Source organism: Salvelinus fontinalis, chromosome 28, assembly GCF_029448725.1.
Source record: "Salvelinus fontinalis isolate EN_2023a chromosome 28, ASM2944872v1, whole genome shotgun sequence".
Classification (NCBI taxonomy): Eukaryota; Metazoa; Chordata; class Actinopteri; order Salmoniformes; family Salmonidae; genus Salvelinus; species Salvelinus fontinalis.
Window position 1 is genome coordinate 44,530,651 of NC_074692.1, and position 72,089 is coordinate 44,602,739.

Genomic DNA, 72,089 nt, shown 5'->3' on the forward strand with positions numbered 1-72,089 from the left:
ATCATATAAGCTTGTTTTACTCCAATATTTGTAAATGACGAGAAAAAAAAAACGCTGTAGAAAATGAAAACATTGTTAAAACTATATGTTGACGTCGTGGTGGACAGTTCTTCCATCCATAGTCTCGTCTAATGATTTGACCTCCCTCTTTCCTGTAATTTTCCATATCTTTGGTTATGTTACTCTGGCCTTTGCTTTCACTGGCTTCTCTTCAGTTGCCAGTTTTGGCACATTCATACCATCAACATAGCAACCTGCGTCCCACAGCTGGTTTGCCTCTGAAGCTAAGCAGGGTTGGTCCTAGTTGGTCCCTGGATGGGAGACCAGATGTAGCCGCTGAAAAAAATAAACATGTGAAGAAAAGAAAAAAGTGGGAGAAAAAACATGAAAAATGTACATGTAAAAACCATGTGTTTGACTCCACACTGCCCTTTCCCACCTGGACAAAAGGAACACTTATGTGAGAATGCTGTTCATTGACTACAGCTCAGCGTTCAACACCATAGTACCCTCAAAGCTCATCACTAAGCTAAGGATCTTGGGACTAAACACCTCCCTCTGCAACTGGATCCTGGACTTCCTGACGGGCTGCCCCCAGGTGGTGAGGGTAGGTAGCAACACATCTGCCACGCTGATCCTCAACACTGGAGCTCCCCAGGGGTGCGTGCTCAGTCCCCTCCTCTACTCCCTGTTCACCCACGACTGCATGGCCAGGCACGACTCCAACACCATCATTAAGTTTGCAGACGACACAACAGTGGTAGACCTGATCACCGACAACGACGAGACAGCCTATAGGGAGGAGGTCAGAGAGCTGGCCGTGTGGTGCCAGAATAACAACCTATCCCTCAACGTAACCAAGACTAAGGAGATGATTGTGGACTACAGGAAATGGAGGACCAAGCACGCCCCCATTTTCATTGACGGGGCTGTAGTGGGGCAGGTTGAGAGCTTCAAGTTCCTTGGTGTCCACATCAACAACAAACTAGAATGGTCCAAACACACCAAGACAGTCGTGAAAGCCTATTCCCCTTAGGAAACTAAAAAGATTTGGCATGCGTCCTGAGATCCTCAAAAGGTTCTACAGCTGCAACATCGAGAGCATCCTGACTGGTTGCATCACTGCCTGGTACGGCAATTGCTCTGCCTCTGACCGCAAGGCACTACAGAGGGTAGTGCGTACGGCCCAGTACATCACTGGGGTTAAGCTACCTGCCATCCAGGACCTCTACACCAGGCGGTGTCAGTGGAAGGCCCTACAAATTGTCAAAGACCCCAGCCACCCCAGTCATAGACTGCTCTCTCTATTACCGCATGGCAAGCGGTACCAGAGTGCCAAGTCTAGGACAAAAAAGGCTTCTCAACAGTTTTTACCCCCAAGCCATAAGACTCCTGAACAGGTAATCAAATGGCAATCCGGACTATTTGCAATGTGTGCCCCCCCCAACCCCTATTTTTATGCTGATCTCTCTCTCTCTCTCTCTCTCTCTCTCTCTCTCTCTCTCTCTCTCTCTCTCTCTCTCTCTCTCTCTCTCTCTCTCTCTCTCTCTCTCTCTCTCTCTCTCTCTCTCTCTCTCTCACACACACTTCACACAGTAACTCTGCCCATGTGCATGCCCACCCACACCCACTCCCTGCAAACATCAGACCACCCCACTCCGTGCTGTGTGTCAGGGGTCTCCAGTGACAAAGGTTGTGTGGGGGTGTGAACATGGCCTTTTGGTGGTTTAGGGTTTCATCCACTACGTGGGGGAGGGGGGAGATTAAGTTTTCCTCTCTGGGGAGAGGGTGAAAGGGACGGGGGAGGGGGAGAGGGGGGAGAGGTTAGTGAACTCTGTAGAATGAGCACAGAAGCTTCTGCTACTGAAGTTCTCACATTCCAGCTGACGCGTCGCCGTAGTTACCATACTGCTACTGTGTCAATAATCAAATCAAATCAAATGACATGTGACATAAATAAATAAAATAAGTAAGTAGATACTAACATGGCTATATACAGGGAGTACCAGCTAATAACATGGCTTTATACGGGGAGAAATACACAGTGAATAACAAATAACAATGACGAGTCAAAATAACAACATGGCTATATACAGGAAGTAGATAATAAAATGACTATCTACAGGAAGTAGATAGCAACATGGCCATATACAGTAAGTAAATAATAGCATGACTATATACAGGGAGTACCAGCTAATTTGTTTTTTTATTTTCTTATTTCACCTTTATTTAACCAAATAAGCTAGTTGAGAACAAGTTCTCATTTACAACTGCAACCTGGTCAAGATAAAGCAAAGCAGTGCGACACAAACAACAACACTGAGTTACACATGGAATAAACAAACGTACAGTCAATAACGCAATAGAAAAAAAATAAAGTCTATATACAGTGTGTGCAAATGGTGTGAGGAGGTAGGGCAATAAATAGGCCATAGGAGCGAAGTAATTACAATTTAGCAAATTAACACTGGAGTGATAGATGAGCAGATGATGATGTGCAAGCAGAAATACTGGTGTGCAAAAGAGCAGAAAGGTAAATAAAAACAATAATAACATGGCTTTATACAGAAATTAGATAATAACATGGTTATATACAGGGAGTACCAGGTAATAACATGGTTATATACAGGGAGTACCAGGTAATAACATGGTTATATACAGGGAGTACCAGGTAATAACATGGTTATATACAGGGAGTACCAGGTAATAACATAGTTATATACAGGGAGTACCAGGTAATAACATGGTTATATACAGGGAGTACCAGGTAATAACATGGCTATATACAGGGAGTACCAGGTAATAACATGGCTATATACAGGGAGTACCAGGTAATAACATGGCTTTATACAGGGAGTACCAGGTAATAACATGGCTATATACAAGGGTACCAGGTAATAACATGGCTATATACAGGGAGTACCAGGTAATAACATGGCTATATACAGGGAGTACCAGGTAATAACATGGCTACATACAGGGAGTACCAGTCCTCAGTTGATGTGCAGGGGTACTTGAGGTAATTGAGTTAGCTGTGTACATATAGGTAGGGGTAAAGTGACTAGGCAACAGCATTGATAATACACTGACATGTAGCAGCAGCATACGTGGAGCGGTAGCCTAGGTGGAGCAGTAGCATAGGTGGAGCAGTAGCAGCAGCATAGGTGGAGCAGCAGCATAGGTGGAGCAGTAGCATAGGTGGAGCAGTAGCAGCAGCATAGGTGGAGCAGTAGCATAGGTGGAGCAGTAGCATAGGTGGAGCAGTAGCAGCAGCATAGGTGGAGCAGCAGCATAGGTGGAGCAGCAGCATAGGTGGAGCAGTAGCATAGGTGGAGCAGTAGCATAGGTGGAGCAGTAGCAGCAGCATAGGTGGAACAGTAGCATAGGTGGAGCAGTAGCAGCAGCATAGGTGGAGCAGTAGCAGCAGCATAGGTGGAGCAGTAGCAGCAGCATAGGTGGAGCAGTAGCATAGGTGGAGCAGTAGCAGCAGCATAGGTGGAGCAGTAGCATAGGTGGAGCAGTAGCAGCAGCATAGGTGGAGCAGTAGCAGCAGCATAGGTGGAGCAGTAGCATAGGTGGAGCAGTAGCAGCAGCATAGGTGGAGCAGTAGCATAGATTGAGAGTGTGTGGCGTCAGTATGCATGTGGGGACGACGTCGTCGATGCATTTATTAATGAAGCCTGTGACTGGTGTGCTAAACTCCTCCATGTTATCAGATGAATCCCGGAACATATTCCAGTGTGTGCTAGAGAAACAGTCCTGTAGCTTAGCATCCGCGTCATCGGACCACTTCCGTATCGAGCGAGAAACCGGTACTTCCTTGCTTTAGTTTGTAAGCAGGAATTAGGAGGGTAGAGTTATGGTCTGATTTGCAAAATGAAGGGGGAGGGAGGGTCTTGTACGTGTTTCTGTGTGTGGAATTTATGTGATCTAGAGTCTAGTCTCACAGGGATAGACTGCAGTGTAATCTATCATCTGGAATTAAGATGATCTAGAGTTGTGTCACCTCTAGTTGCACAGGTGCCATGCTGTTTTTTTCAAGGTGTAAATAGAATGTGTCAATCTACATTTTCATAATCTATGTATGACATGGATAGGCTACAGTGTAATGCCATGTTGATGGCTTCATGTTAAAGAAAGTAGAATTTGGAAAAATAGATTGTTTTTGCTCCACCCATTCCATTTTTTTGCACCAACAGGTGAATACTGTGTTGCTATGGAAACCGTCCGTCACACCGTATTCAGCGGCGGCGTTTCCATGGATACACCATTGGGTGAGGTTGTTGTGTGGTTGATAACCTCACTGGTCTGCAACCACCCCACCGGTCGGAATACTGGACATCTTTCCCGATCCTGTTCCCGTTCCACGTAACCTCTCCAAGAGTGAACTGGAAGATTTACTGCCATTCAGTTTCACTAATGACGACAGAATCTTCTCTGGCCACAGTTTAAAATGAAACCCTTGGCACTGACAGCTCTCTATCTTTACCTCTGTGAAGACCAACCATGATTCCCAAATGGCACCATAGTCCCTATATAGTCCACTACATTTGACCAAGGCTCATAGTAGTGTAGTATGTAGACAATAGGGTTCCATTTGGATCTCAATAGGGTTCCATGTGGAACTCAAAAGGGTTCCATTTGGAACTCAATAGGATTCCATTTGGATCTCAATAGGGTTCCATTTGGAACTCAATAGGGTTCAATGTGGATCTCAATAGGTTTCCATTTGGAACTCAATAGGGTTCCATGTGGATCTCAATAGGGTTCCATTTGGAACTCAATAGGGTTCCATGTGGAACTCAATAGGGTTCCATTTGGAACTCAATAGGGTTCCATGTGGAACTCAATAGGGTTCCATTTGGAACACAGAGCAACAGAGAGTCAGGGTGCAGTTTGAACCTGATACAGTTTGGAATGAGGCCCTGTAATTGCTTTACCGTTTCCATGTCTCAGGTTGGTTCTGCAGTTTGCTGTGATCCGCTGTGGTGTGTGTGTGTGTGTGTGTGTGCGTGCGTGCGTGCGTGCGTTCGCGCAGTGGTGGAAAAAGTACCCAAATGTCATACTTGAGTAAAAGTTAAGATACCTTAATAGAAAATGACTCACGTGAAAGTCACCTAGTAAAATACTACTTGAGTAAAAGTCTAAAAGTATTTGGTTTTAAATATACTTAAGTATCAAAAGAAAAAGTATAAATAATTTCAAGTTCCTTATATTAAGCAAACCAGACGGTACGATTTCATTTATTATTTATTTCGTTTGACATAGCCTTGTTTTCCATTGGGACTAAGGTTAGGGTTAAAGTTTGATATAGCCTTGTTTTCCATTGGGACTAAGGTTAGGGTTAAAGTTTGACATGGTCATGTCCTGTGGGACTAGTGAAGTTCAGGAATGACTTCTGTAGTATATATAGTATTGGCAGGAATGATTCCTGTAGTATATATAGTATTGGCAAGAATGATTCCTGTAGTATATATAGTATTGGCAGGAATGATTCCTGTAGTATATATAGTATTGGCAGGAATGATTCCTGTAGTATATATAGTATTGGCAGGAATGATTCCTGTGTGATATATAGTATTGGCAGGAATGATTCCTGTGTGATATATAGTATAGGCAGGAATGACTTCTGTAGTATATATAGTATTGGCAGGAATGATTCCTGTAGTATATATAGTATTGGCAGGAATGATTCCTGTAGTATATATAGTATTGACAGGAATGATTCCTGTAGTACATATAGTATTGGCAGGAATGATTCCTGTAGTATATATAATATTGTCAGGAATGATTCTTGTGTGATATATAGTATAGGCAGGAATGATTCCTGTGTGATATATAGTATAGGCAGGAATGACTTCTGTAGTATATATAGTATTGGCAGGAATGATTCCTGTAGTATATATAGTATTGGCAGGAATGATTCCTGTAGTATATATAGTATTGACAGGAATGATTCCTGTAGTACATATAGTATTGGCAGGAATGATTCCTGTAGTATATATAATATTGTCAGGAATGATTCTTGTGTGATATATAGTATAGGCAGGAATGATTCCTGTGTGATATATAGTATTGGCAGGAATGATTCCTGTAGTATATATAGTATTGACAGGAATGATTCCTGTAGTATATATAGTATAGGCAGGAATGATTCCTGTGTGATATATAGTATTGGGAGGAATGATTCCTGTAGTATATATAGTATTGTCATGAATGATTCCTGTAGTATACTGTATATAGTATTGGCAGGAATGATTCCTGTGGGATACAATGCATTCGGAAAGTATTCAGACCCCTTCACTTTTTCCACAATTGGTTCATTTCAGCCTTATTGGGCCTCCCAAGTGGCGCGGTGGTCTAAGGCACTGCATCGCAGTGATTCCTTGTGGGATATATACAGTAATATTGGCAGGTATGATTCCTTGTGGGATATATACAGTAGAATTGTTAGGAATGATTCCTGTAGGATATTTACAGTAGTATGGGCAGGAGTGATTCCTCAGCCTGTCTCTATCATTCAGAGCCAAGGGAACCCACACCCTTTGCGTCATTGCAGTGATTGAGTCATCAGTATAACTTGAGTTGGGGTGTGTGTGTGGGCGTGTGTGTGTGTGTGTGTGTGTGTGTGAGTGTGTGTGTGTGTGTGTGTGTGTGTGTGTGTGTGTGTGTGAGTGTGAGTGTGAGTGTGAGTGTGAGTGTGTGTGGGCGTGTGCGTGTGCGTGTGCGTGTGCGTGTGTGTGTGTGTGCGTGTGCGTGTGTGTGTGAAAGCTGAGACAAAGGAACAGTGTGTCTCGAGGTTGGCCTTGGACTAGTTCTTCTGAACTCTTTTCAACTGTGTTCCTCTGTTATCTAGCTGTCAGAGCCTGTCATCTAGGACTACTGCCACTGGTGTACTGTCTTCATCTGATCACTCTGTTATCACAGAGAATTTTCCTGCACTGCAGGAAATGCAAACTTGTAGTGTATTCAAGGTTTAAAAATGCTTCTAAAGTTTGTAATTTCCACACTAAAATTTCAGGCGATAAATGGTATCAACCCCTACATACATTTCCATTAATTGTAATCCACATAATAATTCAAATTTCCGGTTGCTGCAGGATTATTTTCCTGCTGTGAGAAACTGGTCAAATTATGAAAGTACATCTGTATATACACAGTGCTGTTCACACAGCGCAATAGACAGACTGTTTTCTTCAAACATCTCTTGAAACATGTGTCAGCACAACGAAAGAAACTGTAAAGTAATGTTGATGTCAGCACAACGAAAGAAACTGTAAAGTAAAGCTGATGTCAGCACAATGAATGAAACTGTAAAGTAAAGTTGATGTCAGCACAACAAAAGAAACTGTAAAGTAATGTTGATGTCAGCACAACGAAAGAAACTGTAAAGTAAAGTTGATGTCAGCACAACGAAATAAACTGTTAAGTAAAGTTGATGTCAACACAACGAATGAAACTGTAAAGTAAAGTTGATGTCAGCACAACGAAATAAACTGTAAAGTAAAACTGATGTCAGCACAACGAAAGAAACTGTAAAGTAATGTTGATGTCAGCACAACGAAAGAAACTGTAAAGTAAAGTTGATGTCAACACAACGAATGAAACTGTAAAGTAAAGTTAATGTCAGCACAACGAAAGAAACTGTAAAGTAAAGTTGATGTCAGCACAATGAAAGAAACTGTAAAGTAAAGTTGATGTCAGCACAACGAAAGAAACTGTAAAGTAAAACTGATGTCAACACAACGAAAGAAACTGTAAAGTAAAGTTGATGTCAGCACAATGAAAGAAACTGTAAAGTAAAGTTGATGTCAGCACAATGAAAGAAACTGTAAAGTAATGTTGATGTCAGCCCATCTTTTTGTTTCTTCTTCCTTAGGGAAGAAAAATGACTTTATAAATGAAAATAATGAAACATGATCAATTTAATAACATGAGCCCTTTTGCCTGTCATAATATTGAGAAAAGAGAACATACAGAAGTGACTACACGGACCATCCTTTCTAACCTCATGCTGAGAGAGTTAACACAACGAGTCCTATCGTAACGTCCGGCACGTTTTGGAATTCTAACCTCCTTTATTAAACAGACTGCTGGGTTGTATCATTGGATTCGTCTATTTCTTCTGCATCCGTAGATACCAACCAGGAGTCTGTGTGATTAACCGTGGGCTAGGCTACACTAGCTACATAAGATTCGTTAGAAGGTAAGGGTATAATAAACTCACATAGTTGCTGTCACGAACTCCACATAATTGTCACTGACAAGTTGAATGTTAATTCCCCAGTGAGCAAACTATTTATGTACTTACCAGTATTCATATAAATTAATTTTTATCAGGTTTTTGCTTTGGCTGAGCTTTTTTAAAATTGACATTTGTCAATTAAACTCCTGGATGACACTGTTTTATGTCAAATAGTCGTGTGTATAGGTGGCAGGGAAGTCAGGCACAGGAGAATCAAACTTAATGAAATGGAGTTGTTTAATAACAATAAACGAAACATAACTCCAAAACTAAATATAACAATAAAACAAAGTGGGTACGAGGACCCGTCGAGCAGCAATACAAACAACACAAAGCTGAATAATAAACAATCTCTGACAAAGACATGAGGGGAAATAGAGGGTTAAATACACAACAGGTAATGAATGGGATTGAAACCAGGTGTGTAGGAAGACAAGACAAAACCAATGGAAAATGGATCAATGATGGCTAGAAGACCGATGACGTTGACCGCCGAGCACCGCCCGAACAAGGAGAGGCCTCGACATCGGCAGAAGTCGTGACACCCTGGTTGTGCTGAAAAGAAAAATGGTAAAACAGTTACTTAATTGTGAGACTAAATATAAAGGCTGGACGTGCAGATTAATGAAAGTCAGATTAATGAAAGTCAGATCAATGAAAGTCAGATTAATGAAAGTCAGATTAATGAAAATCAGATTAATAAAAATCAGATGAATGAAAATCAGATTAATGAAAGTCAGATTAATGAAAGTCAGATTAATGAAAGTCAGATAAATGAAAAGCCTATTTTTTTGCTCAGGTCTCAAGACTGATATGGTTAAAGACAAAGAAAGTTTGTCATCTTGAAAGCGAGGTCACGCCAGGAAGATTAAAAGAACGGACAATGATAGTCTGTTTCTATAACGTGTGACTGTGTGGAAATAAGATTTCAAACTTCTGAGAAACGTTTGTGTGACGTATGTGTATCAAATCAAATTAAAATCTAATGTTATTGGTCACATACACATGGTTAGTAGATGTTAATGCAAGTGTAGCAAAATGCTTGTCAGTGTATATGGAGCTACGATTCCAAACCTCTAGGAGACGTTGTGTCATAGCAGAGAGCAGTCTCATCCAGAACCAACCTGTATGCATATGTTTTCCCTCACCGCGGCTGGGATGTGTAACGGTCTAACTTACAGAAGATCTTAGTAATCTCTTCCCAGGAGCCTTAATGACCACAGAAAAAAAGTGTAGCAACACGTGTGTATTGCATGATTCTGAGAAATATTCACAGAGTCACTGTGTTGAAAATGTTCTTATCAATGGGCAAGTTTGTTCGTTTTTGTGATGTTTTTGTATCCTGTTTTTATGGATCTCTGCCTAGTTTAGACTAGCTGAAACCTGGATCTCTGCCTAGTTTAGACTAGCTGAAACCTGAACACAGACGGAGGCCTACTGCTTTTAGACTACTGTTGGTAGTAGGAGGTAGTTACATTCTGTAATGTTTAGGGAGGTAGTTACATTCTGTAATGTTTAGGGAGGTAGTTACATTCTGTAACGTTTAGGGAGGTAGTTGGTAGTAGGAGGTAGTTACATTCTGTAATGTTTAGGGAGGTAGTTGGTAGTAGGAGGTAGTTACATTCTGTAACGTTTAGGGAGGTAGTTACATTTAGGGAGGTAGTTGTTAGTAGGAGGTAGTTACATTCTGTAACGTTTAGGGAGGTAGTTACATTTAGGGAGGTAGTTGTTAGTAGGAGGTAGTTACATTCTGTAACGTTTAGGGAGGTAGTTGGTAGTAGGAGGTAGTTACATTCTGTAACGTTTAGGGAGGTAGTTACATTTAGGGAGGTAGTTACGTTTAGGGAGGTAGTTACATTTAGGGAGGTAGTTACATTTAGGGAGGTAGTTACATTCTGTAACGTTTAGGGAGGTAGTTGGTAGTAGGAGGTAGTTACATTCTGTAACGTTTAGGGAGGTAGTTACATTCTGTAATGTTTAGGGAGGTAGTTACATTCTGTAATGTTTAGGGAGGTAGTTACATTCTGTAATGTTTAGGGAGGTAGTTGGTAGTAGGAGGTAGTTACATTCTGTAATGTTTAGGGAGGTAGTTACATTCTGTAATGTTTAGGGAGGTAGTTACATTCTGTAATGTTTAGGGAGGTAGTTGGTAGTAGGAGGTAGTTACATTCTGTAATGTTTAGGGAGGTAGTTACATTCTGTAATGTTTAGGGAGGTAGTTGGTAGTAGGAGGTAGTTACATTTAGGGAGGTAGTTATTAGTAGGAGGTAGTTACATTCTGTAATGTTTAGGGAGGTAGTTGGTAGTAGGAGGTAGTTACATTTAGGGAGGTAGTTGTTAGTAGGAGGTAGTTACATTTAGGGAGGTAGTTATTAGTAGGAGGTAGTTACGTTTAGGGAGGTAGTTGGTAGTAGGAGGTAGTTACATTCTGTAACGTTTAGGGAGGTAGTTGGTAGTAGGAGGTAGTTACATTCTGTAACGTTTAGGGAGGTAGTTGTTAGTAGGAGGTAGTTACATTTAGGGAGGTAGTTGTTAGTAGGAGGTAGTTACATTTAGTGAGGTAGTTACATTCTGTAATGTTTAGGGAGGTAGTTACATTCTGTAATGTTTAGGGAGGTAGTTACATTCTGTAACGTTTAGGGAGGTAGTTATTAGTAGGAGGTAGTTACATTCTGTAATGTTTAGGGAGGTAGTTGGTAGTAGGAGGTAGTTACATTCTGTAATGTTTAGGGAGGTAGTTACATTCTGTAATGTTTAGGGAGGTAGTTACATTCTGTAATGTTTAGGGAGGTAGTTGGTAGTAGGAGGTAGTTACATTCTGTAATGTTTAGGGAGGTAGTTACATTCTGTAATGTTTAGGGAGGTAGTTGGTAGTAGGAGGTAGTTACATTCTGTAATGTTTAGGGAGGTAGTTGGTAGTAGGAGGTAGTTACATTCTGTAACGTTTAGGGAGGTAGTTGGTAGTAGGAGGTAGTTACATTCTGTAATGTTTAGGGAGGTAGTTGGTAGTAGGAGGTAGTTACATTCTGTAATGTTTAGGGAGATAGTTGTTAGTAGGAGGTAGTTACATTCTGTAACGTTTAGGGAGGTAGTTGTTAGTAGGAGGTAGTTACATTCTGTAATGTTTAGGGAGGTAGTTGGTAGTAGGAGGTAGTTACATTCTGTAACGTTTAGGGGGGTAGTTACATTCTGTAATGTTTAGGGAGGTAGTTACATTCTGTAACGTTTAGGGAGGTAGTTACATTCTGTAACGTTTAGGGAGGTAGTTGGTAGTAGGAGGTAGTTACATTCTGTAACGTTTAGGGAGGTAATTGTTAGTAGGAGGTAGTTACATTCTGTAACGTTTAGGGAGGTAGTTGGTAGTAGGAGGTAGTTACATTCTGTAATGTTTAGGGAGGTAGTTGGTAGTAGGAGGTAGTTACATTCTGTAACGTTTAGGGAGGTAGTTACATTCTGTAACGTTTAGGGAGGTAGTTACATTCTGTAACGTTTAGGGAGGTAGTTACATTCTGTAATGTTTAGGGAGGTAGTTGTTAGTAGGAGGTAGTTACATTCTGTAACGTTTAGGGAGGTAGTTGGTAGTAGGAGGTAGTTACATTCTGTAATGTTTAGGGAGATAGTTGTTAGTAGGAGGTAGTTACATTCTGTAACGTTTAGGGAGGTAGTTGTTAGTAGGAGGTAGTTACATTCTGTAACGTTTAGGGAGGTAGTTGTTAGTAGGAGGTAGTTACATTCTGTAACGTTTAGGGAGGTAGTTACATTCTGTAATGTTTAGGGAGGTAGTTGGTAGTAGGAGGTAGTTACATTCTGTAACGTTTAGGGAGGTAGTTACATTCTGTAATGTTTAGGGAGGTAGTTGTTAGTAGGAGGTAGTTACATTCTGTAATGTTTAGGGAGGTAGTTACATTCTGTAATGTTTAGGGAGGTAGTTACATTCTGTAATGTTTAGGGAGGTAGTTACATTCTGTAATGTTTAGGGAGGTAGTTACATTCTGTAATGTTTAGGGAGGTAGTTACATTCTGTAATGTTTAGGGAGGTAGTTACATTCTGTAATGTTTAGGGAGGTAGTTACATTCTGTAACGTTTAGGGAGGTAGTTACATTCTGTAATGTTTAGGGAGGTAGTTGGTAGTAGGAGGTAGTTACATTCTGTAATGTTTAGGGAGGTAGTTACATTCTGTAACGTTTAGGGAGGTAGTTACATTCTGTAACGTTTAGGGAGGTAGTTGGTAGTAGGAGGTAGTTACATTCTGTAATGTTTAGGGAGGTAGTTGGTAGTAGGAGGTAGTTACATTCTCCAGAAGCTGAGGGAGATTCTTGCCTCCTGAAGAGTGCGTTGGCTGGAGAGAGGAGTGACGTACCCAAAGTGGACCTGGACTCTCTCCTTAAGGGCCCTGAAGAGCTGAGACTAAATAAAGACAACTCTGTTACTGTGACAGACACTCCTAAACACTCTGAACTACATATACACATACACGTCAACAAGGCACCTAGTTTACGTTTCCTGTAAGTTATCATACCACTTTTTCAAAAGAGCTTGCACAGTAGCATCACCCATCTCCAAAAGGCCTCTTTTAAAATCCCCCAGCCCGACCCACAGAGAATGGCTGCTCTGTTTTCCAAAACATCAATCAGAAGGCCCCTGAAACCCGGTTCACGCTCTTGCCGCCACCTCCATCTCTGCTGCTTTCAGCCTTCTGGTACGTGACATCGCCCTGCCGTTCTGGATTCCCGGATACCTAAAAGTGAACGCTGTGGTAGCTGCCTGTTTCCATGGCCCCTGTAACTACTGTAACTGCGGCTGAGATGGTTGCTGTGCAGCGCTGTGGCAGAGGCAAGGAGGGAAAAACACACACATGCAGACACACGCGCACGTTGCACACACGTCGGACGCACACACACAATCACGCACACACATGGGAACACAGACAGACACACACAGACAGACAGGCAGACAAACACACACAGACAGACAGGCAGACAAACAGACAGACATGCAGACCAACACACACGCTCAACCCCCTCACGCTCAACCCCCTCACGCTCAACCCCCTCACGCTCAACCCCCTCACGCTCAACCCCCACACGCTCAACCCCCTCACGCTCAACCCCCTCACGCTCAACCCCCTCACGCTCACCCCCTTCACGCTCAACCCCCTCACGCTCAAAACCCTCACGCTCAACCCCCTCACGCTCCACCCCCTCACGCTCAACCCCCTCACGCTCAATCCCCTCACGCTCAACCCCCTCACGCTCAAAACCCTCACGCTCAACCCCCTCACGCTCAACCCCCTCACGCTCAACCCCCTCACGCTCAATCCCCTCACGCTCAATCCCCTCACGCTCAACCCCCTCACGCTCAACCCCCTCACGCTAACAGAAATGTATTTATATGAAACTAAACATACAGATGTAAATACATGTACACGTCATATCCGGACACATCAAAAGCAACTTACTGGAAAGCATGCCCACACACACACACACACACACACACACGCTAGCGCACACACACACGCTCGCGCACACACACACGCTCGCGCACACACACACACACACAAAGTCTTTGATATGCTAATGTTGGAGGAACTAAACGGTTGGATCCCGGTCATCAGTATTGACAGAACAATTACCAGGATTTGTGTGCAACACCGTGCTCTATTGTCCCCTGGCCATCGTTTTTCACAACAACCTGTACTAGGTTTTTTTTTTTTAATACTTTGTGTTGCCTGTAACTATAAGTCTCCAAAAAAAAAAAAACTCCTCCACAAATTTTATCAATTGAATTATCTTAGAATCTTAGTCAGAAGTACGGTGATTGAAAATGTAATTATTTCTTACCATGGACTTCATGAGGAGAAGCATTCAGTTCCATTTGAACCTTTATTTAACTAGGACAGTCAGTTAAGAACAAATTCTTATTTTACAGCCTACAGCCTAGTGGGGAACAGTGGGTTAACTGCCTTGTTCAGTGGGCAGAACGATAGATTTTCACCTTGTCAGCTCAGGGATTCGATCTAGCAACCTTTCGGTTACTGACCCAAAGCTCTAACCACTAGGCTTACCTGCCGCCCTGTTTGTACTGCTGATATCTAACACAGCCATGTTGGTGATGATGATTGTGATGATGGTGGTGGTAATGATGATGATGTTGATGGTTGGAAAAATCGAGCAATCATAAGTCATGAAATGGTGGTCAATCATCCTGGAAATGTCCTGCACATTTGTACAGTTAACGGGACAATGACATACACGGTCTAAAATCCCACGCTATAGGCAAGGTGCACTTTGACTGTAACTGTGGTCACGTGTTGTCTATCGTTCCATCCAGGATGTGACTGTTTTGTATTTGATGGTTATACACTGACCTCTTCAGAGCAGTAAGTACAGTTAGAGCTTATCTATATACAGATGTTGTTCTTCAGGACAATAGTTAGAGAGTACTGCTTGGTTTTCGTATTGATTAAGGATCCCCATTAGCCGCTGCAAAAGCATCAGCTACTCTTCCTGGAGTCCACAGGAAACATGACATCATACATAGTACAGAACATTATTAGTCAAGGACTGAAATAAATCAGTTTAAAACGTCACACATAGCTTACATATCTGTACATACACACAATATCTAGGTCTCATACATAGTACAATGCAAATTACAATACAAGATATATAAAATGGCTGTGTCTCTTCACTGTAACGACCCCACATTTCCCCATCACAAGCACTTTTCAGAACTAAAGTACGGCTAGGTACCATCAAGTACCAGGGAAACCCGTTAAACTTTCGTTCTCCACGTCAGTTAATAAAAATGGTTGACACTGGCCACGCTCCAGCTTGGTGCTCCGACCGCGAAGAGGAGAAAACCCTGACGGGTGCACTCGCTCCAGCCGAGGACTCCGAGAAGCGTTTACACGGCGGCTTCTGAGAAAACCACCTGGGACTTCCCACATCGCAACAGATGTGCGAGCAAACCCAACCTTGCTCACAGTTAGGGACGGAACAGTGCCGTGAGGAGCCAACAATAGCCCCAGGTTCAACATCTGTTAGCAGAATGTCTCCTTTCCACTTACACAGAGTTCATATAAGGCTTTTGGCTTCACTAGGAGATATAAGGAATAAGTGAAGTCACAGTGATTTCATAGACATGTTAGTGAATATGGTTATATATGGGAATATTAATATATATGAATATATTAACCTTGAGGTTAATCTAAGCTGCTATAGTAGCTTTGGATCCTTGGCATTGACAATGTGACAGCTTCCTGTGACAGCTTCCTGTAACTGTAGGTGGCAAGAATCAGACTCCTCCTGGATACTGTCCTAACTTTACTCTCACAGTTCAGTTTTTTAAAGCATTTGCACCCGAGCAACGTTTGTATCGGTTTTTCCTCTTTATTCAGCATCTATCATTTAACATGATAAAATCCCTTGCCATGGGTTCTAGCTCTTGTCCTGATCTAGTCCTTGAAGATTTGACTCACTGCGATTTCGACATGTGCTCCATCCATTCTGTCCCAGATTGGCAGCACTCTGTTTTTTCCTGTCCTTACAGTAGTTTACAGACCCAGGGACCTGCCAGCTCTGCGGCAATTCCTTGACAGAAGTCTAACTCCCTCTGCTGGACACTTTCAGCACACGCAGATAGTGACAAGACATCGTGGTATTCCAGATGAGAGAGTCTACTGTCAGCCTACCTGTGTGGGTGGATCCTTTTTCAATGAGTTGACATGCGTAACAATAAGGAAATCAAAGGTGAAAGTAAAGTTTCACATCTGCCATTTCAGCGCACAAAAGGGACATCGGATTCAATACATAACTTTGATTAAGTACATTAAAACTAGATTTATCCTGCGTTAACCTAAATTCAGAGGTAAGTTAAATGAGCGGAGGAAACAGTGCGTTCACTCTAGGACTATAACGTTATATTTATATGGATTTCCTCTGAATAGGTGCCGTTGCATCGTGTTTGCGTGTGAGACATCGAATTCTGCGCCTCTAGTTGTGTTCAAGTTCGGAAAAAAAACATCACAGTAAGTCGTGGCTTACTTAAATAAATCAATGATTTCTTAGGGTGAGAGGGGGGTGGGGGAATTTCCGAGGTACCAGAACACGAAGTGAGTTCTGGTAATAGAGGAGTGACCTGGGGAGTATTGAGGTCTCTGAACGCATGAAAAAGAAAAAAAAACTTTTATAATAAACATTGCATGCATATCATCGCATTGCGTAGTGGCATAGAGCAGTAGAGGAGAGACACTGAAGATGCATATAAGGGGAACATTTATAGTAGCCTAGGATCTGGGGAAAATCTGGCCTTTTATAAACACATTTCATGCAATTCTACATCATTTTTACATGACTGGAGACTATGGCAGAATCTTGTTTAATACCGCACAAGTGATCGAAATGGCAGGCTACTTTGACACTGACAAAACTGAGAATCTGACATCAATAAAAACGACCTGTCTTGAATCCATTAATATCCTAGGCCTAGGTGTGTGGAGACACATATTGTAGGCTACAATATGAGGAGGACATTATAGTCCTGAACATGTTTTCTGGTCAAACCCCAGCTCAAATTTGATTCTGCCAACGAGTAGGTTAGATGTATGTTGTTGCATAAATAAGAGCTTTTTTTTCACAGATCCTGTTTTGCATATGTAACAGTTTAACTTTAGTCCGTCCCCTCGCCCCGACCCGAGCGCGAACCAGGGACCTTCTGCACACATCAACAACAGTCACCCACGAAGCATCGTTACCCATCGCTCCACAAAAGCCACTACTTCAAGGTCTCAGAGCTAATGACGTTACCGTTTGAAAGGCTATTAGCGCGCACCACCGCTAACTAGCTAGCCATTTCACATCCGTTACACATACTACAGTGTCCTGCCAGACACTCAGCTGTCATTCGGAAAATAGTAGCCTGGACACAAACAATAATAATAACGGTACCTTATGTACAAGCACAACATACTTTTACAAATCAGATGCTATTGTGGATTATGTGATGACTAGCTACAGATAGATGTCATAATTTGACCAGCTTCTCACAACAGGAAAATAATCCCGCAGCAACAGGAAATGTGAATTATGTAATTCATGTAGGAGTTGATTTTTTCCCCGTTAGGATAAATCAAGTCTGACATTTTTAAAGTGGAAATTACAAACTTTAGAAGCCTTTTTAAAACTTGAAGACACTTCATTTTGCATTTGTTGCTGCCCAGGAAATGTATCTTCGACAACAGAGTGATCAAATTAACATAGTACACCTGTATCTTGTATCCTCTCTCTAGAATAGATAGACTAGACTAAAATGTCTAGACCACAAAGACTACGCTGAGCGTCCCGTATCACAGCCCTCAATCATGAGTTCCTCACAGGAAACAGAGGAAGATGAGGGTGGTGAAGAAAGCAGGTAAGCCCCTACATGCTTTTTCAATTGTAATTTTATCAGCATACCCGTTGTACATTAAGGCAAACTGAATTAATGATGGCTTACTGGCATGTCACAGCTTCATTCATATCTAGTAATATTTTAACAGGAATATTAAATAAAACATGAATGTACGTTTAACATAATGAAAAATACATCTTATGTTTCACAGTTGCAGTAAATAGTAATATTGCAATAATAAGTAATTAACAGTTTATAAACTAGACCTATATACGGTACCAGTCAAAAGTTTCACAACACCTATTCATTCAAGGTTTTTTCTTTATTTTTTACTATTTTCTACATTGTAGAATAATAGTGAAGACATCAACACTATGTAAATAACCCATATAGAATCATGTAGTAACCAAAACAGTGTTAAACAAATCAAAATATGTTTTATTATATTATTTTATCATGTATATTTTAAAAATATGCTGCACCAGATGACCTGGCTTCCACAATCACCTGACCTCAACCCATTTGAGATGGTTTGGGATGAGTTGGACTGCAGAGTGAAGGAAAAGCTGCTCAGCATATGTGGGAACTCCTTCAAGGCTGTTGGAAAAGCATTTCAGGTGAAGCTGGTTGAGAGAATGCCAAGCTGTGCAAAGCTGTCATCAAGGCAAAGGGTGGCTACTTTGAAGAATCTCAAATATAAAATATATTTTGATTTGTTTAACAATTTTTTGGTTGCTACATGATTCCATATGTGTTATTTCATAGTTTTGATTTCTTCACTGTTATTCCACAATGTAGAAAATAGTAAAAAATAAAGAAAAACCCTTGAATGAGTAGGTGTGTCCAAACTTTTGACCTGTACTGTACATTATAAACCTTTCAGAAATTATTGTAGGTAAACCTTAAAGGGAAACTTCACCTAAAAACTATATTTTTCTATTTGTTTCATTAGTCCATTGTTGATATACACCCAAAATGTTTTGCACGTCAGCAAAGATATATAACTTTCAAGATGGTGTAGCAGACAGACATTTGTTTTGTCTTGTCCTGTCCCGTGTATATATCGTTTTCTTCGTATATATTTAATATATTTTTCATATTTTTTAATCTCAATTTCCATCTACGGACTGAACATACTCTCCTGCAACACGCCTAACTCAATGTGGTACGGATCTGCTATTTTTTATACTTTAGAACCGGAACAGCTAGCCAGCTTAATAGCTAGTAGTCAGTTAGCCACTGCTAGCGGTCATCACCGTTAACTCAGACATCAGCCAGCCTCAGCCCGGCCAATTCCTGCCAGTCTGCACAGCGCGATATCAACCCAGAGCATATCGGATTGCTCTTTCTCTACCACATCTCCGGATTCCTACCGCAAGCTCTGAACCTTTACACCGGATCATCGCAGCTAGCTAGCTGCTATGCGAGTGGCTACTCCTGGCTAACGTCTCTGTCCCGAAGCAAGCACCAGTTAGCCTGGAGCTAGCCTCGAGCTAGGCCCATCTCCCGGCTATCCGAAGAGATCCATCAGACAATTCCTGGTCTTCGATACCTCTTTTGGCAATTGGCCTGGGCCCTTTTCTGCCGACACAGAGCCACGCCGATCCATCACGACTGGTCTGCCGACGTAACCGTCCGAGGGTGTTTCAACAGGCTGTTCTGCTGCAACGTCCCCCGCAGGCCTATCTGCTAGCCTGCTAGCCCCGGCCCGCTAGCTGTCTGATTCGCCGTGTCTCCAGCTTGCCTAGCTACTCACTGGACCCTATGATCACTAGGCTACACATGCCTCTCCCTAATGCCAATATGCCTTGTCTATTGCTGTTTTGGTGAGTGATTATTGTCTTATTTCACTGTAGAGCCTCCAGCCCTGCTCAATATGCCTTAGCTAGCCCTTTTGTTCCACCCCCCAAACATGCGGTGACCTCACCTAGCTTAAATGGTGCCTCTAGAGACACAACCTCTCTCATCGTCACTCAATGCCTAGGTTTACCGACACTGTACTCACATCCTACCATACCCTTCTCTGTACACTATGCCTTGAATCTATTATTCCGCTCCCAGAAACCTGCTCCTTTTACTCTTTGTTCTGAACGCACTAGACAACCAATTCTTATAGCCTTCAGCCATACTCTTATCCTACTCCTCCTCTGTTCCTCTGGTGATGTAGAGGTTAACCCAGGCCCTGCAGTCCCCAGCATCACTCCCATTCCCCAAGCACTCTCATTTGTTGACTTCTGTAACCGTAAAAGCCTTGGTTTTATGTATGTTAGCATTAGAAGCCTCCCCCCTAAATTTGTTTTATTCACAGCTTTAGCACACTCCGCCAACCCGGATGTCCTAGCCGTGTCTGAATCCTGGCTCAGGAAGACCACCAAAAATCCTGAAATTTCCATCCCTAACTATAACATTTTCCGACAAGATAGAACTGCCAAGGGGGCGGAGTTGCAATCTACTGCAGAGATAGCCTGCAGAGTTCTGTCATACTATCCAGGTCTGTGCCCAAACAATTTGAACTTCTACTTTTAAAATCCACCTTTCCAGAAACAAGTCTCTCATCGTTGCCGCTTGTTATAGACCCCCGTCAGCCCCCAGTTGTGCCCTGGACACCATATGTGAATTGATTGCCCCCCATCTATCTTCAGAGTTTGTACTGTTAGGTGACCTAAACTGGGACATGCTCAACACCCCAGGTGTCCTACAATCTAAGCTAGATGCCCTCAATCTCACACAAATTATCAAGGAACCTACCAGGTACAACCCTAAATTCGTAAGGTCGCAGTTGTAAATGAGAACTTGTTCTCAACTGGCCTACCCGGTTAAATAAAGGTGAAATAAAATAAAATAAAAATACAGAAATACAACCAGTATGATGCGTTTTGCATCAGGATTATACCGGCTGTATTTCTATATTTTGAAAGTTATATATCTTAACTTGATTGCTGATATGCAAAACATTTTGGGACTATATCAACAATGGACTAATGAAACAAACATCGAAAGATAGTTTTCCAGTCTCACTTTTCCTTTAATGTGAGTGTTACCCAAACTACACATTATTGACTGTACCTGAGAAACATGAGGTTTCTTCTTCACTTCTTTATATTTACAATGACTGTGTTCACCAGATTCATGTTTTCATTGATGCAATTTATATTACAGTCCCCAGTCTGTGCAGTCAGCAGCATCTCCAGCACCCAGCTATCTGTCCATGAAGAGTGACCAGTCAATGGGTCCGCCCATTAATTTCAGAGATGGAGTTTTGGATGGAGCGTTTAGGTGAGTTTAACATTTTGCACAAGGAAGTGGCAATAGAAAGGTCTGGATACTGTTTAGTTTCAACTGAAAATGCAAAACAGGAAGATTTGTTCAATAGAATATTACTTTACCTCTCAATACAAAGGCTGTTAGGAGGAGCATCATTTGCTATGTTTCACAGTTGCAGTCAATAATAATATTGTTTACATAACTGTCTGGCCACTCTACTATAAATGTCTGATTGGTGGAGTGCTGCAGAGATGGTTGTCCTACCGGAAGGTTCTCCCATCTCCACATAGGAACTCTGGAGCTCTGTCAGAGTGACCGTCGGGTTCTTGATCACCTCCCCGACCAAGGCCCTTCTCCCCCGATTGCTCAATTTGGCCAGATGGCCAGCTCTAGGAAGAGTCTTGGTGGTTCCAAACTTTTTCCATTTAAGAATGATGGAGGCCACTGTGTTCTTGGGGACCTTCAATGCTGCAGAAATGTTTTGGTAACCTTCCCTAGATCTGTGCCTCGACACATTCCTGTCTCGGAGCTCTACGGACAATTCCTTCAACCTCATGGGTTGGTTTTTGCTCTGACATGCACTGTCAACTGAGGGACCTTATATAGACAGGTGTGTGCCTTTCCAAATCATGTCCAATCAATTGAATTTACCACAGGTGGACTCCAATCAAGTTCTAGAAACATCAAGGATGATCATTGGAAACAGGATGTACCTGAGCTCAATTTCGAGTCTCATAGCAAAGGGTCTGAATACTTATGTAAATGTGATATTTCAGTTTTTATTTTTAATATATTTGCAAAAATTTCTATAAACCTGTTTTCGCTTTGTCATTATGGGATTTTTTTTACGTGACAAAATGTGGAAAAAGGGAAGTGGTCTGAATACTTTCCGAATGCACTGTATGTCGGCTCAATCAGAAATTACTTTTAAAAGACGCATTGTCGACAAACCCAGGTCAAATTGAGTCCTAAGCCTAGTTACATTCTAAACCTTTTATAAATAATTGTAGGTGAACTTTAATGTGAAAGTTACCCACATTAGATAGTATTGACTTTACCTGAGAAACATGACGTTTCTTCTTCACTTCTTTATATTTACAATGACTGTGTTCACCAGATTCATGTTTTCATTGATGCAATTTATATTACAGCCCCCAGTCTGAACAGTCAGCAGCATCTCCAGCACGCAGCTATCTGTCCATGAAGAGTGACCATTCAATGGGTCGGCCCATTAATTTCAGAGATGGAGTTTTGGATGGAGCGTTTAGGTGAGTTTAACATTTTGCACAAGGAAGTGGTAATAGAAGATGTGAATACAGTTTAGTTCAAAGTGATTTCATGACCGAGAATTATAAGGTCATATCTACAAAAAGATGACTCTGAAATAAATTGGCTTTAAAGTTCCAACCCCTCATTGGTTTGAATAGTGTGAGCACCACATTAGGTAGAGAACATTGTACAGAACAAAGCTATATCAACTAAATTTGGACAAAAATGCAGATAGAACCTTATCATTTAAAGCTCTCGATTTGTTGAAGAACTGTTGCTTGTTTCCTGTCCATACAAAGGCTGCTAGGAGTAGCATCGCCTGCTTCCTCAGAACTCACAGTGAAAATGGATCGTCCAATCACATTCCAAGAGGCTTTGCCCCATCTTTTTTTGATTTTGCATTCATGTTATATGACTGTAGTGTAAATTCACCACACAACAGGAATCTGATTTCAAAAAGTTCTGCTTTACTTGGCCATGATACATTTGTTTTAATTATGATGGCAAGCCATTAGGAAACAGCAGGACATATAGAACAGTGTATATATATTTCACCTACAGTAGATAACAAGTCCCTATTTCCTCTTTTCGAATACAAGGGCTAAGCAGAGGAAAATATCTGCCTCCACCTCACACCTCTCTGTGAAGAGTGAGAGTATAACGGATCACCCATGTACCTTCAGTGGAAGGCCATATCACTGGTAAGTCCTCAACATTGGCAGGCTGTGTCTATGGTTGAATATCAAACTGAACTCTTGGCCCCTCAGCCCTTTATCGAGTGGCCACTTGCTCATATGTTTGATAGTGATCACTCGAGTCTGCAAGTGTTTTTGCCAAAATTATCATTGAGAAGATGCGCACACTACCAATATTCAACTACCAATATCCCAACTACCAATATTCAAAAATTCAAAATGTATTTGTGAGCATTCTCTCAGGACCTGTCTTGTAGCATGACTCACTATTAGGGATGTGCCGTCATGGCCATACTCATATACGCAATCGTATCCGTAAATTGACAGTTGATAGTCGGATCGCGTCGGATCGCATCGGATGATACTCGTGATCGGAAAAACAAAAGTGTTTTAATATGCCTAAATAGATTTAGGCAAAATACCTCCCTGCACGTTCTCACTGCGAAACTGCCCCAATCGTCATGCAAAGGATGATTCGGGCACAGTGGGAGTGAAAAAAAATAGAGAAATTGGATCCCTGCCTTTTGGCTGATCCATATGTAGTCTCAGGCTGGGTAGAAAAGAAGTTGAGTACTGTTAAATTGGTGAAGGTAGCTTGAAGTGGACTTCGTGTCACGTGCCTAGGGACAAGATCTGTGACTTGCTAGGAAACCTCTTACTCATATATCAAGGTACCCTTTAAGACATAAAGCTAGGCCTCCGGGTAGCGTAGTGGTCTAAGGCTGTGCCACCAGAGATTCTGGGTTCGAGCCCAGGCTCTGCCGCAGCCGGCCGTGACCGGGAGGCCCATGGGGCGACGCACAATTGGCTCAGCGTCGTCCGGGTTAGAGAGGGTTTGGCTGGCAGGGATATCCTTGTCTCATCGCGCACTAGCGACTCCTGTGGCGGGTCGGGCGCAGTGCACGCTGACCAGGTTGCCAGGTGTACGGTGTTTCTTCCGACACATTGGTGCGGCTGGCTTCCGGGTTGGATGTGCATTGTGTCAAGAAGCAGGTTGGGTCGTGTTTCGGAGGACGCATGGCTCTCGACCTTCGCCTCTCCCGAGTCCGTACGGGAGTTGCAGCGATGAGACAAGACTGTAACGACCAATTGGATACCACGACATTGGGGAGAAGGAAAAAAAGACAAAGTTAAGGGGTATTCAGGTACTTTTCCCAGTCTTGAATGTTGCTGCACAAAGTTTTAAAGTTGAGGAAGTACGTGTTATATATGCTATTGCTACCAGCTAACATAATCTCTCCCCTTTGTGCAGTGCACTGACAGCCAGTCTGCTGGCAGAGGACCACTTCAGATGCTCAGTGTGCACAGATGTTCTCAACGAGCCAGTCTCCTTCCCCTGTGGACACAGTTTCTGCAGGCAGTGCATTGAGACCTATTGGAACAATCCAGCGAAGAAAAAAGTATACGAGTGTCCCGGGTGCCATCGGAGATACTTAACATGTCCCGTTCTCTTCACAAATTTAACCTTGGATAAGGTGATCCGGAAACTCCAGCAGACAGGATTCAAGGTCCCTGCACTTCCCCCTCACCGCTACGCTGGACCCGGAGATGTGGCCTGTGATCTCTGCACTGAGAAACAGCTCAAAGCTGTGAAGTTCTGTCTGACCTGCGCTGCCTCTTACTGTGAGAGCCACATTAGGCAGCACTACACCGTAGCGGCACTGCAGAGACACACACTGATGGAGGTGACTGGAAACCTGGATCAGAAACTCTGCAACGAAGAACGACAGACTGCATTAAGGCTGGAAGCTAAATTGGAACAGATGAATACAGAGTTTGCTGAGGAAAAAACACAAAAAAACAAACTGACGCAGGTACAGTATTTTATCAACACTTTACGTTTTTCTGTATTAACAAGAGGAAACTAATAACTAATAGTATTTCCTCTCTGTACTAGGCTGGATTAACTAGATAATCAGTATCCCTTCTTATACAGTACAGTAGTGATTATGATTTGATTTGTTCCCCAGAATGTAAAGAATCGATTCACTGAGTTAACCTGTTATGCAAAGAGGTCATCCAAAGGTAAGATACATTTCAAATCAAACTTTTATTGGTCACATGCGCCGAATACAACAGGTGTAGACTTTACATTGAAATGCTTACTTACAAGCCCCTAACTAACAATGCAGTTTAAAAAATACGAATAAGAATAAGAAATAAAAGGAACAAGTAATTAAAGAGCAGCAGTAAAATAACAATAGCGAGACTATATACAGGGAGGTACCGGTACAGAGTCGATGTGTGGGGGCACCAGTTAGTCGAGGTAATTGTGGTAATATGTACATGTAGGTAGAGTTATTAAAGTGACTATGCATAGATCATAACAGAGAGTAGCAACCATGTAAAAGCGGGGGGGGGGGGGGGAAATGCAAATAGTCTGGGTAGCCATTTGACTAAATGTTCAGGAGTCTTATGGCTTGGGGGTAGAAGCTGTTTAGAAGCTTCTTGGACCTAGACTTGGCGCTCTGGTACCGCTTGCTGTGCGGTAGCAGAGAGAACAGTCTATGACTAGGGTGACTGGAGTCATTCAATTTGTAGGGCTTTCCTCTGACACCGCCTGGTATAGAGGTCTTGGATGGCAGGAAGCCTGGCCCCAGTGATGTACTAGGCCGTACGCACTGCCCTCTGTAGTGCTTTGCGGTCGTACCAGGTGGTGATGCAACCAGTCAGGATGCTCTCGATGGTGCAGCTGTAGAACATTTTGAGGATCTGAGGACCCATGCCAAATCTTTTTAGTTTCCTAAGGGGGAATAGGTTTTGTCGTGCCCTCTTCACGACTGTCTTGGTGTGCTTGGACCATGTTAGTTTGTTGGTGATGTGGACACCAAGGAACTTGAAGCTCTCAACCTGCTCCACTACAGCCCCGTCGATGAGAATGGGGGCGTGCTCGGTCCTCCTTTTCCTGTAGTCCACAGTTCTGCTGTTGAATGATAGTACAGTGATTTGTATTTTCTGCAATAGCACTATAGTGTTGTGTGTGTTTCTCTCTCATGTGATTCTCAGATTGGGCAACCGACTGTTTTGTGCTGGCTGCCCTTGGTCGTCCCCTAGACCTTGGGATGATGTATGACTGCTGCAATGATTGTCTTTGCTCAGGTACAGTTATTGTGTTTTTGAGTGCATATATCTGAAATAATATGTTTAGTAATAAAGAAAAGGTTGGCAAGCCTTTACAGACATCTGGATTTGCTGATTTTCTCTGTGACTTTTCTCTGGCCTTGATTTAATTGTTGGGTTGTGGGGTTTTATTTTGAAGAGAAGGGAAATAAATTGAATTATTTAAGAACATTGACCCAGATAATAAAGAAATCTGAAATTCTGTCAATTCTACTGTGAAATTAACATCCTTTTATCTCCTAAGATGTCGGTCTATGGGATGAGAGCACAATAGCCGACATGCGTCAGTCTCTGCCTCGGCCTCACACACAGGTGACGTGTATTGAGGGAGACTCCCTACAGGACAGATTCAGGGCTCTGGATGTTTCCACTCCTCTAAGGGCCAGTGTCTTGTCTGGGCTGGTGGAGGTCGGTGGTGCTGCTGGATACCTGAACCATCCTGCCCAGTCCAAAAACAAGGACCGGGTCACTCTACAGTACAGAACCACTACCAGGCTGGACATGCTCAGTCACAGGGTATTTGAAGAAACCGTCAAAAGGGATTCAAAGGCAACACACGTGGTGATGGCTGTTCTCTATGGAGCTCAAGCATTCTTTATCTTTGATGACACGTGTGTCAGTGGAGAGAAAAGGGCTGGTGGAGGAGAAGCCGATATGCACAGTGTTATCAAGAAGATGGCAACCTCCTTCAGTGCAGATCATATGTTATCCAGCTTGAGTGACAATGAGAAAATAAACAGTTTGTTGTATCAGTGTACACTCCACAGTGATGTAGACCATATCAATGGCTCCATGACTTATGGCCAAGCGGTACAAGCTCTTGAATCTCTCCCGAAGCACCTTGGACAACAGGGAGAGAAAGCAGTGCCTCTGTACGCCTGGCTCTATCCTCTGAAGAATCTGGACACATCAGTTCAGATCACTCAAGGCTTTCTCTCCGAGGCCGAGGACGTGGTGGAGCATCTGAGGCAGGTCACCATGAGATGCCAGGACATGATGACATTATTACACATCAACGATGATGTGATAAAATGGTTCCCCAGTGTGAAGGAAAAACTTGCAGAATTTTCTGAGCTGCTGCAGAAGTACCAGTCCGAGTTTAAGAGAGGGCTGGCTATGTCAGTAAAGACCGTGAGAGAGAATGAAGAGATGGATGGAAAGAGGCTGAGAGACATTCTCCAGAACCATGACCAATCACCATTCTGTTCTCAGCACACACATCAGTGGCTTAACAACAAAGAGGAGGAGATAAAGGCTCTGCTTATCTGCAAAGCAAAAAACATCCCCATTGTAAAAGAGGTCCAGGAGAAAGCAAAAACCATCCCCATTGTAAAGGAGGTCCAGGAGAAAGCAATGACCATCGACATGTGGGAGGAGGTCTATAAAGAATTAAGAAACATCGCCAGAGGGAAGAAGGTCCAGAAAAAAGCAAAACACATCCACACAGGGAAGGAGGTCCAGAACAAAGCAAGAAACATCCACACAGGGAAGGAGGTGCCGACACAAAACAGGACGCTGTGCTTCACGCTCACCTCACTGGTGGGTGAAGATCCATACCTTTCCACCATGAAGCAATATATACATTCTGCACTAGAGACCACCACAAACCAATCAGGGATCACTGGACAGCAGCAGACACAGCATGCCTTCAAGCCTCCAGATTTAACAGAAAAAATACAGTCTGACCTCCACTTGTTCACCACATCCAATGAAGACAGAAGAGATGGAGAGAAATTCAATTTTATTGTTGCAGCTATACCAGATGTCACCTTTCCTGGATCCCGCATTGGTCTGTATCAAAATGGTCGTCTTATCGGCCGTAATTTCAAGCTTGGATCAAAGCCAAATCCAGCCGAAGTAACAGAGATTAAACAGAACAGCTTCACTCTCAAATTTCCTCAGTCAAAGGTCACGAGCCCTGTGAAGTACAGAATAGAGTATACCGCACAAAGTGATGTTCAATGGACTGTTAGATATTTACCATCTGATCCTGGATCTGTGGGACTGGGTCCTGACCACTGTAACACTTGTAAGTTGCCTGGTTTGAAACCTGACACTAAATACCAGGTTAGATACAGTGCTGTGGACAGCTCTAGTATGAGTGACTTCAGCATGGTCACCATGGTAAAGACAAACCCGAGGTCCACACCTGGACAACCCCGTGTGAAACTGGTGGACGGAGAAAATGTCAGAGTCACATGGCGGATAGCGGAAGAGGAAGATGGCGGTCCCGTGCTACGTTATGCCGTGGAGTTCAGAGAGGCGGGGCTTGAAGGCTGGTCCAGTGTGTCAACAACAGGGCCTGAACGTACATGCATTATATCTCAGACCTCCGGTACTTGCTACCGAGTCAGAGTCTCTGCAGTCTATGGAGAGGGGGACACAAGTAAACCCAGCACAGAAACAGACGTCCCTGTAAATGGTGAGTAATCACTGTGGATTTTATAAGTGAATATTTGTCATTAATTCATAAGACGTGACTATTCTCGAAAATGCATGACTATAATTAGTAGCATTAACCATCTGGCAAACATTCTCCATGCATCATATTGAAGCGATTTAAGTCCATACAATATTGATTTCTCTTTTTTCAGTCTGGTCCATAGACCTCTCACAAAGGAAAGCCTCCTTCCTCCGAGATGTTCTGAAAGTCCAACCGGAGAAGAAACCAGTAGAGCTGAAGGGCTGGTCAGATGACGAGAGTGAAGTGAGGAGTTTCCTTCAGTGTCTGCCCTACATCTCACAGCTGAGGTGAGTGTTTTTTCTCCTGCAGCTAGAAGAACATCATTGTTTTGCGAGTGAGCGACTCTTCCTTTTGTGTTCCTGAATATAAAATCTCCCTCTAAGAGCTAGTCATTGGCTTAACCATTTCTGACTCAGAATTACTCACATACGACGTTCATTTGAGAAGCTCTGGGAAGTTATTTTTTGACACACAAAAAGGGGTGTAATGGGTTTGCACTCAAAAAAAGACGTTGCATAAAACTTTTATTATTATGTGTTGATTATTTTGTGTTTTAAATACGTTTTCAATGCTTCAGGGATAGCGTACACAGACGTTTTGGCTTTATACAGCCTTCTTCAGGGTGTAGGTACAATTTGTATTTTAATTTAAAACAGCATTTGTGAAGATTAGCAGATACACAGCAGGTGATTCTAATCAGGGTTGTCACTCATCTGCCAATCAGGGATGTGGCTTTTCCGATCTACCTGTGTACAAATTAGTTACAAAGAAATACAGAATTATAGGGTATGGGAACAGGCACGAAGGCCAATTCACAAATCAACCGTCCCAGGTGTCCGCTCACCTAAATACATCACATCAATTCATGAGATAGCCCACCACAAAGAACATCAGGCAAATCCATTCAGAAATATGTGTGGACAACTCATAAACGATATGAAAAATCTGATATGCACAGTGTTCTTGTATAACAGTCTAAATGTGGCTTATAGGAAGGAGGTGAAATCGAATTCTTTATTTAAACCGTGTGGAGATACAGAATTCCATTTATATCCACATGGCTTCGGAGTAATTTATGGTCGTAATCATAAATCCACTATTGGAAGTCAAGATAACACCTCACCAAATTGCGAGACACTTTATAGAACAAAATAATTGTATTCGTGAATTGCTTCGCGTTGGGATCGAAAAAAGGTTAATCCAGGAGGTGACCGTGTGAGAATGTTGTTCATTGACTACAGCTCAGCGTTCAACACATCGCTAAGGACCCTGGGACTAAACACCTCCCTCTGCAGCTGGATCCTGGACGGGCTTCCCATTCTCATCGACGGGGCCGTAGTGGAGCGGGTCGAGAGTTTCAAGTTCCTTGGTGTCCACATCACCAACAAACTATGCTGGTCCAAGCACACTAAGACAGTTGTGAAAAGGGCACGACAAAACCTATTCCCCCTCGGGAGACTGAAAAGATTTGGCATGGGTCCCCAGATCCTCAAAAAGTTCTACAGCTGCACCATCAAGAGCATCCTGACCGGTTGCAACACCGCCTGGTATGGCAACTGCTCGGCATCCGACCATAAGCCACTACAGAGGGTAATGCATACGGCCCAGTACATCACTGGTGCCAAGCTTCCTACCATTCAGGACCTACCTACATGTACAAATTACCTGGACTAACCTGTACCCCTGCACATTGACTCTGTACCGGTACCCTCTGTATATAGCCTCCACATTGACTCTATACCGGTATTCCCTGTATATAGCCTCCACATTGACTCTGTACCGGTACCCCCTGTAAATAGCCTCCACATTGACTCTGTACCAGTACCCCCTGTATATAGCCTCCACATTGACTCTGTACCGGTATCCCCTGTATATAGCCTCCACATTGACTCTGTACCGGTATCCCCTGTATATAACCTCCACATTGACTCTGTACCGGTACCCCCTGTATATAGCCTCCACATTGACTCTATACCGGTACCCCCTGTATATAGGCTCCACATTGACACTGTACCGGTACCCCCTGTATATAGCCTCCACATTGACTCTATACCGGTACCCCCTGTATATAGGCTCCACATTGACACTGTACCGGTACCCCCTGTATATAGCCTCCACATTGACTCTGTACCGGTATCCCCTGTATATAGCCTCCACATTGACACTGTACCGGTACCCCCTGTATATAGCCTCCACATTGACTCTGTACCGGTACCCCCTGTATATAGCCTCCACATTGACTCTGTACCGGTACCCCCTGTATATAGCCTCCACATTGACTCTGTACCGGTACCCCCTGTATATAGCCTCCACATTGACTTTGTACCGGTATCCCCTGTATATAGCCTCCACATTGACACTGTACCGGTACCCCCTGTATATAGCCTCCACATTGACTCTGTCCCGGTACCCCCTGTATATAGCCTCCACATTGACTCTGTCCCGGTACCCCCTATATATAGCCTCCACATTGACTCTGTACCGGTACCCCCTGTATATAGCCTCCACATTGACTCTGTCCCGGTACCCCCTGTATATAGCCTCCACATTGACTCTGTACCGGTACCCCCTGTATATAGCCTCCACATTGACTCTGTCCCGGTACCCCCTGTATATAGCCTCGTTATTGATACTTATTGTGTTACTTTTTTATTTATTTACTTAAGTTTATTTTAGTAAATATTTTCTTATCTCTATTTTCTTAAAACTGCATTGTTGGTTAAGGGCTTGTAAGTAAGCATTTCACGGTGAGGTTTACACCTGTTGTATTCAGCGCATGTGACAAATACAATTTGATTTGATTTGAGCATTATGCAACATCTTTTTGAGTGCAAACCCATTACTCCCCTTTGTTTGAATGCACCAGCCAGGCTTCTGGGAGAGCGCCAGGGTTCTCCTGATTAGAAATAGTTTTTGACTAACAAATAGTATACATCTCAAATGCCTTACCTGACGAAATTTCTCAGAATCATAAAATTTCTATTTGTTCCCCCGATGTAAGAATGTGTTAATGAGTTATGGATTTATTTAGTGATAAAATGTTTATATCAGTGTCTCTTTTTAAATGGCCTAATAAAAATGAGCCAATAAATCACAGTTCAACATCTCGTTTTTGATTTACATTTGGTTGAGTTGTCAACTAACTGTGAATTCAATGTGAAATCAACAACAAATGTCACAATGTCATTGGATTTGGGTTCAAAGTTGAGTGATTTATTTTATTTTATTTTTTCCTTACGTAGATGACTTTCTGCAAAATCCAATTAGTTTTCCATGTTGATTTAATCACATCACATAGATTTTTGTTGGTTAAAATGACGTGGGAACAACATTGATTGAATCTGGGGGGTTTTAACAGTGGGTAATGATATAAAAAAATTGTTTCTTTGTTTAAAATGAGGTTTGTGAACAACAACAACAATGCAGGCGTTATCCAGTTTGTGCTCAATCTGAGTGTCGCAGCAGCAGACCATGATGCAGGGACAGGATGGAGTTGGTCGAAGTTCCTCTCTCTGGTATGGAGCTACAGCTCCTTCCCATTCAATGAAGATGTCCATCCTTCAGATCAATGTGTCTTCCTTCTGGATCTTTACTCGTGTGCAATGGCCTCTGGGACTAAAAAGGGCAGGAGTCTCATTCCATTACTTCGGCCAGTTTACCAGTCAGCTCCAGCAGTCTGGTATGTGAATCTTGCTAGAAGAAAGGCCTCCGTCTTCCTCGAAGTTCTGAAACTCCAACCAGTGAAAAGGCCAATGCAGGTGAAATGCTGGTCAGATGAAGAGAGTGAAGTGAAGAGTTTCCTTCAGTGTCTGCCTTACGTCTCACAGCTGAGGTGAGTTGTCTACAGTACGTCAAACAAACACTGGTATCTACAAAAAAACATGAAAAGTAGTGCCCAGGAATGTTTAATGAAAAGTAGTACCTAGGAATGTTTAATGAAAAGTAGTGCCTAGGAATGTTTAATGAAAAGTAGTGCCCAGGAATGTTTAATGAAAAGTAGTGCCCAGGAATGTTTAATGACAAGTAGTGCCCAGGAATGTTTAATGAAAAGTAGTGCCCAGGAATGTTTAATGAAAAGTAGTGCCCAGGCATGTTTAATGAAAAGTAGTGCCCAGGAATGTTTAATGAAAAGTAGTGCCCAGGAATGTTTAATGACAAGTAGTGCCCAGGAATGTTTAATGAAAAGTAGTGCCTAGGAATGTTTAATGAAAAGTAGTGCCCAGGAATGTTTAATGAAAAGTAGTGCCCAGGAATGTTTAATGAAAAGTAGTGTCCGGGAATGTTTAATGAAAAGTAGTGCCCAGGAATGTTTAATGAAAAGTAGTGCCCAGGAATGTTTAATGAAAAGTAGTGCCTAGGAATGTTTAATGAAAAGTAGTGCCCAGGAATGTTTAATGAAAAGTAGTGCCTAGGAATGTTTAATGAAAAGTAGTGCCTAGGAATGTTTAATGAAAAGTAGTGCCTAGGAATGTTTAATGAAAAGTAGTGCCCAGGAATGTTTAATGAAAAGTATTGCCCAGGAATGTTTAATGAAAAGTATTGCCCAGGAATGTTTAATGAAAAGTAGTGCCCAGGAATGTTTAATGAAAAGTAGTGCCCAGGAATGTTTAATGAAAAGTAGTGCCTAGGAATGTTTAATGAAAAGTAGTGCCTAGGAATGTTTAATGAAAAGTAGTGCCCAGGAATGTTTAATGAAAAGTATTGCCCAGGAATGTTTAATGAAAAGTAGTGCCCAGGAATGTTTAATGAAAAGTAGTGCCCAGGAATGTTTAATGAAAAGTAGTGCCTAGGAATGTTTAATGAAAAGTAGTGCCTAGGAATGTTTAATGAAAAGTAGTGCCCAGGAATGTTTAATGAAAAGTAGTGCCTAGGAATGTCTGTAGCAATACACATAATCATTCTTTTGCTGCAAGAGTGATCATTTGGATTCACCCAAAGTACAAAATGTCTATTGTGTACAACAAAACTTTAACTAAAGCTATGGAAGACATTTTGCTTCCAGCTTTCAACATGTTTTAATATTGTTTATTTTATTTTGTTTTTCAGTTTCAACGACAACAATCTTGTAGACTTCCTACATAAATATAGAGAGCAGGCCCAGCATTTTGCCGCTCTCTTCCAAGCTCATGGCTTTACCCTGTCATTGGGAGGAGAGTTACCCAGGCAAACCTGCACTTCTGTGGGGAGAATCTTGGCCCTCTGTACCTCAGGAGTGAAACTCGGTCTCACACCCAGCAAGATTTCTCTCAGAGGAGCTTCGATTCTCTTCAGACATCCGTTGAGGCTACACAACCTCATGTATGCAAATGTATCAATACTTCAACAAACATAAATCTATACATTTAATTGATTTTCCCTTGATAATCACTGTTTTCATTGATAATCACAGTTTTTTTTGTATTACAATTTTCAGACTAAATGAGATCATGACAGTGAAACTGACCAGACTGCTTGCGACTGGTAGAGTCAGTGCTCCAATGGGGATTAAGGAGCTTTCGCTGGTTTTTGAGAACTCACAGCTATCGGAGGATGTGCTTTCTAGGGTCCTGAGTAGTGTGGCGTCCCTGCTGAGACTCTGGACTGTGCAGTGTCTGGACCTGACGGAGTGCACTATCCACGGTCACTCTCTCATCCTGCTGCTGGGTCACCAGGGCCCTCTGAAACTCAAGTGAGTCTGCACAAGACAGTTATTGCTATAGTCTGGTGAAAGTATTTATGTTTTACGATTTAAATGTATGCATGCTCTTATGTATGTGAGGTGGCAGGTAGCCTAGTGGTTTAGAGCGTTGGGCCTGTAACCGAAAGGTTTCTAGATCAAATCCCCGAGCTGACAAGGTAAAAGTCTATCGTTCTGCCCCTGGACAAGGCAGTTTAACCCCACTGTTCCTAGGCCGTCATTTAAAATAAGAATTTGTTCTTAACTGACTTGCCTAGTAAAATACATAAAATGTATGTTCTCACCTGACAGACTTTGTCCAGACACTCTGCAGCAGCTGGCTGTAGTTGTGCATGAAGCTCAGGACAAGGACCTGACTCATTCATTCTTAAAGAAAGTTGGTGGAGACCTGACCTCTTGCAGGCTGGACTGGGAAGTGCTTCTTTCTCTGCTGCAGCATTCAACCCACAACATCACTGTGAATCTCAGAGAGAGCAGGCTTTCAGAGAGAAACATCAAAGATCTTCGTCCCTTTCTGGGCAGGATTATTTTAAAGAGGTATGGGTTTTTCTGCTTGCCACTTTTAAAATCATAGTTTAATCTTAAGTAACGAAATACATTGGTTTTTCGTGTTAAGAACCGTCATTTTAAAAGAGCAATGACTTGTTTCCCATGATGCAGTGTTGAGAGGAATCTGCTGCTGCTGTTCCTCCACTGCTACGCTGCCTCAAAGTTCCAGCCAGGGGCAACAGCCCTGCTTGGGGCTCTGCAGCACAGGCTGGACTTCTCCTCTGTGGGCCTGTCAACAAAGGACCAGGGGAAGCCTCTGTGTCTGAGCTCTGCTGACTGCAAGGTCCTCGCCAGAGTCCTGAAGCAGAGCCGTTGCGCCACAGAGCTGATCCTACGCGATTGTGAGATTTCAGACAGAGCACTCAGGAAGCTGCTGCTGAAAATCCCACGCAGAGTTAATCTCAGGTTAGAGACACATCTGTTCAATAGATCAGTCCAGGCTAATTTGTTGTTTTTAGAATCCCAGACTTTAGCTTTACAGGCTTGGTTATGAATGACATTTTGCCTTTTCAAAAACGTTGCATCTCTCCATCTAAACTGGATGACCTTGTCTCTCTTGTTTCTCTCTGACTCAGCCCCAGTAAAGCCATATTGGTTCAACTTGTACAAACTTGTAACAAGAATAATGCAGTGCATCATGCAGGATCCCTGGTCAGAGTCCTGGGTGGGGAGATGGACCTCAGTGAGACCAAGCTGGATCAGAAGGCCTGTAGATCTCTGGCCCTGGTTCTCGAGCATTCAAAAGGGTTGTCAGAACTGGACCTCAGCCGCTGCCAACTCACAGACCACCACCTACAGCCTCTGCTCACACACCTGCACAAAATCCAAGTCCTGGAGTGAGTGTTTTAAAGATCATGATGAAAATCAAATACAAGAAATACATATTACTAGTTAAAAAATAAGCATATATTTGGGAACGTGAATAGATTGTAATGTTGGGTATATAAAGATTACAATGCGAATGTGGTTTAACATTTTATAAAAACACAACGTTTCACTCACTGCTTGTGCATGTTAAAGAAAATGTTATTTGCTCCAGTCAAGCATCATGTGACGCTTCCAAAAAAGGCCCTGTTGCTAATTTGCTATGCACATGCTGCTAGGGCTGAGTAGTTTTCCTTCCCTAATGAAGACATGTTCTGTTGCTTACTAGTGTTAGGCTAAAGAAATTATTATACAATATATTCCCTGTACTTAATGAAATTATCCCCCCCTCTCTTTCTCTCTTTCTCTCTCTTTCATTCTCTCTCTTTCATATTCTCTCTCTTTCTTTCTCTCTCTTTCATTCTCTCTCTCTCTCTCATTCTCTCTCTCTCTTTCATTCTCTCTCTTTCATATTCTCTCTTTCATTCTCTCTCTCTTTCATTCTCTCTCTCGCTCTCTCTCTCATTCTCTCTCTCTCTCACTCTTTGTTTTAGTCTAAGTCATAATGCAATTTCCAACTGTTTGAGTAAGAAGATACTGAAAGCTGTCTCCACCAGCAAAGGCCACATAGTTTGGTGAGTTGTGATTGTTTGCTCACTGTATGTGTAAGTCTTTCTCCATTAGAATTCAATCATCTATACTATCATATGTGATGATTGTTTTTTTTTATTCATTCATGATTGGAAAGTGAGAATGTGTTTTTAATGTGATTTAACGTTTAACAGCGTGGTAGGCTACTCTGTTTTGTAATTTGTAATTTGTTTTGTATTTTTACAGGCTCACAAACAACAGAATGAAAGCCAAACCACTGTTCTAGTCTGCATCCGTCGTTAAGATGACAGAATCTTTCTCCATGTAATCTTGCACACACACGTTTGTGGGAAAGTTGTCATTCATACCAATATTCATAAAATGTTGGAGGCCATTTTTATTATTGAGAGCTATGTAAAGAGACTTTCCCGGAAGATGTGCTTACTTTTTAGTGAGTAGTTCTGAAAGTAGCGCCCAGGAGACAAAACGGCTCGCCAAAAATGTATACTATGTCATATACTATGTTAGAACACCTACTCGTTCAAGGTTTTATTTATTTAGACTATTTTCTACATTGTATAATAATAGTGAAGACATCAAAACTATGAAATGACACAAATGGAATCATGTCGTAACCCAAAAAAGTGTTAAACAAATCTAAATATATTTTAAATTATGAGATTCTTCAAATAGTCACCATTTGCCTTGATGACAGCTTCGCAGGCCTCCCACTCCTCTTTCTATTCTGGTTAGGGCCAATTTGCCCTGTTCTGTGAAGGGAGCAGTACACAGCGTTGTACAAGATCTTCAGTTTCTGGGCAATTTCTCACATGGAATAGCATTCATTTCTCAGAACAAGAATAGACTGACGAGTTTCTGAAGAAGTTCTTTGTTTCTGGCCATTTTGAGCCTGTAATCGAACCCACATTTACATGACGCTCTTATCCAGAGCAACTTACAAATTGCATAGCATTGAGATTTTCACAGCGTTTCACTTTCTTACATATTTCAGTGTAGTTACATCATATTTCAATACTAGTTACATACAGTATATATATTTTTTTTTTAACTAGGCAAGTCAGTTAAGAACAAATTATTATTTTCAATGACAGCCTAGGAACAGTGCCTTGTTCAGGGGCAGAACGACAGATTTGTACCCTGTCAGCTCGGGGATTTGAACTTGCAACCTCACGGTTACTAGTCCAACACTCTAACCACTAGGCTAACCTGCCGCCCCACAAATGCTGATGCTCCAGATACTCAACTAGTCTAAAGAAGGCAAATGTTATTGCTTCTTTAATCAGGACAACAGTTTTCAGCTGTGCTAACATAATTTCAAAAGGGTTTTCTAATGATCAATTAGCCTTTAAAAATGATAAACTTGGATTAGCTAACGCAGCGTACCATTGGAACACAGAAGTGATGGTTGCTGATAATGGGCCTCTGTACGCCTATGTATTTATTCCATTAAAAAATCTGCCGTTTCCAGCTACAATAGTCATTTACAACATTAACAATGTCTACACTGTATTTCTGATAAATGTTATGTTATTTTATGTTATTTTGCTTGTCTTTCAAAAACATGGACATTTCGAAGTGACCCCAAACTTTTGAACTAAAGTGTATATGTATATATATATATTCATAATCCATTCCTTACTTAGATTGACACGTATTTTGGGTATATGGTTGTGAAACTGTTAGATATTACTTGTTAGATATTACTGCACTGTCGGAGCTAGAAACACAAGCATTTTGCTACACCCGCCATAACATCTGCTAAAAACGTGTATGTGACCAATAAAATTATTTGATTTAGAGCGTTGGTGACTGTAACCATACTGCTAACAACAATTTAATAACGTTTTTTTTGCCGACGTTTACTGACACCGGTCATATTCAACGGCTGTTGTGCGTTTGTAAATTCCTCAGTTATTCTGCGCTCTGGGACACTGAGGGGTGGCAGGTAGCCTAGTGGTTAAAGCGTTAGACTTGTAACTGAAAGGTTGCACGATCGAATCCCGAGCTGACGAGGTAAAGAATCTGTTGTTCTGCTCCTGAACAAGGCAGTTAAACCACTGTTCCCCAGTAGGCTGTCATTGAAAATAAGAATTTGTTCTTAGTTAACTTGCCTAGTTAAATAAAGGTCAAATGTAAAAAAAACATGCAGACGAGATTTCAGTGTGACTGTCACACCCTGGCCTTTGTTATATTGATTTTCTTGATTAGTTTAGTTAGGTCAGGGTGTGACATGGGGGATGTTTGTGTGTTTTGTCTAGTTTAGGGTGTGTGTATTGTTTAGGGGGGTTTTTAGTATGTATGGGGTTGTGTTCAGTGTAGGTGTTTAGGAAAGTCTATGGTTGCCTGGTTTGGTTCTCAATCAGAGACAGCTGTTTATTGTTGTCTCTGATTGGGAGCCATATTTAAGGCAGCCATAGGCTTTAGGTGTTTGTGGGTAATTGTCTATGTCTATGTTGCATGTATGCACTTAGTTCATTTTAGCTTTACGATCGTTTATTATTTTGTTCGTTTAGTGAGTGTTTGTTTTTCTTCATTAAAAGAAGATGTCTTTTTTCCACGCTGCGCCTTGGTCCACTCATTATCCTCAAGACGATCGTGACAGTGACATCGGTGTGACATCAAAAAGTTGATACAATTCAAACGAAATCTGTTTTCTCTTTGCACTGCACCGCCCAAAAAATACCCACCATTTTAGAACTATTAACTGTACTTAGAATCCTGCCATATTTAGAATTTGGAACTCAGTTGCTATATGCATCAAAACTGTTCCTACTTTACTTATTTGGTAGGACATTGGCATTGTGTATCTTAGTCACACATATACCATATGGCCTATTTATGTGTTTAATTCAATTGATAGAAACAATACATTTGGAAGCAACATCTAATTTGTGTAAATACACATTCACATAATATAATAAATGAACAAGAAATCATACTATCAACCCAGCCTCTCTCTGTTATTACCCCTTATAGTTAGTTCCCTGTTTACAAGTCAATAATTTTGAAATGATTAAGAGCCAATCAGAGCATCGTTTGTTGACTGAGTCGACAACCAGTACATTCAAAGTTTCCTGAAACGTCTGAAGAATGCAATCCATAGAAGCAATAATAATTTTGACCCCAAAGTCACTGATATAAATAGATAAAAAATACATTCTCACCACCATTATGCTGTATATGTTGATGTATTCCAGACCATTTCAAGAGCGTGAGAATATTACAACGAAAGCCAATTTACAAAATAATCGATTGCTATTTCATTGCAGTTCACCCAACATTATTAGGCTCTGCTAGAGTCTACTCTGTTCCTTAAAATCACCCTGGAATAGGTCTGTTTTATAATCAACTAAATACAATTAATATACAAATATCTCAAAACAGCAGATGTAACTAATGTATACATCTAAACCATTCCAGTTGCAAAGAGGAACCAGACAAGGGTGTCCATTTTCACCGTTGTTATTTGCTAACGGGCATCAAGTATAAATCATGCTGTTATAACATTATTCTCAATGCTGATGCCCCTTTTGAACAATTAGAAAAAGATGGGATACAACATTTATTTCCATTTGTTGCTGTCGAAAGAGAACCCTCCAACTCCATTTTTTCCCAACATTTTTACATTAATTGAAAATAGTCCCTTTACAGTATGTACTCAAATAGCTTCTGAAGTTTTGTTGATTGTGTGATCATCAATGGTACGGCTGTTTTTTTTCTATTTCCTGAAAAGTTTATGTTTTGGAGATACCAGGTTTACTTACTGTACATCAGCGACGATTTGTCTGTTTGAATAATATCAAAAAACAGTCTTAACATCTTTCATTTGTCAATTTTGAGATTTAATATTTTGCGGATATGTGATGATAGTATAACAGGCCAGAGCTCTTGAGAGTATAGCTGTGGTCTGTGACAATGGGTATATCATTTTCAGTGCTCTGAATCCCAAATTTGACAACACTAAAATGTCCATCTTTTAAAATAGTCTGTATGTTGATTAATTGCATGTAAAAATGATTGTGGGACAATTCTTCAGCCCTTGTTGGTTACATCACAATGTCAATCACTCTGATCCCAGAGGCTACTGATCTTGTTATTGGCCAGTCCAAGACGCTTCACTTTTTCCCGCAAGGCTTCACGTTTCCGGCCAATCTCTGATTCCTCCTTCAGCATCTCGTCCAAGTCTTCTCTGTTCAGCAGGCCCAACATCTCACTGGACAGGATCCTGGCTGACTCCTTCAGGATGAAGTAACGGATCAGCATGGGCACCTGGTCTGCCAGTCGCTGCACCACGATCTGAGAAAGAAAGAGAGGCGGGAGAGGAGAGGAGAGGCGGGAGAGACGAGGCGGGAGGGAGGGAGGGAGAGGAGAGGAAGGGCGGGAGGGAGAGGCGAGGCGGGAAGGAGAGGAAGGGCGGGAGGGAGAGGTGAGGCGGGAGGGAGAGGTAAGGCGGGAGAGGACTAACGATTAGATGTAAACATTGGTTTCGTCAAAGCTAGCGTGTGAACATCAGAGCTAGTAAGCGATCGAGTTGTTATGGGTTAATTAGCGACTTGGAGTCAGCTATGTTAGCCACTACAGTTAGTAGAGTTAAAGGGATTGGCTTTAGATTAACAACACGCTGGGATTCGTACTGCTGCCTCCCCAACCATCTCCACATCATCTTTTCATTCAAAATACAATTTCTCCTCACTGGCGCTAGAGAGTGCTGCATGATTTTCCTCCTGGCACAACTCCTCCTGCTCTCTTTAATCGAGACATAGCTACTGTACTTTGGATCTCCATGTTGGAACTAGTGTTGCGTTGTACCTCAAAGTATGAATTGAGGAGTTCAGGGTACTTGCTCCTGGTGTCATAACCTGAGCAGTCAGTTTCCCCTGTTGTTGCCTTCTGTTACAAAATTACTTTTATGTTCATGAACCCCAAGACATGAATAGTTGTTCTACGAACAATTACGCTGTCCTTAATTGGTCTTAATACCTAGACGTGAGTAGCTGATCTACGAGCAGTGGCATTGTCCTCTCAGATCACGGACACCATAGGCATGAATAGTTGCCATATGAACAACAGTTACAATGTCTCATGTTGGTACCTCAAAGTATGAATTGAGGAGTTCAGGGTACTTGCTCCTGGTGTCATAACCTGAGCAGTCAGTTTCCCCTGGGGTTGCCGTCTGTGTTGGCGTCAGTGTTCGGGCAAAGATTTCATCCTGTGTGTACATATGCATCTCCATCTCAAATTGCTCCTCGATCCTGTCCATCACAGTGGTTAACTGCTGTTTATGGATGTCATCAATGTTGGCCTAGGAGATTAAAACAAAGAGTAAGGATGTAGTATATTAAAAATAAATAAAAAAAACAACTAGTTTCACGTAATATAGGTGTAGAAACGCTATTCACAAAATAAAAATGGCGTAATTTTTTTTTTTTAAACGTTTAGACGGATGAGCAGTGTGTATTGTGACAGATCATACCACAGCTGTTAATGTACTGTTACGTTACCATTGAAAAACGCTGAAGGCAAGGATAATTCTCAAAGCAGGTTTTGGACACAACAGAAAAGTGCTTCTGCACCAGATCTGAAAAACACATACAGATGCATACGTTAACGACTTAAAATGTTTTCCCTTACCTCAATCACTAAGGTACTATTCAATTCCCTTACCTCGGTCACTGAGGTACTATTCAAGTCCCTTACCTCGATCACTAAGGTACTATTCAATTCCCTTACCTCGATCACTAAGGTACTATTCAATTCCCTTACCTCGATCACTAAGGTACTATTCAATTCAAAGTTGCTTTATTGGCATGACATTCAGGCAGTATGTATTTCCAAAGCATCCAAAACATTTACAATTACAAGACATACAAATGGAAAGAAAAAGAAAAGCATGAATGGGAGTGTTTGTTGTCTTCGACTAGCAGGGGGTCTCTGGACGGCTGTGTCATTCACCTCCTACACCCGAACCCACCACCACGGAGTGAGAATCAGTATCATGTGGAGGTAATTAAGTGTTTTTTGTGTTAAAAAATGAATTTATCAAAAGTAAATAATGTAATGATGTACATCCAAAGAATAGCATGTGTGTGTGTTCTATCTAATGGTCTCTCACTGTCCCTCACTGTCTCTCACTGTCTCTCACTGTCTCTCACTGTCCCTCACTGTCCCTCACTGTTCCTCACTGTCTCTCACTGTCTCTCACTGTTCCTCACTGTCTCTCACTGTCCCTCACTGTCTCTCACTGTCCTTCACTGTTCCTCACTGTTCCTCACTGTCTCTCACTGTCTCTCACTGTCTCTCACTGTACCTCACTGTCCCTCACTGTCCCTCACTGTCTCTCAAGCTATGACACGATGAAACATTTTTGCCAAATATTAGTGTATTAAAAAAAAAATCAGTACAGGTAAAAATGAAGTGAAAGTACCTTTGATTTTCTGTAGTGTGTTCATAGCTGGATTCTTCAGTTCCCCCACCAGTTGCTGAACAACACTTTCGAATAAAGTGTAGTTACTGAAACCAGGAAGTTCTCTTCCCCTGTGCTTCTGATCAAATTCATTGACCACATCTTGGGTCATTTTGTGGTCTAAATTGAGGTAAATGGAAGTTAAATCATTTTAGTGTAAAATAAATTAAATCATGAGACATAAATACTATTGTGTTACATTATTTATGTGAATAAGTATTTTGATTACCATATTTTAATTTATTTATGAGGTGGTGCATGCTTACACAGTTACCAGCATTACATCTGTTTATAGTATAAGTACAAACCATGAATATTTGTGAAATAAAGTGAAAACAGTTATTCCTGTGCCAAATATCCCGACAATAACCTGTTTATCGATTTATAATTGTATACTTACAGCCTGCCTTGGACTGTCCAAGCTTTTCAAACCATTTTGCAAATATTTTTTGCATGTTAATGAATAGATTTTCATCATTTTTCAACTCCCCTCTGCATAGCTGATCAATCTTGTAATTGAACTGTTTTATCACCTGAGGGGGGAAACAGAACACAGGAAATAGCCGGTGATGTGTTTTTTTTCAACCAGCTTTACAGACTCAAGTTTTCATTTTATGTGAAAAGGAATCAGTTCCTGATTCATACTGAAACAACTTTATATTAAAGATGACAGCTGATAGGTTTAAGTGGTTACTCACCTCAATAAGATACTTCCTCTTCTCTGCAGGATCCACGGGAGGACCACCCTCATACTTAGTCAATTCCGTCTGATAAACCCACAGCTGCTGTTTTATCTGATCAGACATCTGTGGCATTGATTTCTGGAAAAAAAAAAAAAAAAACGGTTTAATCTGATATATAACATTATTGTCATTCAAGAAGCCATAAGCACCTATGCTGGTTGCTACTGCCCCCTAGGGATGGGATGTGGAAGTGTTCTATCTCACTGTGCTCTTAAGCCAATAACGACCTCCATTCCTAACTAGAATGCATAAGGGACAAATGATTAGAAGTTGGCCTAACTTGGATGTGGTTGACCAGGGTTTGGGTGAGTCTAGCGGCTAGGCACTTGGTGGTTACCCTTTCTTCATCCAGGAGGGAGCTATACATTGAAAAAGAGAGAGAGAGACAAGATATAGTAGAAGAACATACATTGTAACTGAGTGTCAAGAGGTCGAGAAACAAGTAAACAGTTCACCTGAATTCGTCGTGATTTTCGAAGAAGTCCCTCTCCTCCTCAATTGCATCGTTTATGGTGACGCCGTCATTAATTTGTTTCTGACCACGACATTTCACAATAACGTAGCCCATATTGAGAGGGATGATTTTATTGCGAACAATGTCCAACACATCCTTCTCTGTTCCTCTGTCAATCAGGTCTGGCTTCGTCAGAATGGCTGTAAGACAAAAAGACACAAATAAAAAAACTTTACTCTTAGAGCACACCAACAACACATTGAAGACATTTCAGTGCAAATAAACCTTTCCTGTAGTATGTTATTATAATTATTTAGTAGTCTACTTTATATGATTTCTTTACCTAAAGTTCTTGTGCCTTCAGGATCCACTTCTTTGGCCATTTTCAGAGCTTCTGTTGTTGCTATGTCAACATTGCAAGGCACCACCACCAAGTTAATGGTTTTTTGTTTTGATAAGATTTTCAGAATGAGACGTTTGATCTAGAGAAAAGCCAGAAGAGCATGACTGGCTTGGTTTTGTTTTAATCAATCTTGGTAATGTCACTTTTTTTTGGGATGTTTAATGTGACAGATGTTTTGTATGAATATGCCGAGATCACACAACTTGAATCGAAAAGATTGGCTAGAATCCAAAAGTGATCCAAATCAACACTTACTTGGGCTCCAATGTCTTCTGGTTGTCCGTGTACAGGTACCCTGGCAATCCCAGGTAAATCTATCAGAGTGAGGTCACACACTGAAGAGGACATGATCTTCAAACTGATCCGTTCATCACATATCCCCACTCCCTCTCCAGCTAACTCGTTCTGGGCTGTTTAAATCAAAATGGAAGAAATATAGATGTACACTAGAACCTCAATGGATTGACGAGTCAAAACGAACAGGCACTATCGAACTGGGACTATTTTTTTTAAACCCACAAAAAAAAAGCATAATTACTGCCGTCTACAGACCAATGTCATGTACTAAACACATTGCATATGTTCAAGATCTGGCTAAATGATCAGAAAATGCATGTAAATATGCAATACATCGTTTCTACAAGATTTTATGCTATTTTTTAAATAGATTACACAAATAGTAACATTTAATCTAACCTTTTTTTTATGCAATACATCGTTTCTACAAGAGTTTATGCTATTTTTTAAAAATAGATTACACAAATAGTAACATTTAATCGAACCTTTTTAATGCAATAAATCGTTTCTACAAGAGTTTATGCTATTTTTTAAATAGATTACACAAATAGTAACATTTAATCTAACCTTTTTTTATGCAATACATCGTTTCTACAGGAGTTTATGCTGTTTTTAAGTAAATTATACAAATATGAACATTTAATCTAACCTTCTTTAACGTGTCCCGCGACTTCTGAGGGGTCACCAATATTAATACGTTTGTCTCTGTATGAGATGACAGCCTTCCAGGCCACTCCGCTTACATAACAGAGTCTGAGTTCCAGTGGACACCTGGTGACAATACCTGGAAATTAACATGAAATTACAATACAACCAACGCTATGCAAAAAGGTTTTCTGGTGAGCATTGATCTGTGCAGCGGCATACTGAAACAATAATAATAACAATAATAATAATAATTCAGGCCGGGAATTTGACTCCATCCCAGGCCATCCTGTTCACGCAAACCAGCAGACCGCTAATTTTGTAGGCTAACCCTATTTGTTGATGTAACGGGTACCAAACTAGTTATATACACTGCTCAAAAAAATAAAGCGAACACTTAAACAACACAATGTAACTCCAAGTCAATCACACTTCTGTGAAATCAAACTGTCCACTTAGGAAGCAACACTGATTGACAATAAATTTCACATGCTGTTGTGCAAATGGAATACATTTACATTTTAGTCATTTAGCAGACGCTCTTATCCAGAGCGACTTACAGTAGAGTGCATACATTTTATTACATTTTTTTTACATACTTAGACAAGGATATCCCAACCGGCCAAACCCTCCCTAACCCGGACGACGCTATGCCAATTGTACGTGGCCCCACGGACCTCCCGGTTGCGGCCGGCTGCGACAGAGCCTGGGCGCGAACCCAGCCCAGCCTGGGCGCCCAGCCTGGGTGCGAACCCAGAGACACATTTGTGGCCTGCTGGAGGTCATTTTGCAGGGCTCTGGCAGTGCACCTCCTTGCACAAAGGCGGAGGTAGCGGTCCTGCTGCTGGGTTGTTGCCCTCCTACGGCCTCCTCCACGTCTCCTGATGTACTGGCCTGTCTCCTGGTAGCACCTCCATGCTCTGGACACTACGCTGACAGACACAGCAAACCTTCTTGCCACAGCTCGCATTGATGTGCCATCCTGGATGAACTGCACTACCTGAGCCACTTGTGTGGGTTGTAGACTCCGTCTCATGCTACCACTAGAGTGAGAGCACCGCCAGCATTCAAAAGTGACCAAAACATCAGCCAGGAAGCATAGGAACTGAGAAGTGGTCTGTGGTCACCACCTGCAGAATCACTCCTTTTTTGGGGGGTGTCTTGCTAATTGCCTATAATTTCCACCTTTTGTCTATTCCATTTGCACAACAGCATGTGAAAATGTATTGTCAATCAGTGTTGCTTCCTAAGTGGACAGTTTGATTTCACAGAAGTGTGATTGACTTGGAGTTACATTGTGTTGTTTAAGTGTTCCCTTGATTTTTTGGAGCAGTGTATATACACACACATATACACTGCTAAATTTTTTTTTGCATTGGTGTAACTTGGAGTTACATTGTGTTGTTACAAGTGTTCCCTTTATTTTTTGGAGCAGCGTATTTGGCCACTATGTTCATCTGGGCAGAAGGTTATCCACATGACACAATGCAAACATTTGGGACTGACCAACAAGTAGCCTATCTGAACACTGAGTTTTCAAGGTATGCTATTGGCTATGGGTGCACCCTCAAAAACTCACTAGGAATACACCAATCATAGCACACACGTACAAGGCTAGACACACAAAACAATTAGCCTACACTTTTTAAAAAGAGAATGAGATATACAGAGTTAGCTCAAATGTTCAAATGATTATCTTTATATTCAAGCATCAAGCATATCAAAAGTATTTAAAAAACTTCACACACATTCACTGAACTTGAACATAAGCTACAACAATGTAAGTAAGTATAATAGAAAAGTCGAAAAAAATAAATAAAACATGTCTCTGTACAAAAGCTTTAACTCACAGCAAATGTTCTTTCATCCTTGTCAGCCTGTTAAAGGAGGAGTCATAGCATAGCTACTTTAGAGTAACCAGGAAGTAATTACCACTAGTAACAATATAAGCTCAAGAAACTTGCCATGATTGTCGGCCATGTTTTCCAAGTTATATGCAGCTTCGTGTCTGTATCCTCTGTAGCTAAGCCCGCGTTTACCAACAACTTTAACTACATCAATCACACGTTCCGTGACCTGCCTCCTCTTTCTGACCTGGTCCCGTTGAACTGACATTATCACTCAGAAGGGTTACGGATGTCTGCTTTGCTGGCTCTGAGGAAAAAAGTATTCTGGACTTTCTCTATGGGTCTTGTTTCTCTCATGTTCCTGTACTTTCTGATGGGCATGTTTCCAGGCCTGCATGCCTCCTTTGACAAATGTACTATCACTGGCTGAATGTTTTGTGAATGACAAGACATACTGAGCAGAACAAGGAGTGAGTTACTTCATTGTAGGTCAGCCATTTTCTGTTTGTTCCATCTTTCGAGTGGAATACATTGGGAATGACTCTTTGAGCGGTTTGTTTCAGGTGGTACTGAAAAATAATTCTAAATCCTTGGACTGAGGACGGACAAAATAATAAAATGGATTGTCAGTGCTTTCGCTGTCCCTTTCTATTGTCTGTGTCTCTGTGTCTCTGTGTCTCTGTGTCTCTGTGTCTCTCTCTCTCGCTCTCTCTCTCTCTCTCTCTCTCTCTGCACATCTAGTTGCTCTGCAGAATGAGATTAACATTGTAAATAACCTCAACTTAAACTTGAATTACTTGTGCAGTCATCGATTGTATGCCTCCATCCGATTACATTCCTACTGATAATCTCATAAATAAAGCACATATTAATCTAAAAATCATAGCCTACATGTTTAGGTTTGTGCTCGGAAGTTGTACCTGGAGGTTCCTGCTCTGAGTCTGACTCTGAACTGACCACCATCTACAGTTCTGCCACCTGAAGCTCTGCTGCTGCTGCTTCCTTCTCCACCTTTGCAAAGAAAATACTCTATTATCATACTCACTATCATTAGTGTATCAGTAGGCTACATTAATACAGCGCTGGAAAAAAATTAAGAGTGGTCTCTTAATTTGGAGTGGCCTCTTAATTTTTTCCCAGAGCTGTATATTATTGTAACTTGTAATGCTTGTACTAATGGCGCTAATGATCTTTGTCACTGCCTGTGCTGTGTCACACAGGCCACTGTGTTACTTCATGGATGTATTATGGTTACGTTACTGTGGCCTGTTTCACTGTACAGTGTATATGTGCACTTTCCCTAGCTTATGTGGCATGAGTCATGACCGAATGCTGCCAAGTCCATAGTCTATGTTTACTTTTTTTTTACTAGTTGAAACATATTGCCTTCAATGTCATATTATGATCGCTATGTTGCACTCATTGCTATGATATAATTCCTCCACGAAGACGCGCAAACTGTTTAGCCTACCGGCCGTTGTGTCACTATTATTACCCAGCACATCCAGAAGAGGACTGGCCACCCCTCATAGCCTGGTTCCTCTCTAGGTTTCTTCCTAGGTTTTGGCCTTTCTAGGGAGTTTTTCCTAGCCACCGTGCTTCTACACCTGCATTGCTTGCTGTTTGGGGTTTTAGGCTGGGTTTCTGTACAGCACTTCGAGATATTAGCTGATGTACGAAGGGCTATATAAAATAAACTTGATTGATTGATTGATTATTATTAGCTAGGCTACTTAGCTAGCCATGCTGGGTGTCAGTGTGTGTGGTTTAGCTAATGTTTTTGACTGACTTGGTCCCTTACTGGCGAACATGTCGCTTATTTTGCAGCGTCTGTGGCAAGGCCCTTTCTCTTTTTTATATTCTCTCCCTCTCTGCACGCCCTTTCCTCTTCTGACTTTCCATTTCGCCGTGCGACTTGTCTAAAATGTTATCCGTAGAGAGGCAGGTAGACCGTAGACGGTTGCTATGGTAATAAATACCATTTAAAATAACACAAGCATATTGCTATTACGTTGTTATAACTAACTTCTTTCAAAGCAGGGTTTCTCACAAACTCATAAGCACACATTTCAAGACACACACACACCCAGAGACAGATGGCTGACACAAACCCCACACAAACACTGATAAGACAGGAAAGGCCTTGATCAAAAGGGTGCTTGGGTCTGCATTTCACGAGATACTGAGACACACACACACCCAAGGACAGAGGGCTGACGTAAACCTTTCATAAACACTGATTAAGACAGGAACATCTACGCACACACAAAATCTCCTCTTTAAGCTGAACATTTGGAAACACAGAACTCTACTACCAGGCCCTGAAGGACGACACCCAGATCGACAGGACCAATCAGAAGACCAGAACTACTAGACTCAACCTACTTTCTTTACTGTATATAATGTTTATGCACTCTGTTATCTGGGCTCCGTCTGCAAGTTCCATATGAGCTGAATGAACGAGTCCGTGCACGCTTGTACCAGATATCTTTACTCTGAATAAACTGTCGCTTGTCACACAATTTACCACCTAGTCTGAATCCATCCTTGACCGACTCTCCCCTCTTTCCATATCACGTTATCAACACTATGTGCGTCGCGGAGAGACCTGATGTCATTTTTGGTGCAGGGACACTGCAGCGAGAGTCGCGCCTGATGCGTGGATTCTCCGTCAACTCATTCCTGTTTGTTATATTATTGCTGGTCAAGTTGACTATTCACCGCAGGCCAAAACGACCCTCAGGCCACCGGGAAATGTCCCGGTGCTCCCGACAGCCAGGCCGCCATTGGATCCGTCTCAGGTCTTGTGGAAACTCTGTTAGGTGCATGCGTGTAATTGCTATTTGGCGTGGGGACAACAGCAAACCACTGTCAGGGCAGCCAGGAGGGCTGAATGTACGGCGCCAGTAGGTCAACGCACCATTATAAAAACTACTTTCAAAACTTTGTTGTTTTATTAAATTAAGTATTTCAAATGTCATAGTATATCCTTATAGGTAACAATGTGACAAGGATAATCCAGTTTAATTTATAACAAAGCTTTTTTGTCAAAATAGACCAACAACAACAAATAAATATCACCCCAAAAAATTACATTCACTCAAGTAATGGAAGAGTTCCGATAACTGCATTGCTATATAGCCTATATAACATATATATATATATACAGCCTATATAACATATATATATATATAGAGTATATAACATATATATAGCCTATATAACATATATGTATATATATATCCATCCATAATAACATATATCTATATAGCCTATATAACATACATATATATAGCCTATATAACATACATATATATAGCCTATATAACATACATATATATAGCCTATATAACATATATATAGCCTATATAACATATATATATATAGAGTATATAACATATATATATAGCCTATATAACATATATATAGCCTATATAACATATATATAGTCTATATAACATATATATATACAGCCTATATAACATATATATATAGAGAGTATATAACATATATGTATATAGCCTATATAACATATATATATATAGCCTATATAACATATATATAGCCTATATAACATATATATAGCCTATATAACATATATATACAGCCTATATAACATATATATAGCCTATATAACATATATATATATAGAGTATATAACATATATATATATATATACAGAGTATATAACATATATGTATATAGCCTATATAACATATATATATATAGCCTATATAACATATATATATAGCCTATATAACATATATATACAGCCTATATAACATATATATACAGCCTATATAACATATATATATAGCCTATATAACATATATGTATATAGCCTATATAACATATATATATAGAGTATATAACATATATGTATATAGAGTATATAACATATATATATATACCCTATATAACATATATATATATAGAGAGTATATAACATATATGTATATAGCCTATATAACATATATATATATAGAGTATATAACATATATATAGAGTATATAACATATATATATATAGAGTATATAACGTATATATAGAGAGAGTATATAACATATATATATATAGCCTATATAACATATATATATAGAGTATATAACATATATATAGAGAGAGTATATAACATATATGTATATAGCGTATATAACATATATGTATATAGAGTATATAACATATGTATATATATATACCCTATATAACATATATATATATAGAGAGAGAGTATATAACATATATGTATATAGCCTATATAACATATATATATAGAGTATATAACATATATGTATATAGAGTATATAACATATATATATACCCTATATAACATATATATATATAGAGAGTATATAACATATATGTATATAGCCTATATAACATATATATATATAGAGTATATAACATATATATATATATAGAGTATATAACATATATATATATAGAGTATATAACATATATATATATAGAGTATATAACATATATATAGAGAGAGTATATAACATATATGTATATAGCCTATATAACATTGGGCGCCATGGAACAGAATATCTTACCATTTCCTCTGGGCAGCGCCACTCCAGATAGGGCTTCAAGCACAGAGCTCTTTCCTGAACTCTGGTCTCCCACCACAGCAATGGCTGGCAGTGGAAGGTCCTGATCTATTCCAATGGCTCTCAGGTAGTCTATTAAGTCAATGTAGGGCCTGACCCGCTCGGCCATCTGGTCCTGGAATAGCCCACTTGTTGGTTCACTGGAAAAAGCATTAAAGCAATGAAATGTGCTTCTACATCTGCATTGCTTGCTTGTTTGGGGGTTTTAGGCTGGGTTTCTGTATAAGCACTGTGTGACATCGGTTGATGTAAAAATGGCTTTCTAAATACATTTGATTGATTGATTGAAATTATGAATGATTCGTTTAAATGACCAATGTATGACTAAATAGATTTTCCACTAATTGGAACATACAAAGGAACTGTAACATGTTCTATCAGTTACACTGTCACACTGTTTACTTAATACATGCATAAATAATTATCATGGACTAAAGGTTGAATCCTTTGCCAAATGCAGGTATTCAAAAATTCAGCTGACCTATTATTGCGTGAAAAAATGTAGTTACACATGTAGATTTTTTTTTAAATATAAACAAGAGTTTTCAGAATATCTTCAAGTGTTGTGAGCAATACGGTGTTTCTGTGCATTGTTACGGTGCCTTAAGAAGTTAGAGCTAGTACGTCAGAATCACAACCTGCAATAACGTTACACCACCCTGATCCTATCCTCATGATTTGCTTATTTATCATTTACTTGTTTATTAACCTTTCCCTCTCAACACAATATATCATCAAAGCACATTTTAAATTTTAGATTATGACTGTTTACTGTTGTAATTAATGTATATGCCCAGTTCCTAAACTTAGAATTTGTATCAACAGAATCATATTAAATATATAATATTGTACACAAGAAGTATTCAACAAGTGGTTTGGATTAGTTTTAAAATAATCTCACCTCATTTTTTAAATTGAATTGCCAAGGAAACAAAAAGAGTTCATAAGAGTACGTTCTCTTGGATGAAATCTCTTCTATGAAAATGATGTGCTCAGTCACATGTATTTTGTCCTGAATACCCATAAACCTCAGAGTAGTTGGATATTGTTCCGAAGTGCTTGCACACCACCCATTCTTTTTCCTGATTGCTGATGGTGATATCCTCTGAGTTGTAAAATAATCTCTGTGGTATTCTATGACATTCTACTTACACCAGCGGTCAAACTTGCAAATTGAAGCAGTTTGGGTGTCAGGTCAATATTTAGACGTTTGTCCCCCATAAAAAAATGTGTGCTGTCTGTTTTCTACTTCCAAAGTGATCTCTAATAAGTTTACAAGAACAAAATACTATTTTAAAACTGAATTTAACGGGGCATTAAGCAAAAAACAAAAATATGGAAGAAAACGGCCAGTGTCAGAAGACATAAACATCCGTTTGAGTCCCAGAATTGACTAAAAAGTGTAAATTGGATAACTTTGGTCATGAAGTCAGCATTTTTTTTAAACGAGAATGTATGATATTTATAGATTGGTTTATAGATTTGGATTGGATTATACTCAAAATAAGAAAAAAAACAGAAGTGTTTTAAAATGGCCAAAAATTCTCTTCTCAGTCAAATTTCTTAATTAGGAGGAAGAAAATCAAGGCAAAAATCAGTCAATTCAACCTTTCAGATCCCTGACGGAGAAAGCAAACAGTGAATGGACATAACTTTATCTCTATAGGAAGAGCGAATCAGACCATCAGTCTCTCTGATCAACTCAGCAACAATAAAGGCTTACATAAGAGTTTCAGTTGGCAACATTTGAAGAATGGAATCGATATAAACAGTGATCATTTTATAACCATCCAACGTTTATTGATATCCATAAACTGTATGGCTACTTCACTGACATTCTCACCAACATTATCACCAGCAATGACCTTCATCAGTTAACATTTGTCTCATAAAAATGTGTTTCTTAATGTATTTTTTTGTGTTTTGCCATCTTTAGCAAAAAAAAAAATCTCAGGTTCCCGGGTTCAAGTCTTGGTCAGGGCCACCCCTGATTTCGCCAAGGCCTACATTGGTGTCAGAAATGGGATTGCACTGAGTGAGGCCAATTAAACTGTTTCCTGTAGACGTGCTTTTCCCCCCCAGAAGAAAGGGTGTAGTGTTGTGACTGTACAATACCTAGCGACCTCGCAAAGAGGTTTTGACCTTCTTGGCACGTTGGTTTAAAGGGTCATTCCACGAAATTAGTGCCTTTTGCGTCACTTCGATATTTTAAGTATAAATTGTGCACAAATATTGAATTGTAAAAGCCTGTGATATTGAATGAAGTGCCCTTTAATATAGAACACATGAACAATTCAATAAATCAGATTGTTTTATATGAATAAAGACTTGCTAATTCATCATTTTGACATATCTTCTAGGATGATTTTAACCCACCTAGCCCCATAGTTTCTCCAAGTCTCACAATCATTGTATTTCAACCATGTGCCTCATTTTAAGGTATACCCTGTTACGTGAACTGAACTCTTGTTTTAATATGGTGAATACTTGAATATCTAATCATCAAATCATGGTGTAAAAGCAGGTGAGCTGCTTCTACTCCTTCTGGTGTTTTGTGGTGGAAAACGGAGCAAATTGAGCATAACACATCGACCCTGTTAACCAGAGATAGACAGGATAGAAACGTTTTTAACTATTGTCATTTTTTTGTGAAGCTTGTATTAAATTGCCCTTCTCTGTTGCACACAACAAGCTTCCATTCCTCCTGTCACAAAGGGGATTTATGGCTGATTTAAGATAATTTCAATCCCTATTATATTAATAGGCACTTACTATATTTTTTAAATTATTTAACATCTTAAGACGTGTTTTTTATTAAATTGAACATGTGCTCTTTATGACAGAACTTTAAAATGAGGTGAAATAACATGTTTTTTGTTTGCTTTTTACCAAGTTACACTCCAAAAAGGCACCTAATTGGTGGAACGACCCTAAAGATGTTAGACTGACAGTTGCAGGGACCTGTGTTCAAGACCTGGTCGGGGCTACCTCTCAAATCCGCCACAATAAATTGTATTACATTTTACGAACATTTAATTTAAGAGTGCATTGTAATGTACTGAACAGCACACACAAGTACAGTTTAATCGAGTACAGGCTTAACCGAATGAACACCAAAGACAGAATGCAATATGGACTTTTATTTTGTTATTGTTTAATTTGATTAAATAGTTTGGGCTATGGTCTCATCTCAGAGGAATGCTCCTTGGAGCCAAATGCCGATGACAGGTAGCCCGAAACCCCCCAACATAAATAACTTACTCACTAGGGAGAAGGGACACGGCGGAGCAACAGTTGGGTCTGAAGATTAAAAACAATGATAATTAGATGTAAAACAGATGCATGCGAATAATAGAACATACGTGTTTTATGCTGTAATGAAAAGTATTGTTTAATGTGATTGGTTGACCACGTAATGTGATATTTATGATTAACATGAAACACTAGCTGAGCGTTGAACCCAATAGTGCCGAAATGCGGGAAAAGTCCCAGACTCAAAAGTCCCCGTCCAATTTAGACCAGCTGAGTGCTTCGCGAATTACAAATTAGAATAATGAAGGGCCCCTGCCACTATATGCATGAGTGTAATTGGATACTTGCTAACTAATGTAGCCATTGATAGCTATGGTAAAAGGACCATTGAGCTTAGAGGATAGCCAATAGATTGGGCCAGACATATGAGGTGTCATACGTGGTGTTGTTTTATGTATAAGCATACGTAGCGTTTCATCCAAACACATCAGAAAATGTTTGGTTCAGGTACTCAGCGCGCCATGCTTTATTGAAAATAAATTAATATAATACTTTTCATTACAGCACAATCTCACTTTTGTTATTTTCCTTGCATGCATCTCTTTTTACCTCTAATTAATAATTGTTTTCAATCTTTAGATCCAGTTGTTGTTTAGTTGCGTCCCTCGTAAGTAATTTACATAATTCCACCCTCACTCTCCAGACACTAGGTTACCGGTCATGCTCTACTACACCGTAATGTGATTTGAATCCTATCATGCATGCAGTAATAGGGACACATGACAAAGTGTCTGACTCAATGCCTCAACCTGTAAAAAAACTTAATTATATATATTTTGTAACCTTGATTTAACTTGGCAAGTCAGTTAAGAACCAATTCTTATTTACGACGACAGCCTACCAGGGAACAGTGGGTAAAATGACTTGTTCAGGGGCAGAATGACCTCGTCAACTCGGGTATTCGATCTCACAACCTTTGCGGTTACTAGTCCAATGCTCTAACCACTAGGCTACCCTGCCGCCACACATTGACCTGAGAAGATGGCCAATAGATTGGGTCTAACATATGAGATGTAAGGCACCTAGTGAGGCTGCTGTGGTTGTTGATCCCGTTCTGAACGAGTGACCAGCTGAGATGGTTGAGACGAAACACCTTTAGAGATGTAAAAGCAGATCGGGGGGTTGAAGAGGAGGGATGAATAGAGAACGATGATGATGATGAGGAGGAGCAGAGCAGGGTCTCGCGTGAAGATATATTAGCGTTAAAGCAAGAGAATGAGTTGAGTGTCAATGCGAGCTATTATGATAGTCCCCCCTGGGAACCTGATTTAGAATGCTTAAGAGTGAAGCTATAGTGATTAAGGTGAAAAGACCAGATCGATAAACCTAAATCCCCTGAAGGAATAAAAGTGATAGGAAACCCAGTAAGAAGTTGTCAACGCAGAGGGAAACCGCTTTGTCTGAGGGCTGCTGAGTATACGCTGTAGAATAAGAAGTAGCTTAGTATCATTCATGCTGATTGAATATGAATGGGCAAAAGTGGCACGAGACAAAGCAACAAGACCTAATAGTTGCCTGAAATACTGTGATTCACCTAGTGTGCTGTCGCTAGGCCTATGAGTTGAGGCCCACTATAGACTTACCATTTACCCGTAACGTAAGGCCAATGAACTGCAGACTATTGAGCCTGAAAATCCCCTAAAAGTACACGGATGGGAATCACCGTAGTAAACCTGTACTCAGAGGATCAGGCATGATCTGCAGCACATCCATAGAAACTGTAGGACCAACCGTGAAAAGGCACTTGAGTAAAAGTGTTATGAAGTACTGACGTTCCAAATGAACCTTGCACGCCAGCAGTAAGGGAACCACCAGAGGTGGAATCCATTGCTGGGTAGCTTTAATTTGCAAACAGAGTTTGGTAACCGTGGGAACCAAACGTTGTTAGATGGGTAGGATGTTTGACGCTTGCATAGAGAAGCATTTCCTCTAATCGGTTAGGGCAAGATGTAACCCGGTTCTTAGAAACTTCACCTGGAACAATGAAAGAAATTATTAGAATGATAATGAACATGAATAGGCTACAGGCAACATAACTGAAGCTGAAAGCCACGGTTCTTAATTGATTATTGGGACAGTGACAATAGTTTTGTTGTTTTGGCTCTGTACTCTGAAACGATACAATGCCTATGAGGTTAAAGGTGAACTTTTTGTACATAGTCACCCCATTTCAGGGAACCAAAAGTATTGGGACAAATTCACTTATATGTTTATTATTAAAGTAGTCAAACGTTTACTATTTAGTCCCATATTCCTAGCACGCAATGACTACATCAAGCTTGTGACTACAAACTTGTTGGATGCATTTTCTGTTTGTTTGTTTTGGTTGTGTTTCAGGTGTTATATGGCGTTCCCTACATTCAAATAGAATGAATAGAGAGGAGAGAGGAAACAGCACAACGTGTTAAGGGGAAAGAGTAGGCAATGAGGTAAATAAGTCAAATGACATTCCTCACATTGGAAAGAGAAGAAGAAACAAGACGCTACGTTGGTGACGACGATGATATTTTTGTATTCATTCCCACTATGATATGTTTGTATTCATTCCCACTATGGTGATGATATGTTTGTATTCATTCCCACTATGGTGATGATATGTTTGTATTCATTCCCACTATGCTGATGATATGTTTGTATTCATTCCCACTGTGGTGATGATATGTTTGTATTCATTCTCACTATGATATGTTTGTATTCATTCTCACTATGACGATGATATGTTTGTGTTCATTCCCACTATGATGATGATATGTTTGTATTCATTCTCACTACACTGTAACGGTTTTCCTCCGCAGGGATTAAACCAAAATGCAGCGTCTTGAGTTGACATAATTTATTAAAAGAAAAGACGAAAACACGAACTTCACTATAAACTAAGAAAACAACAAACGGAGTAGACAGACCTGGACTACGCAATAACAGGAAAACTGACTACACAAAAACCGAACGAACAAACATACCGAGAACAGTCCCGTGTGGCGTAACATACAGACACTGACACAGGAGACAACCACCCACAAACAAACAGTGTGAAAACACCTACCTTAATATGACTCTCAATCAGAGGAAATGAAGAACACCTGCCTCTAATTGAGAGCCATATTAGGTCACCCCTTTAAACCAACATAGAAACAGAAAACATAGACTGCCCACCCAAACTCACGTCCTGACCAACTAACACATAAAAAACTAACAGAAAACAGGTCAGGAACGTGACATAACCCCCCCCTTAAGGTGCGAACTGCGGGCGCACCAGCACAAAGTCTAGGGGAGGGTCTGGGTGGGCATCTGACCACGGTGGTGGCTCAGGCTCAGGGCGAGGTCCCCACCCCACCATAGTCAATCCCAGCTTACATCTCCCCCTTAGAATGACCACCCTCTTTCTCCACCCACCTAATATAAGGGGCAACACCAAGACAAGGTAGCTCAGGACAGCGAGGTAGGTCGAGATAGAGAGGTAGCTCAGGATAGAGAGGTAGCTCAGGATAGAGAGATAGCTCAGGATAGAGGGGCAGCTCTGGACTGAGGGGCAGTTCTGGATTACTGGCAGCTCCGGGCTGGCTGACGGCTCTGGATGATCATGGCTGGCTGACGGCTCTGGACGCTCATGGCTGGCTGACGGCTCTGGACGCTCATGGCTGGCTGACGGCTCTGGAAGCTCATGGCTGGCTGACGGCTCTGGACGCTCATGGCTCGCTGGCGGCTCTGGCAGATCCTGTCTGGTTGGCGGCTCTGGCAGATCCTGTCTGGTTGGCGGCTCTGGCAGATCCTGTCTGGTTGGCGGCTCTGGCAGATCCTGTCTGGTTGGCGGCTCTGGCAGATCCTGACTGACGAATGGCTCTAGCGGCTCCTGACTGACTAACGGCTCTGGACAGACGGGGGCTCTAATGGCTCGGGACAGACGGATGGCTCAGACGGCCTTGGGGAGACGGATGGCTCAGATCGCGTTGAGGAAACGGATGGCTCAGATGGCGCTGAGGAGACCGATGGCTCAGACGGCTCTGAGGAGACGGATAGCTCAGATGGCGCTGCGGAGACGGATGGCTCAGACTGATCCCGTCTGATTGGAAGGCTTTTGCTGCTCCTGTCTGGCCGAAGGCTCTAGCGGCTCCTGTCTGGCGGATGGCTCTGTAGGCTCATGGCAGACGGGCGGCTTTGCAGGCTCATGGCAGATGGGCGGCTTTGAAGGCTCAATACAGACGGGCAGTTTATGCGGCGCTTGGCAGACGGACAGTTCAGGCGCCGTTGGGCAGACGGCAGACTCTGGCCGGCTGAGACGCACTGTAGGCCTGGTGCGTGGTGCCGGAACTGGAGGCACCGGACTGGAGACACGCACTTCAAGCCTAGTGCGGGGAGCAGGGACAGGGGAAAACTGGACTCTTAAAGCGTACTATTTGCCTGGTGCGTGGTACCGGCACTGGTGGCACCGGGCTGAGGGCACGCACATCAGGACGAGTACGGGGAGAAGGAACAGTGTGTACAGGGCTCTGGAGACGCACAGGTGGCTTAGTGCGTGGTGCCGGAACTGGAGGCACTGGGCTGGAGACACGCACCATAGGAAAAGTGCGTGGAGGAGGAACAGGGCTCTGAAAACGCACTGGAAGCCTGGTGCGTGGTGTAGGCAATGGTGGTACTGGGCTGGGGCGGGGAGGTAGCGCTGGAAATACCGGACCGTGCAAGCGTACTGGCTCCCTTGAGCACTGAGCCTGCCCAACCTTACCTGGTTGAATGCTCCCCGTCGCCCGATCAGTGCGGGGAGGTGGAATAACCCGCACCGGGCTATGTAGGCGAACCGGGGACACCATGCGTAAGGCTGGTGCCATGTAAGCCGGCCCAAAGAGACGTACTGGTGGCCAGATATGTAGAGCCGGCTTCATGACGGCTTCATGACATCCGGCTCAACGCTCAATCTAGCCCTACCAGTGCGGGGAGGTGGAATAACCCGCACTGGGCTATGCACACGTACAGGAGACACCGTGCGCTCTACTGCGTAACACGGTGTCTGCCCGTACTCCCGCTCTCCACGGTTAGCCTGAGAAGTGGGCGCGGGTCTCCTACCTGCCTTTGGCCCACTACCTCTTAGCCCCCCCCAATACATTTTTTGGCGTTTCTTCACGGGCTTCCGTGCCAGCGCATACCTTCATAAATCCGGTTTTGAGCTTCATTCTCCGGTTTCCAGCCACGTCTCTTTGCTGCCTCCTCATAGCTGCTTCCATCTCCTCACGAGCCGGCGATATTCCCCAATATGAGCCCAGTGTCCTTTTCCCTCCAATACTTCCTCCCAAGTCCATGAGTCCTGATTTCTTGGCCGCTGCTCGAACTCATGCTGCTTGGTTCTGGATCGGTGGGTGGTTCTGTAACGGTTTTCCTCCTCCTCTTCATCCGAAGAGGAGGAGAAGGGATTAAACCAAAATGCAGCGTCTTGAGTTGACATAATTTATTTAAAGAAAAGACGAAAACACGAACTTCACTATAAACTAAGAAAACAACAAACGGAGTAGACAGACCTGGACTACGCAATAACAGGAAAACTGACTACACAAAAACCGAACGAACAAACATACCGAGAACAGTCCCGTGTGGCGTAACATACAGACACTGACACAGGAGACAACCACCCACAAACAAACAGTGTGAAAACAACTACCTTAATATGACTCTCAATCAGAGGAAATGAAGAACACCTGCCTCTAATTGAGAGCCATATTAGGTCACCCCTTTAAACCAACATAGAAACAGAAAACATAGACTGCCCACCCAAACTCACGTCCTGACCAACTAACACATAAAAAACTAACAGAAAACAGGTCAGGAACGTGACATACGCCTGTAGAAAAGGAAACAAAGGGAATCATGTTATGGACGAAGATGAGCATTCAGACCAGCCTTCCGGCTCGAACTTTCGTAAAACTACATTAAAAATAATTCTGACATGTGATACGTGATCATATGAGCATAATGACACAATGAAATAATTAAGTAATAATAACTTTTGAAAGAAGCAAGTCAGCATTCCAGCAACGGCAGATAGCAGCATAGTAAATCCATAAAAACTTTATACCTTAACTGCAAGTTTATAAAAACGTACAGTATGACTGATTCGAGTAATAAACCACAAATGATACACAGATCAGTTTTTATTTTTGTCTCCTCCCTTTCTTCACATTCTTTGTCTTTATGTTTGTCGATTTCATTCTAAAAATCAAATCAAATCAAATATTATTTGTCACATGCGCCGAATACAACAGGTAGACAGTAGACCTTACCGTGAAATGCTTAGTCCTTCACCAACAATGCGGGTTTAAGAAAAAGGAGAGTTATGAAGAAAAAAAAATCACTGAATAAACTAAAGTAAAAAATAAAAGAGCAAAATTCAGGAGTCTTATTGCTTGGGGGTAGAAGCTATTCAAAAGTCTTTTGGTCATAGACTTGGCGCTCCGGTACCCTTGCCGTGCGGTAGCAGGGAGAACAGTCTATTACTAGGGTGGCTGGAGTCTTTGGCTATTTTTAGGGCCTTCCTCTGATACCGCCTGGTCTTACCCACTACCCTCTGTAGCACCTTGAGGTCCGAAGCCGAACAGTTGCCGTACCAGGCGGTGATGCAACCAGTCAGGATGCTCTCGATGGTGTAGCTGTAGAACTCTTTTGAGGATTTGGGGCCCATGCTAAATCTTTTCAGTCTCTTGAGGGGGAAAGGTGTTGCCGTACTCTCTTCACAAAATGTTGTGGTGTGTTTGGACCATGATAGTTTGTTGGTGATGTGGACACCAAGGAACTTGAAGTTCTTAACCTGCTTCACTACAACCAATGAGAATGGGGGGGGGTTGCTCGGTCCTCCTTTTCCTGTAGTCCACAATCATCTCATTTGTCTTAATCACAATGAGGGAGAGGTTGTTGTCCTGGCACCACACTTCCAGGTCTCTGACCTCCTCCCTATAGGCTGTCTCATTGTTGTCGGTGATCAGGCCTACCACCGTTGTGTTGTTGGCAAACTTAATGATGGTTTTGGAGTCGTGCTTCACCACGCTGTCATGGGTGAACAGGGAGTACAGGAGGGGACTAAGCACGCACCCCTGAGGGGCCCCCGTGTTGAGGATCAGCGTGGCAGATGTGTTGTTGCCTACCCTTACCACCTGGTGGCGGCCCGTCAGGAAGTCCAGGATCCAGTTGCAGAGGGAGATGTTTAGTCCCGTCCTCCTATCCTCATCTCTTGTTCACCAGCTATCTTCGCTCTTTTCCTTCTGTCTCTGTTGTTTTCTTTTACTTCTGTAACTACCTTTTTCTTCTTCTGGTTTTCACAAATGACTATAAAACCATCAAAGAGAAAGGAAATCATAAATGTCCACCTATTTATATACAGTGCATTCGGAAAGTATTCAGACCCCTTGACTTTTTCCAGATTTTATTACGTTACAGCCTTACTCTAAAATGAATTAAATTGTTTTTCTTTCTCATCAATCTACAAACAATACCACATAATGCCAAAGGAAAAACAGATTTTTTTCAATAAAAAAAAAAAAGTAATTTAAAAATATCACATTTACATCAGTATTTAGACCCTTTACTCAGTACTTTGTTAGAGCACCTTTGGCAGCAATTGCAGCCTCAAGTCTTTTTCGGTATGACGCTACAAGCTTGGCACACCCATTCTTCTCTGCAGATCCTCTCAAGTTCTCTCAGGTTGGATGGGGAGAATCGCTGCACAGCTATTTTCAGGTCTCTCCAGAGATGTTCGATAGATTTCAAGTCTGGGCTCTGGCTGGGCCACTGAAGAACATTCAGAGATGTGTCCCGAAGCCACTCCTGAGTTGTCTTGGCTGTGTGTTTAGGGTAATTGTCCTGTTTGAAAGTGAAACTTCTCCCCAATCTGAGGTCCTGAACGCTCTGGAGCAGGTTTTCATCAAGGATCTCTCTGTACTTTTCTCCGTTCATCTTTCCCTTGATCCTGACTAGTCTCCCAGTCCCTGCCCACAGCATGATGCTGCCACCACCATGCTTCACCGTAGGGATGGTGCCAGGTTTCCTCCAGACGTGACACTTGGCATTCAATCTTGGTTTCATCAGACCAGAGAATCTTGTTTCTCATGGTCTGAGAGTCCTTTAGGTGCCTTTTGGCAAATTCCAAGCGGGCTGTCATGTGCTTTTTACTGAGGAGTGGCTTCCATCTGGCCACTCTACCATAAAGGCCTGATTGGTGGAGTGCTGCAAAGATGGTTGTGCTTCTGGAAGGTTCTCCCATCTCCACAGAGGAACTCTCTAGCTCTGTCAGAGTCACCATCGGATTCTTGGTCACCTCCCTGACCAAAGCCCTTCTCCCCCGATTGCTCAGTTTGGCCGGGCGGCCAGGTCTAGGAAGAGTCTTGGTGGTTCCAAACTTCTTCCATGTAAGAATGATGGAGACCACTGTGTTCTTGGGAACCTTCAATGCTGCAGAAATGTTTTGGTACACTTCTTTTTTAAATATACTTCCCTTTATTACCCTCCAACCCTACCACCCCTCCCCCAATTGGAGCAAACTAGTGAACAACAATGCTTAGGCCTGTATTTCCAGCTTTTACATACTATCTACATTTTATGGACAAAGTCTATTTTACAATAGTTATATTTTGTTTGTTTTTACTCCTGTCATTCCTCTACCCTCAACCTCTCCCATCTATTTCTGATGTCCTTCCTCTACCCTCAACCTCCCATCTATTTCTGATGTCCTTCCTCTACCCTCAACCTCCCATCTATTTCTGATGTCCATCCGGCTTGATTTCTATTTCTCATATCTTTCAAACTGTGCTCTTTCACAATAGTTCTTAACCTTTTTACGTTTTACGGTTTACCGACTCGCGGCTTTCAACCTTCGCCTCTCCTGAGTCCGTACGGGAGTTGCAGCGATGGGACAAGACTGTATCTTCCAATTGGGGAGAAAGAAATAATGACTTGGGGTTTAAAGAATGGGCGAGAAAATATATTGTTAAAGTAATGGATTTATACAATGAAAAAGGGCTCATGTCGTTTTGAAGAACTAAAGGATATTTTCCGGTTACCACAAAAGCATTTTTTACAAATACTTACAATTGAGAAGCTTTATTTTTCCAGTCTAAAACAATCTGCCCTGCAACCTCCTTTGACCACGTTAGAAACGTTCTCTGTTAATATGTGTCATGGGAGAGGTCAAATTACGTCATTATATGAGAAAATGCTATTATCGTGATTGCGGGTTTTCTGTAAAGATATTTTTTCCTGGTGTCTTTTCTGCCTTGTTAGAGCAGCCAAATACTGCACAGAAATTGGCCATGGTGATGAGTCAACTAGTTTTAGGTACTATAATCATACAGCTTGGGGTAGCCACTCAGCTGTTGTTGAGAGAAGAATTGATGTGGTGGTCTTCCAACATGGCCGCCAGTAAGCGTCATACATCACCCTGGCATACCACCCTGCATACCACTGCTGGCTTGCTTCTGAAGCTAAGCAGGGTTGGTCCTGGTCAGTCCCTGGATGGGAGACCAGATGCTGCTGGAAGTGGTGTTGGAGGGCCAGTAGGAGGCCCTCTTTCCTCTGGTCTAAAACATATCCCAATGCCCCAGGGCAGTGATTGGGGACACTGCCCTGTGTAGGGTGCCGTCTTTCGGATGGGACGTTAAACGGGTGTCCTGACTCTCTGAGGTCATTAAAGATCCCATGGCACTTATCGTAAGAGTAGGGGTGTTAACCCCGGTGTCCTGGCTAAATTCCCAATCTGGCCCTCAAACCATCATGGTCACCTAACAATCCCCAGTTTACAATTGGCTCATTCATCCCCCTCCTCTCCCCTGTAACTATTTCCCAGGTCGTTGCTGCAAATGAGAACGTGTTCTCAGTCAACTTACCTGGTAAAATAACGGTAAAATAAAAAAATAAATAAAAATAAAGTGGCTTTTGAAAGACGCAAGTCAGCATTCCTCCAACGACAGATAGCAGCATAGTAAATCCATAAAAATGTTATACCTTACTGTAAGTTTATAAAAATGTATAATATGAATGACTCAAGTAGTAAACCACAACTGGTTTATGGCATTACTGCTTACCGGCCCAACCCGACATTGTTTTTCTTTTTGTCTCCTCCCTTTCTTCAAATGATTTGTCTTTATGTTGTCACCTTTATTCCCTTCATCTTCTCTTGTTCACCAACTGTCTTCTTTCTTTCTATCTGTCTGCGTCTTTGTTTTTAACTTCTGTAACTACCTATTTACTTATGTGAGAATGCTAGTCATTGACTCCACACTGCCCTTTCCCGCCTGGACAAAAGGAACACTTATGTGAGAATGCTAGTCATTGACTCCACACTGCCCTTTCCCGCCTGGACAAAAGGAACACTTATGTGAGAATGCTAGTCATTGACTCCACACTGCCCTTTCCCACCTGGACAAAAGGAACACTTATGTGAGAATGCTGTTCATTGACTACAGCTCAGCGTTCAAAACCATAGTGCCCTCAAAACTCATCAATAAGCTAAGGACCCTGGGACTAAACACCTCCCTCTGCAACTGGTTCCTGGACTTCCTGATGGGCCGCCCCCGCATGTGACTAATAAAATTTGATTTGATTCTTCTGTTTTCACAAATGACAATAACAACCCTCAAAGGAAATCATAAAAGTCGGCCAATATACTGCATATAAAGATTTTATAGGATTATAGCTTTACTACAGTACCTAACATCCATAATATGGAGCTTCTTCTATCAACTCAAAGGTTAATACAAGGTCAAGCTGCCATGAAATATGTGTCAATTACTCTAGTCCCCAAAACGTTATACTCCATGATCAAAACAAATAAGGTAATAGGGGAAGCCCCTGCCTTGTACCTAGATAATTCTATGACCAATAGTCCTACTCTGTAAATCAATCAATTTTTATTTTATTTTACATTTACGTTACCAGGTAAGTTGCCTGAGAACACATTTTAATTTACTGCAAAGACCTGGGGAATAGTTAGAGGGGAGAAGTGGGGGGGGATGAATGAGCCAATTGTAAGCTGAGGATGTTTAAGCTAAACACACCTATATTTCATCACTGCAGGACAAGCATTAAATCAAATTAATATGTATTCTCCATGATGTAGCTTAATTGACATTTAATGTTGATTTTACTGTATTTTAATTGAGTTGGACCTTAGAAATCAATGGAAAGTCACGTTGACCTGAGGAATTTGAACCTAGTTTTAATATGCTTCATATCATTACCCTTTGAACTGTCTGGATTATAAAATGCAATTGAACAAGTCATTTTCATAGTATCCCCAAGAGAAACCACAAGATAACGTCTTGACTGAGGTCAGTTTAGTGTCTTAATATAAGTGATTCGATTTAAAACGAGGTAAGAGTATTTTTAAATCAAATCCAGGTCAGTTTTATTCATGGAAATGTTATGTTGTTTGGTTACATTTTATATTTCAGAACTGGGCATAAGTAGTTTCATAAGTAGTTTCTGTCAATCTATCTACCCAAGTGGGGGGAAAAAGTATATTTTATTATATTACAAGTATACTGAAGTATACTTAAAAATACTAAAAATTCATGTAATATACTTTAAATATGCACTTTTCTAGTATATCTTAAGTATACTATACATATACTATCATTACACTTCAACACACTTATTAAAGATGTATTTTTAATGCATTGTTTTTCCGTCTTTAAGTATACTGTATGTTCACTAGCATTACACTTAAAGGTGCACTATGCAGAAATCGCTGCGCCATTTTCTGGTTGCTAAAATTAGAATAGTTTGCACAATTTTAGTTTATGTGACAAAACAAGCAAGTATAGTGTAGAGAATCACTGTACACTCTAAACCGCTGTGAAGTATATTTTCCAAAACCAAAAATATTGTACTTTCAGCTGTTTGAAGCTGGTGTACAAAATCGAAAGTAAAAGATGCTAAAATGTAGATAATTTATGTATTTATAATATTTAAATGTTAATAACAAAACACTTATTAAGTTAGCATTAAATGCATTAAATCTATTTAAAATTGTTCCAGTTTAGATCATTTTAAATATACTCAAGTATATTTATCACAGACATACTTCTGTATACTTAAATACATTGATGAACTATGACATCTGCTTGGGTATCTATCTATCTATCTATCTATCTATCTATCTATCTATCTATCTATCTATCTAGCTATCTAGCTATCTATCTATCTATCTAGCTATATATCTATCTATCTAGAGAAAACATTTAGGGAAATTGCTGTTGTTCCATTTAATCTAAATGGTATTCATTAGGCCCTATCTCTTGGATTTCAGACGGGAAAAGAAATGTCAGATGATGAAGATGGACCTAGGTGGGACAACATGATTTACATTTTTGGTTTTTAATGACAAAGGCATACTATTTTCTATCTGTTATTGCACTCTCGCAGCACAATAATAAAAAATTATCTGTACCACAACAGTTTCACATCGGCTGCATTTTCAATCAATTTAGCCATACATTAGTCCGTCAACAAATTAACCATTTAACATGTCATTGTTCTGTACCCCTGACATACCCCCAGCATGTTTCAAGACCAGTTGGCGAAGAAGGTCCGGCCCTTCATAGACTTAATAGACTACCTGAGATCCATTGGGATAGAGAAGGAGCTGCCCCTGCCATCCGTTGCTGTGGTGGGAGACCAGAGTTCAGGAAAGAGCTCTGTGCTTGAAGCCCTTTCTGGAGTGGCGCTGCCCAGAGGAAATGGTAAGATATTATGTGAACACAAAGTTATTATCAAACTGTGAAGAATTTTTTAATGTAGGCTATAGCATAACCTGTTGATTGTTCTCTTAGAATTGTCATGATTTATCACTGAAAGACTATTTAACAAACCCTATCTGACATTTTAACATTATTGGTAGTGTATGTCTTGTCAGGGCATTAAGTTAGACATGACAGAGTTATATTATCATATCATGATCTGTCATTAGTTCGGCCTCGTTTCCCATCCAGGTATTGTCACCAGGTGTCCACTGGAACTCAGACTCTGTTATGTCAGTGGAGTGGTATGGAAGGCTGTCATCTCATACAAAAACAAAACCTTTGAATTTGATGACCGAGAAGAAGTCGCGAGACACGTTGAGCAAGGTATGATGGGTAAAAACGAGGATGGATTTAGACCAGCAACTACCTCTTTGAGGAGCACACCCAGTCGCTCTCCGGGAGAATGGTTAACCAACCCCTGGTTTACACAGTGTACGATTGTGATATCATGGATTTTCCTTTGTCCTTTGTGTTTTTTTAACAGTTTTTTCTGTGCATGAGGCAGATATATTCCATCACCATTTTCACATTGATTTCACAGCCCAGAATGAGTTAGCTGGAAGGGGAGTGGGGATATGTGAAGATCTGATCACTCTCAAAATCAAGTCTTCCACGGTGTGTGATCTCACTCTGATTGACTTACCTGGGATCGCCAGGGTACCAGTACCAGGACAACCAGAGGACATTGAAGCCCAAGTGAGTCTCGAGTTGATCACTTTTTTGGAGTTTGTCCAGATAGACTTGCTTGGTTATCTCGTACTGTAGTTCTTCATAACAGTCCACCATTTTGATTACGGAGGTTTAACTTCATACAGATGTGGATTAACCTTAAAATGAGTCATGTTTCTGTTGTTTCCTGGTAATGATTAGTAGAAGGTGAAGGAAAGGAAAGTATACTGTAGGAAAGGAAACCAGTGTTATATCTGATTATGTACCACGTAATGATAATGTGCCGCGTAATGATAATGTACCGCGTAATGGCAATGTACCGCGTAATGGTAATGCACCACGTAATGGTAATGACCCACATAATGTACCACGTAATGATAATGTGCCGCGTAATGATAATGTGCCGCGTAATGGCAATGTACCGCGTAATGGTAATGCACCACGTAATGGTAATGACCCACATAATGTACCACGTAATGATAATGTGCCGCGTAATGGCAATGTACCGCGTAATGGTAATGCACCACGTAATGGTAATGACCCACATAATGTACCACGTAATGATAATGTGCCGCGTAATGATAATGTGCCGCGTAATGGCAATGTACCGCGTAATGGTAATGCACCACGTAATGGTAATGACCCACATAATGTACCACGTAATGATAATGTGCCGCGTAATGATAATGTGCCGCGTAATGGCAATGTACCACGTAATGGTAATGCACCACGTAATGGTATTGACCAACGTAATGTACCGCGCAATGGTAATGTACCACATAATGATAATGTACCACACAATGTACCACGTAATGATAATGTACCATGTAATGGTCATGTCCCACGTAATGGTAATGTACCGCGTAATGGTAATGTACCACGTAATGATAATGTACCACGTAATGGTAATGTACCACGGAATGGTAATGTACCATGGAATGGTAATGTACCACATAATGGTAATGTACCACGTGGCTCCCTGGACAGTTATGCTCTTCTACTTTTTCCGCAGATCAAAAGTCTAATCATGAAATACATTTCGAAAAAGAAAACCATTAACTTAGTGGTGATACCATGTTATAATGACATAGCAACAACAGAAGCCCTGAAAATGGTGCAAAAAGTGGATCCTGACGGAACAAGAACTCTGGGTAAAGAAATTATAAAGATGAGCCTTTTAAAACATTTTTTTTAATATTTTCTTTTTTTTTACAGTTGATGAAAATGGTTATAGTCACAATTAAGCACTTAGATATCTATGTATTGTAACACTTTTAATTTCTCTCATTTGGTCTATCCAGCCATTCTGACAAAGCCAGACCTGATAGACAAGGGGACGGAGAAGGATGTGTTGGAAATTGTCCGCAATAAAACCCTTCCACTCAATATGGGTTACGTCATTGTGAAATGTCGTGGTCAGAAGCAGATTGATGATAAAATGTCCATAGCTCAGGCACTTGAAGAGGAGTTGGACTTCTTTCAAGATCACGAGCACTTCAGGTAAAATTTCTTATCAAATCAACAACAACAACAACAAAAAACAAATGGCACATGCGACGAATATACAACTGGTGTAGACTTTACTCTGAAATGCTTGCTTACGAGCCCTTCCAAAGATGCCGAGTTTAAAAATAATAATAATAATAATAATACAAAATAAAATAGTAAGACGAGGAATATGATAAAATACACAAGAATGGAGTTATATACAGGAAGTACCAGATCAATGTGGAGTTATATACAGGAAGTACCAGATCAATTTGGAGCTATATACAGGAAGTACCAGTACCAGATCAATGTGGAGCTATATACAGGAAGTACCAGTAGCAGATCAATGTGGAGCTATATACAGAAAGTACCAGTACCAGATCAATGTGGAGCTATATACAGGAAGTACCAGTACCAGATCAATGTGGAGCTATATACAGGAAGTAACAGTACCAGATCAATGTGGAGCTATATACAGGAAGTACCAGTACCAGATCAATGTGGAGCTATATACAGGGAGTACCAGTAGCAGATCAATGTGGAGCTATATACAGGAAGTACCAGTACCAGATCAATGTGGAGCTATATACAGGGAGTCCCAGTACCAGATCAATGTGGAGCTATATACAGGGAGTACCAGTACCAGATCAATGTGGAGCTATATACAGGGAGTACCAGTACCAGATCAATGTGGAGCTATATACAGGAAGTACCAGTACCAGATCAATGTGGAGCTATATACAGGAAGTACCAGATCAATGTGGAGCTATATACAGAAAGTACCAGTACCAGATCAATGTGGAGCTATATACAGGGAGTACCAGTACCAGATCAATGTGGAGCTATATACAGGGAGTACCAGTACCAGATCAATGTGGAGCTATATACAGGGAGTACCAGTACCAGATCAATGTGGAGCTATATACAGGAAGTACCAGTACCAGATCAATGTGGAGCTATATACAGGAAGTACCAGTACCAGATCAATGTGGAGCTATATACAGGGAGTACCAGTGCCAGATCACTGTTCAGATGTACAAGCATTTGATCGTACCTATGGTAGCCTGTAGCGTTTTGTAAAGTACGTTTGAATTGTTGTTTTTCAAATGCATTATGCTATGATTAACCATTAAAACCTTTTTAATAGCAAGCAATGACTTTCAACTTATTGTCTTGCTGGAAGATCCACTTGCGGCAAGTCTCAATGGTACTTCACCCACGTTAAGTTCAACGGCGTCATGAACTTTAACAAGTACCAGGACATTTTCGCCAGACACCTTTTTGCCTCTGCCAGGAGGCTGAATCGTGTCCGCAAGTGGACCTTCCAGCAAGACAATAACCCCAAGCACACATCAAAATCCACAAAGAAATGGTTAATTGACCCCAAAATCAACATTTTGCAATGTCCACCTCAGTCTCCTGACTTGAAACCCATTGAAAACCTGTGGTTTGAACTGAAGAGGGCAGTCTATAAGCGCAGACGAAGGATATCAAGGATCTGGAATGGTGTGATAAAGGCCCCTCCCAATCTGTTCTCCATTCTCAAAAAAAACATTTTATAAAAAAAGGCTCAGTGCCATTATCCTGGCAAGGTGAGGTGTTGAAAACAGGTGTGCCAGTAATTTTGAAAAACATGTTTTTACTTATTAAACAAAATATCTTTCTCTGAGCAATTGGGTTAGTATAAAATAATATAATTTTCATTCTTTTTACAATACAATATAGCTCAGTATTTTTTATTATAGATTTTATACGGCCTATTTTGCTCATATTTATCAAGGGTGCCAATAAATTGTGGACCTAACTGTACATGTTTACATATTACTGTGATTACATCTTTGTAACACTTTAAAATGTGTTAATTAAATTCCTCTCCTTTTCAATGTATAGATCCCTCCTACTTGAGGAAAGGGCAACCACCAAGCACCTAGCCACAAAGCTCACCTATACGCTGGTCAACCACATCAAAGTTAGTCCAACCACGTGCTATTATCATTCGATCATATGTCCTTTACCTTATGCCTCATGTGCACCCAGGTCTGGTGCCTGACAGCCTGTTTAAGTTGTGTATTTGTGTTTGGTCAGAAATCCCTACCAGAGATGTCAAATCAGATTAAAAAGCAGCTGTGGAACGTGAGGAAGGCATTGGCAGAGTGTGAGGGTGGGCCTCCCTCGGACCCTGCAGAGAGGATGGAGTTCCTCATTGAGGTAAGTAACCATTCACCTTTCTCT

The 72,089-nt window shown here is 41.3% G+C and overlaps 3 protein-coding genes and 2 long non-coding RNA genes across 6 annotated transcripts in view; 3 read left to right on the forward strand and 2 right to left on the reverse strand.

The window, feature by feature from the left end:
* Positions 1-8,464: 8,464 nt before the first annotated feature.
* LOC129826773 (uncharacterized) lies at positions 8,465-15,247 on the reverse strand. Of its 2 annotated transcripts, none has more exons than XR_008755079.1 (3): positions 14,087-15,247; positions 12,538-12,653; positions 8,465-8,800 (listed from the first exon to the last, which is right to left on the reverse strand). It is a non-coding gene; the product is annotated as an uncharacterized LOC129826773 (long non-coding RNA). The 2 variants fall into 2 exon arrangements; XR_008755078.1 differs by having other exon boundaries at positions 14,311-15,237.
* LOC129826774 (uncharacterized) lies at positions 9,655-12,195 on the forward strand. Its single transcript, XR_008755080.1, has 3 exons — positions 9,655-10,174; positions 10,259-11,108; positions 11,334-12,195. It is a non-coding gene; the product is annotated as an uncharacterized LOC129826774 (long non-coding RNA).
* Positions 15,248-15,982: 735 nt separating the features above from the next.
* On the forward strand, positions 15,983-38,707 carry LOC129826775 (uncharacterized). Its single transcript, XM_055887845.1, has 18 exons — positions 15,983-16,115; positions 17,536-17,657; positions 20,796-20,912; positions 22,052-22,168; positions 22,769-22,870; positions 24,117-24,678; positions 24,835-24,889; positions 25,871-25,963; positions 26,229-28,406; positions 28,579-28,735; positions 31,849-32,280; positions 33,495-33,746; positions 33,862-34,116; positions 34,417-34,662; positions 34,786-35,079; positions 35,250-35,510; positions 36,093-36,173; positions 36,376-38,707. The coding sequence occupies exons 2-18, from the start codon at positions 17,608-17,610 to the stop codon at positions 36,413-36,415; spliced, it is 5,292 nt and encodes a 1,763-aa protein (XP_055743820.1). The 5' UTR covers positions 15,983-16,115; positions 17,536-17,607; the 3' UTR covers positions 36,416-38,707.
* Positions 38,708-39,319: 612 nt separating this feature from the next.
* LOC129826776 (interferon-induced GTP-binding protein Mx2-like) lies at positions 39,320-52,649 on the reverse strand. The gene is made up of 13 exons (XM_055887846.1): positions 52,517-52,649; positions 51,559-51,755; positions 45,160-45,294; positions 44,469-44,623; positions 44,154-44,292; positions 43,812-44,010; positions 43,637-43,715; positions 43,312-43,434; positions 43,014-43,146; positions 42,575-42,733; positions 41,652-41,728; positions 41,243-41,452; positions 39,320-40,446 (listed from the first exon to the last, which is right to left on the reverse strand). Exons 1-13 carry the CDS (start codon positions 52,519-52,521, stop codon positions 40,210-40,212), a joined length of 1,848 nt encoding a protein of 615 aa, XP_055743821.1. The 5' UTR covers positions 52,522-52,649; the 3' UTR covers positions 39,320-40,209.
* A 14,521-nt stretch (positions 52,650-67,170) lies between these two features.
* Positions 67,171-72,089, forward strand: part of LOC129826777 (interferon-induced GTP-binding protein Mx2-like) — a 12,004-nt gene continuing 7,085 nt past the window's right edge. Inside the window, exons 1-8 of the mRNA XM_055887847.1 lie at positions 67,171-67,245; positions 67,459-67,640; positions 67,890-68,024; positions 68,242-68,396; positions 69,382-69,520; positions 69,671-69,869; positions 71,748-71,826; positions 71,943-72,065. Of these exons, the coding sequence (XP_055743822.1) occupies positions 67,220-67,245; positions 67,459-67,640; positions 67,890-68,024; positions 68,242-68,396; positions 69,382-69,520; positions 69,671-69,869; positions 71,748-71,826; positions 71,943-72,065 (1,038 nt within the window). The 5' untranslated portion in view covers positions 67,171-67,219. The remainder of the gene's footprint in view (positions 67,246-67,458; positions 67,641-67,889; positions 68,025-68,241; positions 68,397-69,381; positions 69,521-69,670; positions 69,870-71,747; positions 71,827-71,942; positions 72,066-72,089) is intronic.

Coding starts and splice junctions, on each gene's coding strand:
- LOC129826776 (XM_055887846.1), bottom strand. Junction 44,011..44,153: donor TGAAGGCACAAGAACTTTAG/GTAAAGAAATCA, acceptor TTTGTCTTACAG/CCATTCTGACGAAGCCAGAC. Junction 43,716..43,811: donor GAAAATCACGACGAATTCAG/GTGAACTGTTTA, acceptor TTCAATGTATAG/CTCCCTCCTGGATGAAGAAA.
- LOC129826775 (XM_055887845.1), top strand. CDS start 17,608: ATGAGTTCCTCACAGGAAACAGAGGAAGATGAGGGTGGTGAAGAAAGC. Junction 24,890..25,870: donor TGCAAAGAGGTCATCCAAAG/GTAAGATACATT, acceptor TGTGATTCTCAG/ATTGGGCAACCGACTGTTTT. Junction 35,511..36,092: donor CACAAAATCCAAGTCCTGGA/GTGAGTGTTTTA, acceptor TCTTTGTTTTAG/TCTAAGTCATAATGCAATTT.